We start from the raw sequence: 72089 nt of genomic DNA on the forward strand, positions 1-72089 counted from the left end.
GGTCTTTAAATGCATGCATTCTCACTTCGTACGACTGATCAAACAACTCAAATTGAAGCAAAAAAAAGGACAAGGAAACTATGTCTTCAGACTAGAAATATCAAATATAATATTTTTGGGCCTCGACATACTTTGAAACATACTGAGCACATTGGCACATATTCATGGACATGTTTCTTTAAATGCATTTGTTGCTTATTGTAACAAATTACAATCTATATGACTCATGAGCCAACAAATATAACAATAATCAATTTAATAGAAATATAGCTATCATTATACAAAGTTCAAACAAGTCTGATTATTGTCTATTCTAGCCCACAACACTTAAAACCTATCATATTATCTCTTTAGTGCTTTAAACATTTGGGTTGGACCTTCTAAAAACTAAAAATCACATGCATGAGGATGCACATACAATTTGGATATAGATTCATGGTGGGGACGAACAATTGGAAATTAATGTGCTCTACATAAAAATCATACACACACACACACACACACAAATGGAGTTTGGAAATATAGGCACATGGATGACTAGTGGTGAAAACTAGTGGGCTATAACTCTCAACAAACACACACTACTGGCTATAACTAGGTATAGGAATATAAAAGACAAAATGGGGTGACTAGTGCCTATTAACTAGATAACACACACATGATGTGTCTCAAACATATAGAATGAATAATATGGGTGACTAGGTCATAGAAGCTAGTTGGCTATAACTTGGAACACACACACACACATTGTGTCTCTACATATAGAGACATCCATGGCACCATGCATTAATATTATATATCATGAGCTTACATGTGAATGTTGGCAAGAAGCTTACGGTCTTGCTTCTCCTGTTGACGAGAAACACCATCTCCGGCACTTGCGAATTAGTGTCGAGATTAGGATGAGCATCGATGGCGGATGATGAAGATTGGTCCTTTTCGGACCGATAACATTCAATGCCAGAGTGAGCATGCTCCATGTGATCATTAGAAGTCACATTTTCGACTCCACCAGAGTTAGGTCCATTATGATTCATCATATAGGTGTTGTCTTGATAAGCTCGTTCGTTATGGCCGAGGAAAAGATCGGGTCGATCCTTATAATCATCGGCCGAGGTATGCATGTCCTGCGATGAAACATGATGCGACGGATTCCTCAAGTTCGCATTGAGAGGTCGATGAGGGTTAATATGCATAGTTGGAATGTTGGTATAGAATTTCTCAATTGTGTCATTCACCATGGCCGAGGTGATAAATGGAGTAGCAGAAGTGCTTTGGTTGCCTATACATGCATCACTAGGCATAAAAGCACCTAATTGGGAAGCCAAGATCTGAGCCAATATAGTAGCAATATTTGGGTTGTTAAATTTGGAGAGCATATTGCTAGGCATGATATTGTTTGGTGCAATATTGTTGTGGGTTTGTTGTACATTATTGCAACTAATGTCATGATCATGGATGAAGTTGTGTGGTGGTTGAGCTGAATTAATACTACCCAAATTGAAGAACACATTGTTGTTACTGTTGTTTAAGCCTTGATTCCTTTGCATTGGGCATGGCATTGAAGCATTATTGTTGACACACAACATTGGAGATACATTTTCTGTGGTAGGGTTAATAAGATTCTCTCGCGGTATCGAAGATGGTTTGGCATATGAATTGGGGCTAAATAATATCTCCCCATGATTCAACTGGTTAGAATGTCCAAAGCATTGTGTAAGATTCGCGGGGCTAGCACCTCCAGTCGTATGATCCTCAATATCCGCATCTGAATCGACAGGCTTAGGGATCGTGATCATCGCGAGGTTTTTGGGTCGTTTGAAAGCACTACCGGCGGTAGTGATAAGATTTGAAGCTGATAGACCAAAATCTTTCGTCGGAGAAGGCGGCGGCTGATCGCAGCTAATAATCGATTCACGTGGAGGATGACTAGGTTCAGGTGGAAGGGAGATATGGTGCTCATAGGTGGTGGTAGTTAATATGGTTAATTCACTAGGTGGAGGCTTGGTGGGGGTTGAACATACAAGAGAAGGTTTTACAGTTATACAACTACACTTATGGTCGGAGACATGTTGGAGCAAGTGTTCTCGGGACGAAGGGGCAGGGGTCGGGGTAGCGAGGCTAAAGCTACAATTCACAAGTTGTTGTTGTTGTTGGTTGTGTTGAGATTGTGGATTGTGAATGTGATCGGAGGCGGAAGATACTAGGGTTAAATTGCTAGGGGGTTTCCAAGTGACATTGTTGTATGGATTTGAACTAGGGGCAAGGTCTACTAGATTTGGGCTTAGTATAACTGCCACAAGCTGCTTGTTCCCTTTGCATATCAACACATCTTCGAGGGTCGCGTCCACATCTAGCTCTTCGGGCTCGCTCCCATCCGCTCTCGCCAGCTGCAACCTCTCCACCCGATCCTTCTCCCCGATGAATCCCAATCTCCGTCCGTTCTTCTATTATGTTATCGACATTCGTACAAGAAACACATATTAAAACAATGTCAGAAAAGAAAGGCTCTATAACCAATTGAATCTACTTTGCATCTATATATCTATATATATATATATATGTATGTATGTATGTATATATGTTATCGACATATAATCGAAGGCAAATCTAATTTGAAAAAAAACACCAAGGTGTCGAGAATTTCGGAAGATAAATCGTCAATTTGCACTGAGGACAGTCGGAATTCCGAAAAACCTTTTTTTTTAAAAGAAAAGAAGAATCTAAAAATGAAGAGATATATGTATGAATCATTGTGGTGCATCTATTGAATCCCCAAAATTTGTGTGTTAAAAAGGAGGAATTTGATTGCAGATCTGAATCCAGAATTTTCATTTTGTAAAGACGGTCTCCTTTTTTAATGATTGAGCCAGACCTCGATGATTCGGGCGAATTCTTGAAGGGTTTCATGAAGATGGCGAGCAGAGCTCCAATGGTGACCTTTGACAAACACGGTGAACTTTGCCTTAACATGGTCTGTGTGGGCGTGCAGAGCCATATCTCATCATTCCCAAATTGATCTAAATTCTATGAATGACAAAGAAGAGCTCTTCTTATAAATTCTCAAGCAAATCCTCCTTTCAACAATGGCATATGCTTGTGATGGGATTCAGTTATTTCAGTTGCACGCGATTCTCCACATACCTACCTTACCTACACATAAAATTTACATGAATATTAACTCTCTTTTATGCTATAGCCTATAACTATCTCTCTACATGAATGTCTCTTAAGAGACGGTTAAATTAAGAGTTCTCCTTTTACATATACATAATTACATGAATATTAACTCTCTTTTATTCTATAACTATCTCTCTACATGAATGTCTCTTAAGCTACAGTTAATTAAGAGTGAACTCCTTTGGCCCATCCATGTGTCCGAGAGACGAGAACACATGACACTTTGTCTCGTTGCCGGCACATAAACCTCTTCAAGATTAAAAGAATCGGTTTTCATACTAGCGTTTGTGAACACACATAGCTGCCCATAACCCTCTTCAAGATTAAATGAATCGGTTTTCATTCTGGCGATCGTGAATACACATGTTGGGTTTTGTATTGGCCACCATGGCCTCCTATAATACCCATTCATGCATATATCATATATCCAATCATTAGCTTTGCTTGCCTATACATTCACCCACCTTCCCTTGTTTACAATCTATGAGAGGGTTACCCATCTCAATATAATCTCCATTCCATAACCTCTTAATCTCTGAACACATAACACAATTGCGCTAGATGGGTGACCAAAGATTTTTTGCCTAGTTATGCACAACATGTGTGTCAATCATGCGTCATGCCCATAATGCATATTAAACCATACTTATTATAAATCTAAGAAGAGTGTGAAGAGTGTATACGTGTGAGCTTATGTAGAAATTGGTTATGTTATTCACGCTTGTGTGATTGAAAGAAATAAGTGTGTTGGTCCTATCAATGCATGAAAAGGGTTTAAGTTCATGAGGAGTTAATGTTTGATGGAAAATATTTCAAGTAACTGTGTTGTGATCATGCATGGTTTTGATAAACACATGCAATGTGATGTTTAAACAATAACACGTGTGACATTAGTATGTGCCCTATAATATGATGTGTGTTCACATTATGTGTGACACAAAAGAGGAGGTAGGCTCTTGTTAAGTTTGGATGGGTAATGATGTAAAAATGTTTTTGGTTTGCTCTAAAGCATTATTTCATTCTCTTTGTTGGTAGTCATGCATAATGTTCAATGTACTTGAAATTAGAGTCATATACAACTTGTGAAAAATTGTTGTTCATGTTGATGTTTTGGGTGAGGCAAGCTTGGGTTAATGCCTTTGGCTCTATAGCATCTAAAGGTAGACCATAAGTATGTTGGCAAATCTCCCAATCTATTGATCAATTTGTTCATGGATGTCATTTGGTGATGCATAACTGCTTTGCAATTAAAAGTCAATGTTGTATCCATTGCTTGAATCATGAGAATAAGATCCACATAAGTTGGATTGCTATTGTTTTAATCATGTGAGAAAAATCATAAGTTCTATGGTGCTTGAGAATGAAGGTGTACTTATTCTTGGTAAGTCATGATTGTGTATTAGATCCACATAAGCTGTATTACTATTGTTTTAATCATGTGAAAAAAATCATAAGCTTCTTTGGTGCTTGGAAATGAAGATACACTTATTCTTGGTAAACCTTGGATATGTATTGAGCGCAATGTGTAGATGAAATGTTTTGATGTGGATCAGCATGCTAGATTGCTGAGGTGAGGTGATAGTGTGGATTGGGTTGTCCCATATTTCTGTCACAATTGCAACGAGACAAATTTAAAAGAACTTTTATGTTCAGAGGTTTTTGATGTGAGCAATTTCAAAAGTATGCTTGTATCGAACATTAAATGGATTAGATACATCAGACAAATACATTAAATGGATTAGATACATGATTTTTGTCTCAAAGTGCATTGACTTGTACAATAACCAATAATAACATTCTCCTTTGAATGCCTCTCTTAACGATATCAAGAAATGTTTCTATTCGTATATTATAAAGCTTTTTCCCTTTCTAATGGATACAAGACACATTTGCAAATGTGCAGCTTTCCAGGTAACTTACCTGGATAAGCATGACTTACATGACTTAAATAGGAAAATTGCATGTGAAGAAAATAAGAAAGATATTTTACATTGACTACATCTTGAGAAGCAGCTCAGATAAAATGTAGTGAACCGTAAAAGGAGATAATTTTGCCAAGAAATCTTAGGCCTCTTAAAACCTTGCCATAGAGTTTATATGTATATGATGATAGACCTAGCTATACCTATTTCACATGCATGTTGCCTAATGTATAGTTTCCAATATTGAAGTTCCCTTCTGGTTGACTTACTACTGCAGCTTGTGCCTGAAGAAAAATACAAATAACTTGTGTTAGTGACCAGAAGAAAGAAGTATTTAAATGCCTATTCAAGAGCTCAAAGCAAGCCATCCATCCATTACATGCAAAACCACAATGTGAAGTTTCAATTTATACATCATTAAAATATTGACTTTTTCGTCCATAACCACAAATTATTTGCTCATTGATTTATGAAAGCTCGCGCTTTGCAATATGGTGGGGTTCAAGTCTCGTACAAAAGGTCGGGATGTTGAGTCCATTTAAGGAAAAACTTTTCATTATTCTAGATATCATTCACACCATGAATAGTTTTATGCTCCTTTGAGAGGCAATGTTAGCAAAAGAAAAAGAAAATGATGAGAGCATACCTGTTTCGTGTATGAAATTAGTGTATCATCCAACATTCCGGTGCATGCTTTTGTACTAAGAGGAGTGTCTTTAAGCCTGAACTTACTATCTCTTATGCACTGATCTAGTGATCTGTTGTTATAAAGCCCACTCTCCTGGAATCCCTGCATCAACTGCGGTGGTTGTCCTGATAAACATCCTGCCTTAAATGATTGTCCATAATCTTGATTGAAATGAGAGCTTGATTCCAACTCACTTTTCGGCCCTAAATTTGGATTGTTCTGAATAAGGCTATGCCAAACTTGCAAGCTATTTAGAGTTGCATTTGGATTAGAAACTAATACACCAGTATTATTACCAGGTTGTATAATAGAAGCATTTGTATTCCTACTTCCACCCACATCCAAAGTCTCATTGAGAATAGGGGTCTTTACAATTGCATCACTAGCAAGAGATGTAGACCCATAAGGAATATCAAGACTTCCGAAATTATCGACCGCAGGCCTTCTCATAGAATTAGGACTATTAGCAGATAAGATGAATTCATTATGTTCTGGTCGGACATCAAAAAATGCCCCAACGCCCCTGCCTTCCTGGAGCTTTGGCCTAATTTCGGTAGAAGTCATCGGTAGCCCAATACTTGCATTAGCTTGTTGCTGTAAAATTTGGGCCACCAATGCATCATTACTATTGTTCTCAATAGGCAAGCAGCTATCAAGGGTACTAAAAATTGGGTCTAACCCTCCCATGTTTGGTAAAGATGTTAAACGATGCAACTCTACTGGACTGGAAGATAATGTACTGTTTCCAGATTGCCCAAATGACCCAGATTGCCTTATCCCCACCTGGTTGATGTGATACCCACTTGAAATAGTATTTGATAGGGGTAATCCATAAGGTGACCTTGTGGCTATAGCACCAGTATTTGCTCCGTGAACTGCAGCTAGCTGCCGTAATGTATACAAATCTAATCCAGGGGGGGTGCTAAGAACTGATCTATCTATAGAACCAGATGGCAAAGATGACTTCGATGATACAAAATCACCAAAACTAGATCCAGCAATCCCAAAAGATGGATCTGGTGAACCTAGCATTGTTGAGCCCAGACCCCCAATTTGACGATGATGAGGCACTTCACTGATTCGTTTCAGATATAATCGATATTTCTGAAAGGAAACAAATAAAACATCAAATCGGACAACATGATATCGCATGATAGTAACAGGGCAATACAAGACGTTGTGACATATGTAATAGTAGGTCAGTATCGGAGACGGACACATAAAAGTAAGTATTCATGCATGGAGTCTCAATACCAACCTGTAAATGGCTTGCAACATTTTCCCTTGTAAGCCCACGAACATCCATAAGCTCAAGGACTCTCTTCGGGACAGCCTCTGTAAAAAATAAGCAAACTAGATGAGCATGCTTCTATAGAATTAATGAAGTCCAAAACAAACACACATGGCATCGTTTATAAAGCATCAAAGATGTTGCGTTCATATTATCAAGTGTATTTGGAGACACCAAACTTACTATCAATGCCAAGTTGGTTCACTGCAGTTACAAACTTCTGATGCAACTCAACCGACCAGACGACACGTGGCTTCTTTGATGTCGATGGATCATCATTATCAAGTTCAGCATCATCATCGTCCTCTTTCCTCTTCTTCGAATGCCTTGATGAAGCAGCATCAGGTCCATCACTTGAATGGTACTCACCACCACCATCATTAAGCTGCTGATCTTCAACATTATCACTCACTGCCCCTTCTCTCTTCTTCCTCCTCACAACATGCTGCCAGATGTTCTTCAATTCCTCAATCCGCACAGGTTTTAGAAGATAATCGCAAGCACCATGCTTGATTCCCTTCATAACAGCACTTGTCTCCCCGTTCGCTGACATCACTGGACAGAAGTCGATTTAAATCATAGATGCACAGAAGCAGTCTATTAGAAAATTCAGACCAATGCAAATTACATTAATAAAACATGGCATATGGGAGAGCCTGATCAATGGATCTAGTTTCTACTTAAAATTGAAAGAGAAAAGAGCTTCAATTCAATGCCGACTTTGTTAAGCCCCCACAAAATGGGAGAACCTGATCCACGTATTTTGCTTCAAACAACAACAATTGAAAGGGATACAAGGATTCAATTCAATGTCAATTACCCAAATAACTATATCAAATGCTATAAATCTTTCTCCCAACAACATGATCATTTAAAGAAAAAAGATCCTCAATTTGATGCATATAACCATTACTAATGATCCAATGTACACAACTTCAAACAAGACACTAATTTGACAAGAAAGGGCTTCAACAAATTCGATGCCAATTATATTAACGATCCTGCCAGATGGGAGGGCGTGATTCATGTATCTGTTTGAAACAAGAAGTTTAATTTAAAGAGAAAAGAGCTGAAGAGCTTACTTATAACAGGAAGATCCATTTCCAGTCCAACAAGCTCAAGCAACTTGAAACCATCCATATCAGGCATATGCACATCACTGATGACCACATCAAATCCATCTTTGTTTTCTCTCAGAACCCTGAGAGCCTCAACAGCACCGCCACATGTTGTCACTAGAAAAAGAATAAAACAGAGATTCATTACTAACCAAGAAAATGCATTTTCATTTCATGCCCTCAGGATGTTGGACCATTACTGACTATTCCCACTGGTGACATTTCTATCAAGAAATTTTGGACCACTTTCCCATGTATGATATAGGAGAAAGTCCATTTCCTCCCATAGTGTTCCCTAACGAGTTCAACATTACATTTTTTCCCACTTCCCATTTCAGACATTTTACAGTTGTTTTCCTACAGTGCTCAACATTACGAGCTTATCTATGAAATGCTTCACATAACTAGTTAACAACCTGCCAAGCTAATTAAACAAAATCCCAACAAAAATCATTGGCTATGTGGATCTGATACCATCGTGCTCAGTGTTTAATACTTCTTGTGTCGACATTCAAACATTCTGTTTCCCATGTGAGAAAGAGCTCATTTTCCATTTTTACACAGATTCTATTAAGAGAAAATATCACAATCCCCTACATGTCCCATACAATTTTCAGCATTATCAGATTCTTTAGACAACACTCTGTATACCTAGATAGCATACCCCAGACCTAATCAAGCAAAATTTGTACTACAATCATGAATCTGATATCATCATGCTTTGTGATGTGTTCAAACATGATTTAATTCTACATGCCAAGGTATCCATCAAACCCACTACTTCATCAGACATTATCATGCTTTGAAAGATGCCGAAGCTACTCAAGCAAAAGCACTACAATTACTAAATATATAGATCTTAAATAATTAAACACTGCTTTAGGACTTCCCGCAAAGCTAATAAAGTAAAATCACCATTATAAGCATGGATCTATAGCATCATAGTCGGATTGATGCATCCATGTAAAAGGTATCAGCATATACTTGGATTGATGCATCCATTTAAGGGTATTTGTACATGCTTAAATTGATATACCCACATGAAAAGCAAATATGCATCCTTCAATTAAAATACATCCATGTGAAGCTACTCAAGCAAAATCACAACGACAAACATGAATTCTGTACTGCATCAGTGTGTACGTATGCTTCAATTGACAAATCCAAGTAAAGAGTATGCATCCATGTGAAGATATGTATGTGTATTTGGATTGGTGCATAAAGATTACGGGCTTATGTCACAGAAACCATGAAATAAACAATTCAGACATGAGAAGAAAGAAATAATCATGGTTTACCTTTATAACGACATCTTTGAAGCATTCGGTCTAAAATGAGTAGGCAAATAGGATCATCATCTACAACGAGGACTCGTAATCCAATTGGAAATTCAGTAGAAAGAACAGAGGAGTTATCGGGTTGGCCCTGAGAAACCATTTTCTTCTCCACTGATATCACACGTGTATTCGAAATTGACTCTGCTTCCACTCCCATGTCATATTTCTTTTCCGTCAACAAATCCCTGTGAAATATTGGCGTGAAGAATCTTCTTCTTCATCTCTAGAAGAACATTATATTTCATGAACAAGAAGATGAAGCTTCCATCTTTGAATCCCGTGATATTTAATGGCAATTTGAGAAAAAAAAAGAAGGTTTGATGCTATGAAAGTGTGTTCGTAGAAATTAGGTCATGTATTTATGTCTGTTAAAGAAATTAGGATTCCGTTTTGACACTGTCGATAAAAACAGGGCAAGAGGTTTCACTTTATTCGAGAAATTAAGGTATGGGTTTGACACTGTAAGGCTAAATTAGAGTTTTGAAATGACTCTTGAGTAAGAAATTAGGGTTGAAGTTTCGATATATACTAGGAAAATGAGGGTTAGGGTTCACGTTTTTAGCAGAGAGAGAAAGAAGGGAGAACAGATGTTTGCAGAAAGGAGGAAAGAAAGTGCGGACCTAATATCAAGGCACCGCAGGAACGCAAGAGGAAGACGAAAAAAAGAAGAGGGAAGTAGAAGGAGGGCAAAAGATGAAGAAGAAGAAGAAGAAGAAGAAGGCCTACAAATTACTAGAAAGACGCCATAGCCAGATCATGAGGGAGGGAGCTCAGGTAAGTTAACTCCCAAGGAAAGCTCATTCTTTTTCTTGTTTTTTTTTTTTTGTTTTTGTTTTATTTATTCGCTGTTTCTTGTTGTACTGTGGTACTTGTCTGAGATATGTCAGAACACACACAGAAACAGAGAGAGACAGAGCAGTGAGAGAGAGAGAGAGAGAGAAGGTTTAGGGTTTTTCCTTAAGAGGAACAAATCTTACTAAATCTGCAAAACCCTGCTCATAGCCAGCTTGGAACTAGGGAAAGGAGAAGAAGAGGCAGAGACACAGAAGAGAGACACAGATAGAGAGAGAGAGAGAGAGAGAGAGAGAGAGAGATAGAAGCCTTCCTTCCTTTGCTTGCAATAAGACCTTGGGTTTTTAGTTCTCTACAAATCTCTCTCTCTCTCTCTCTCTATCTATCTATCTATCTATCTATCTATCCATCTCTTTGTCGGTCGATCAATTGTCCGCGTGACTCTAGAGGCTATCGAATCACTTCTCTCGGGTGTACTTAGGGCATCAAACACCTTAATCTACTTGAGTCTGGAGAGAGAGAGAGAGAGAGAGAGAGCAAGGCCCCCAAGAGGCTTTACGGTATCCTTAGCCTGTGCGTAACACACAAATACATATCTAACTAGACGTACTAAAGGACTCACATGTAGCTAGGGCATCAAAAACCTTAATCTAGTCGAGTCGAGACAAGACGAGACGAGACGAGAGAGAGAGAGAGAGAGAGAGAGAGTGAGTGAGAGAGAGAAACCCAAATGGATGTAGCTCAGTTGGTAAGGTTGCCCAATGGAGACCAGGTGGTCATGGGTTCAACCCACCCACATTCCACAATGGCATCTAATGAAATTAGAGATATCTATGGACTCTAATAGAGAGGTGAGAAATTTGGGTTTTGGCATCTAATGAAATTAGAGATATCTATGGACTCTAATAGAGAGGTGAGAAAATTGGGAACCCAATATGTTGTACTAGTAGTGTAAACAACTCACCACTAGGGTAAGCTAATTACAACAAAAAAGAGCCCCCCCAAGAGGCTTTACCGGTATCCTCCTCCTTAGCCTACGCATAACGCACACATACATATCTAACTAGGCACATTGGAGACTCGGAAAAAAAAAGAAATGGAAAGGAAGAAAGAGTCTCTCGTGCATGGATATCTAACTAGGCACATTAGAGAGCTGGGGAAAAAAAAATGGAAAGGAAGAAAGAGTGTCTGTGTAGGTTTTTGGGGTAATATTCTCCTCTTCTGTTTAGGTGAGTGTAGCATGACTAACTTACACATGTGATCGAAGAGTCGGAAATGGTCTTGAGATATGTATATATACGTGTCTTCCCCTCTTCTATCATTTACCTTGTTGGGATCGCAAGGGAGAACATGAGAAGAGAGAGCTTACTACTCATGTCACCCTAGAGTTGTGATACGTCTTCAGTAGTTGTGATTGTGGAACTTAGTAGGATTTGTATGTATGTGCACCTAGCTCCACATCTTTTGTAGGCAAGACATAACATACCTAAGTGTGATTAGGGAGATCACATTGGCTTAGTCTAGGATTGTTGCACAGTGTACCTCACTCATGTCCATGTAGCAAAGAGTAGCATACTTTATTAAAGCTAACATTATCTTTGATTGGCAAACAAATAATGCATATTGTTAAATGTGATGAGGGGCGAGGAGAGAGATCACATTTAGCTACACTTCATGTTGCACCTTGGTTACTCAAATCATAGTATACCTAATTACATGTGATGGAGGAACCATGTCATTTGTAACCTCGTCGAGTCATCTGAAGGGCTCAAGTTAGGTGCCATGCTTCATCTTTGTAAAAACTATGAGGTTGATTAGTTTCGAGAATGAGAAGGGCGGTGGTAGGGTTCATTGAAAATAAAAGCGCATGGTAAAGGGGAAAGGATTTTTGCTTTCAAGGCTAGCTAGCTTCATAGCAAGAAATTGTCAAACTTGTGCATGTTTTATAGAACGAACTTGACATTTGGTGAGATACAGTGCAATTAACGTAAATAAAAAACATATGTTGGAATCATTTGTTAATATATATAAATCATGTAAACTTATGATTAGAGATCTAGGAAACCTATGTTGATAAGCTTAATGCTATTAAATCAATCAAGCTAAGTAGCCATGGTTCCGTGTTTCAATATAGTGTTCTATCACAAAGCTAGGAAACAAGTGGATGAACATACAACTTGGTGACATACTCAATTCAAGAAATCATTTGCACAATAGCAATTTGTTGTATATGGTGAAAATAAGTAAATATTATTACCTTTGAAAATGTTATGATAGGTACGATACCTCAATGTCTCTACATCGTTGGACATTATACATGCAAATTGGAACGCAAACAAGACATCATATAATAGACTTAGACATCCCCATTGATTTGGTCTAGCAAATACTTGAGTATCAATCGACAGAAATTCATATATATATATATGCATAATTGACTATTGTACTGATAAAGCTTGTGATTTGCCATGTTGAGAGTTCAAGTCTTGAGCAATGTGTTGATTGATGTTACATTCAATATAAAATTCTTGCACTTTCCACAACTATTGCCTCATAAAAGTAGTTCCTTCTATTGATAAACCACAATTGCATTCATTGTATGTTCACTTTCCACAACCCAATGCTTGAAAACGATAGTAAGGTATTGCTAATTATATAACTTCTCTTGATCAACAACCATTGCTTATGTATTCACTTTCTACAACCCAATGCTTGAAAGTGATAGTAAGGGATTACTGATAAAAGTGATGACTTATCTCAATCAACTACCATTAAATGTTGTGACCACAAATTGTATGAAGCTACTAGTATCATAACTAGTGGACTAGTCTGTAAAGGAAGGGAAATTTTATTGTTGTTTATTTTTGGAGATTCTGATGTCAAAACATTGCTCTACATTGTCGTTAGAAAGTTGAAGGAAGCTATTACACACCTACAAGGCTAGTCTTTAAAGAAGAGGATAAATTTTCCAGTGGCTTTATTTTGGAAATTCCAAGCTAAAACTATGGTTTATTTACAAAATTACAACTTCAACATTGTATGGAGGGTTAATTTGTAACATAATGTTGCCATAGTTACTTTGTAGCTTTAGGTCTACAACGCAATATAGGTACCATAAAGTTATCACATGTATAATGCATCTATGCCTAGGGATGGTAATTGGACACATATTCAAGCATAATGCGACGTGTAAAGCCAAGAAGAGGTAACCCATCCATTGTTTGAATTTACCCACTTATACGCCTCAATATTCTATGGAGAAGTGATGAACAATCTAATATATTATTCATCAGTTGATAGAGGACACTCAAAAATTTCCTTGCTACCATGTTCCGCGGATGTCCTCAACACGTTGGGATGAGAGAATGTGAAAGAAACTACAAGAAGTCAATAATATATTAAAAATATTGAGCATGTTTACCAATATCAAAACGAGATATTTATGAAGAAGAATTCAATTAGAAGATATCAATTTATGACTACTAAGGAAGCATATCTAAGTTATGAGAGTGAAGAATTGAACATCAAAACGAGATATTTATGAAGAGGAATTCAATCGGAAGATATCAATTTACGATTACTAAGGAGGCATGTCCAAGTAAATGAAGTTATCATCTCCTGAATTCGGAAAGGGATAAGAGATCGTCCAAGAAAAAATGTCATAATATTTTCCAATTGGTCGGAAAGTTAGGCTTAACACCCCAAATTATCGTTAGCATGTTTTACATGGTCTTATCTTATGGAAACTCGACCATTAAGGAATGCGTCATTCTTTACAGAAATATTTTGAAATTTGAAATGAATTAGTTACAAGCTAAAAACACGAAACTCAAGGAAATCGATGTGCTCTATCTTCGAATGTTTAAAGATTTTGAGCATCACCAAGAGACCCAAAACTATGAGAGAGTTCAAGTTAATAACTACTAGTAAGATTGATCAGATATAGTTGGGTCATTCCCAAAAACATTTCATCATATATGGCATCAAGCGCCAAGGCAATGCCAACTACATGATGTCACACTTATGATCTCACATTCACTATGATGCATGGATAGATGAGTATAACATGATTTGTATCCATTTTGTCATATAATACGACTCCTTTCTTATTTTTACATTTACAAATCACCTAAATGGATTCTAACAAGATTGTGAAGATCATGAGTAAAGCATAAGATCCCTATAGGGATCAAAGAGGAAACTACTAAAGCTTCACTAACTAGGCTCTCCAATCCATGTGATCTCAATATCCAATGCAAACCATGAACTAAAACACTCTTTATGGGTATCGATATTTAAAATCAGCCAGGCTCAATCACTTTTACGTTTGCATCTTTGATCTCTCTATCTACGTCATTTTTGTGGGTTTGATTCATTGTCATGCTGATGCTATAACCTAGAATAGAGTTCAACATTATTGTGTGTCGGGCCATGTTCACAATTTTATTCTCTTGTACCGCCCTATGTTTTTTACTAAACTGTTTAGCTTAAGCTCTTTTTTTTTTTTACTTTCGATGAATGGATAAATACCCCAAAATTGTTGTAAACCAATTGTCTCATGGGCCAATTTTGGTCTTAGAAGACGTTAATATATATTTCTCTCTCTCTCTCTCTCTCTCTCTCTCTCTCTCTCTCTCTATATATATATATATATATATATATGTATGTATGTATATATATGTATGTATGTATGTATGTATGTATATGTATGTATGTATACACACACACACATGGTGTTAAACATTCCAATAAAACTAACTAGTATCATTACCAATTTTATCAAGAATATTGTCTTCAAGGAAGATAACATGGAGCTACCATAGTCTCATATCCTAATTTCACTTCTCTCGGATGATCCATTTATCATGTATCTTTCTCTGTTTATCTTTCCATCTGCTACACCATTAGATCATGTCCATTGTTTAAATTTTTTAACATAGAAATTGGAGATGTCATATCATTAACTCCAAAAATAGTTGTTATTAAAATGTAGCACTGACATCAATATATAGATGTATTCATGGGTAACATGCACCAATGTGAAAGAGAACGACATTTTTGAAGAGTGAAATTGTTGTCTTCAATAATCACACACATTAGTTCCTTGGGATATAAGCCATCATCACAACCCTTTATGACTAGCACACGTCTATGCATTAACGACTTATAAACTTAGGTCCCATGTATTATGAACACCCAATCTTGAGTTTCTACATTGATTTCAATTTTCAATAGAGTAATTCAAAATTTTGTTTCCTCGATGGTACGCTCATCACAATCGTTCATACGTAGGTAGGCTAATTGCCTTTTAGTTGAAATGACATACACATTAAGTTGACATAAGTGAAAACTATCTCTTTTTTTATATAATTTCTTATAATGGACGAACATACATTATGTACACCTGGTTTGTCTAAAGAGACGATGCTAAAAAGTTTTCATTTATTCTTTTGTCCTCTCTACCTCCTGTTGTGTGTGTCTTTCATGGATGATAAGTTCTAACACCATGGTGGATGTTGTTTTCTATTTGCAAATTATTGTGAAAAATATTTATTATCTTCTATCCATCTATATGGCATAGAAAGTTATTGTAACCTCATAAAATGGTCCATCACTTTTATTGATATGTTTCTTATATTCGTGAAATAAGACCAAATTTGGTATATCGTCATTTTTTGATAGTTAGTCATATGAGGGAGGTGGTTATAGATCGACGTCTCAATAATGCAAAGATGTCCAACATTTCATGACCTTTTGAATAGTCAACAAGTGTATCATCAATAGTTGGCATCCATAGTCTTCGTTGAGGTTACCTTTGAAATGTACAAATAGAAGCTATACTTTTATTGAATTGACAATGTACAAATTTGTGCTATACCTTTTTTAAAGGTTCAACGAATGTACAATGATTTATGGATATATGGTTTTTTTGTAGTTCATAACAAAGACAATTTCATCTTAAACAAGCATGTACAAAGTTGTGTTGATGTTTTTTGCCTATCATGAGAATGATTGAAGGGGGGGCCTAACATATTCAATTGAAGGAAACAAAAGGATTAGTATGAAAAGGCTCTATAACATCTCATTGATGTTAAATACTCCTAGGATTGCAATAAGTTGTTAGATGACAAATAAATTATGTATATATAGTGAGGCACTTAGCAAAGTTGAGGCCTTTGCAATGTTGCTTTGGACAATGATTTGACCTTTGCTATATTTACTGTGTTTTTGGTCTTGTTATGTCGATCATTATCAAAGATCCATTTTATTCGTTGCAAAGACTTGACGTTGTATGCTTTGTCTACCTCTTTAATAATGGCTTATTTGATGATACGCTATCAAACATTTAATGGAATCAAATGTTTCTTGACCAATATTAAAAGTGGTGACTTAACTCTGGCATACACAAGAAGATAAAAATAAATCTTCGCTTTTTCTAATAAATACACAAAATTAAGTACAATTCACCTTACCTATGTATATAGCTATAAGGCTATATACATGACATGCTTCCCTAGTTTTATAAATTTATAGTCTAAAAGTTACGAAAGTAATAGCTTAGATTGTATGTTGTTGATTACATTATTGCTTTCTTAATACTTCGTAAGAGATTTAGGTCAAATTATTTGTTTCTACACAATCATTAAATACACAATAATGGCTAATTCTAACCTAAATTAGTTGCGTGGTACAATAATTTGTCAAGCTATACAATTTATTTGAAATATGTTGCCCATTAAGGTATTTAAAATTTGATGTATGATTGTGCCCAACACAATAATAATGTCATTCTTCCTCAAGGTGAGATTGCTTAATGTGTCATCAATATGGGTTGAATCGTTCGTATTGCATCATGTAACATACTAACATGTATTTGTTCTTCATTTAGAGCTTGCTTTGATAGAGCTCACATTTGTAGCCATCAACACGTCTTTGTTCTCCATTTTGAGCATGCCCTACTAGAACACATTTCCTCTTTCTTGAATGGTATTGCTTATACCCCAATTGAACTTACATTTGTAACCATCAACATGTACACGTCAAGTTTCTTCTTGAATGATATTGCTCTGTGGTTGATATGGCCACATGTCACGATATATGTATATGTATCCGCGTGTCTGTGTATTGATGTTATTCTATGTAGCAATATGTGTATATATGTACATACTTGAAACTTGAGAGAGGAATACCCTTGAAGTTTCGTCATAAATGCAGAAGAATACATATGTCCCTTTGTACACTAATATATTCCCAAGACCACTCATAATTGAGGTAAGGGAATAAAGCTAACTCCCTACACTATTTAGCATATATCCTCTAGCTATAAAACAGATTCCATGTAAGGGCATATAACTTGATACATAGAAAGTACATCATATTTAAAGCAGTATTGGATAATATATATATATATATATATATATATATATATAAGCCTTTATTTGTAATTAGTGAATAGTTCTGAGTTTATAACCTAAGCAAGATTGTTTGGAAGTAATTTAAAGAGGATTTGGTGTTTTGATATATTGAATAGTTTTATGAGAGTTGGGTGAGAGCAAGATCTCTTAGAGGACATACCATTCTTCATGATTTAGGTAAGCACCATAAATTTTGGTTTCATAAGCCTCGGAAACATGTGCAACTAGTTAGCCAAAACAATATGAACCCTTAAAACCCCATATTATAAAAGGAGATAACATGGGTCATGGAATATTGAACTTTTGTATTGTTGTATTATCTAATTGACATTGCTAATATAGTGTTTAAGGCTTTGCCACACTCTTCATGTTTTGATATTTGTTGCCTACTAGTTTCTCACACTATTTTGGGGCATTTGTTGTATGCCTATTGCACTTGTCTTAATCTTTGTTAATATGTTGGCATACACAACAAATGTTTCACACAAGGAAAAGTGGACATGGATGGCATGGATTTAGATGACATGCATGTTTGTATTGGCACCCACGTAACCATTGTTTGACAAGGAAAAGTAGACAAAAGAGGATATGAGAGAGAACTTAGGTAACAACCATAGAGATCGATTAAAAGGAACAAATATTGAAATTGCTTTAAATATACAAGAAGATAAAGGTGGATATTATATAACCTTGTATTTCTTTCTTCTTCTTCTTTTGATCTTAGACCTAGATCTTTGGCCTCCCTCTCTTTTTTTGGGGTGAAAACACACAATAATAAATAAATGTGTGTGAAAAACACTACTCATAATGGGTGCACAATAGAGTATGGTCACCCACTAACTACATGGGTAGTAGAACACGTTAAATTGCCAATAGACAAGACGAACACGTCACTAAGAAAAGAATTTCCACGTGCTCCAATAGAGGAAATTGTCACAATAGTACTCCATTCAACTTTTGTAGATATGCTTAGACTCCAAGCCTACCATCAAATACAAAAACATGGTGCATATTCCAATTATGACGCAATCCCCAATACCTCAGAAATCGGAAAACGATATCCTTCTCCGATTTTGGGTCAATATGTGTGAATTGCGCAAGCACCCATTGTCTTGGCGTCAAATAACTTGCCAAATTTGAGAACTGTAACTCCAAATATGTCAAGCAATAAATATTGTATGAAATGATGGGTACTTTCTTCCAATTTGAACAATGCAAAATAAGAAGTTGCCCATTGCTAGTTCATGTCGCTTTAGGGCTAATCCCAAAGGCAAAACCCCAATCACAACTCTCAAAATGAAGACCTTTGCTACAAGTGGCAATTTAGAATGCCAACTACGTTTTTAGATTTGGCACCATCCATGATCATGGCCTCTCTCTCTCAATGTAATAAATTTGCGTAAATGACTTAGTGTTGAGTCATTATTTCTCTTTTTGACTAGGCCCTAATATTATAAACCTTGTACTACTGTTGATCTTCGAGCTAGATCTTCTCTCTCTCTCTCTCTCTCTCTCTCTCTCTCTCTCTCTCTCTCTCTCAATGCAATAATTTTGTTGAAATCAGTTAGTGTTTAGTCATTATTCCCCTCTTTTATTAGGTAACTAGAGCCGTTTAAGTTTCCCCAATATTCTCTAATTTTCCATAACCTTTTATAATTTTTATTATTTAGATTTAGATTTAGGGTGTTTTTAATTAATACTAATTGTGATTAGTGAGGTTGTTAGTGCCACTAGAATTTAAGTTTATGCTAAGATTCTTTTGGCCAAGAACATTTTTCCTAGCCAAAAAATGAAGGGGATACCTCTAAGTTGGTTGTGCACAATAGGATACACCTTAGAAAAGTTGATCAATCACAGTTGCCAAGAGACTTTGCCTATTGATCATCTCTAATCAATCGTCAAAATTCAGCGATGTCGACAATTTGTCTTGCTAACCAATCATCAATATTATTAAAATTTGGCAATGCTTCAGTTTTGAGCTATTGCCTAGAGACATTGATGATTTGTCACTTATCAACATATAATCTCTAAGCCTACAATTTGGTGTGTTGTCAATTCTAATAATTGACTTGACGTCACATTTGTCGTTGGATTCTAACTATACAAGATGTATGAACTAACTCAATAGTAGCCACTAGTCCTTTATGTAAGTTAGCACTATGAGAAAACCAAGTCTCATCATGTGTTTCATGGAGATTGTCACCTTTAGCATCACTTTCTTAGGATGCCTATGTTAATATGGCATGATAACCAATTCCAAATTCCTCTTCCTTATTGTGGGTCTAACAATGATATGTCAATGGCCTCACTTACAATGCTTCAATAGATGAGACCCAAATTGGAACTCATCGTGTTATACATATCTTTTTCCTCTAATGATCATGCATTACACTATCTTATTCAATAAAGACGGCTTTCGCTGCTGTAAGGAACCCATTCCTCCATACTCGGATACAAATTTGTATAACTATAAAATTACATGATGGCAATCAAGTACACGGTAAGCATCGAAGGATGGATATAAGCCTATACCACTCTTTGTTTTCTGGCTTGAATCTGTGGGACCTGAACACATATTTTGGCATGTGAAACAGTCAATGTGTATTATCCGGTTACTTAAACTAAATAGCCAGCAGAAATATATAGACCTATGGCAAGACTAACAACAGCAGTGTGTTGGGAGCTGACTGAATAATAGTATTCGTATGTCACAAAAATATGAACTAGACTTCAAATTTTAAATTGATATGCAGTTTTATGAACTAGATTTCCACGGAAATTTGGTGAGGCTACTTTTAAAAAAGATTATACAATTAACTAGGTGTAATAAGACAAATGAACAAACATGATAATCTCACTGTAGATATAAAAACTCATGATCTTATTAATTTAGTGTTCCTTATGCCAATGAACCATTCTCAGTCAACATGGTTTATAAATTATCAAACATCTAGAAGAAACAACTAGATTAATGCCTATTACCATAGGTTTCAATAGGAACCTTGACCAATTTGACTTATTAGACTACAAATCCAGTTTACTTCGTTTCCCCATTTGCCAAACAGTGGTAATAGGAACTGTACCAAATTTTTTAAAGAACACCATATTTGTCAAACAGTGGTACTAGGAACTGTACCAGTTTTTTTAAAGAATACCTTACAGATGGGGAAACACCTCTACATTTTGCTCAAATTATAGAACCTATGAAAATGAGCCTCCAAGAAAATAAAACAAAAATTCAACTTACGTGCATACACTTCTTGAATAGAACCGCATATACCAAAACTATTCAACATACATATGTGCCTACACTTCTTGAATAATTTCATATGATTGAATCTATTATTCAACATACATGTCAAGTATGCCATGTGCCATACTTTGTAAAAAAATCAGCCATCCATTTCTCCTCTTGCAAATTTGTCTTCAGGATAATAAACAGCAAGAACAGTATTTCCAGCAAATTTCCTTCCATTTAATGCAAGCCTTGCTTTGCTTGAACCTTCAGTGTCAGTATACTCTACAAAAGCCTACAGTGAGAAACCCAAAACTCAGACTCATTTCGTTCAAAAGATCAGGAGAATTTATGGTCTTCAAAACACAAAAAGTTATATAAATAGAGCACCTTGCCAAGACCAGGTACTTTCTCTCCTGTTGGACTTGGACGCGGAATTACAAGACTAGCAATATTTCCTGTGCCAAAATTTGAAAGAATAAGATGACCATACTAAAAATCACATCAACACGATCACAAGCTGTCATAAAAATTCAACATCACATGAAAAAGAAAAGATCAAACAAGCTTCAAGTGATTTAAAGAAAAATAAGATGAACCACATCACTACAGCAGAAAACACCAAAAACTGAGGAAACGCCCTTACCATATTTGCCACACTCATCCTGCACATCCTGGTAGATGTCTTCAAACTCCTTGTCATCCCTTAACTCATCTACAGATACTAGCTGTACAACAAACAGGTATCTAATTCATAAATATCTAATTGTGGAATTTTATTTAAGTCCATTATATGTAGGCAGAATATTCTCACTTGAGTTAAACATAAAACTTTAGTTGGCGATTCCGCAAGCCCACTCCCAGGAACCATTCCTACCCCAAAGGCAGGCATGAACCCAATAGCTGCACTAGATTGCAGGGCAAGTTTCTGCACTTCAAAAGAAAACACAATCATAATCTTACAAGTTCTGTAGACAAAAAAACCATGACAGTATACTGTGCAATTAGGCCCTGCCTGCATGGCTATTTGTTGTTGGGCTTGTAACAAGACATTTTCTTGATCTGGTTTTGGCTGTCCACTACTGCAATTTGAAAGTGATAAGTTCAGTACCTAAGATACGTGGTATATAAACATATTAAAGCATATACATAATATATATAATTAATGAATTTGTTCTATTTTATGTAAAGTCACCCTGCTGTTGCCCGTCGTACTGTTAATGTTTTGTCACCCATCTTCAAACCATTCAATGCAGCACATGCAACATCTGTAACTGCAGGATCCTGTCATGAAGGGAGAATTTTGAAAGAATTCACAAGCCATGGATTGTCATATTTTCACCCAATTAACAAAACAAAAATACGTTTGAAGAAAGATAAATAAGTTTATTACCTGATAAACACAAAATGCATAGCCCTTAGAATTACCAGTTTCTCGATCTTTAACCAGATCGAACCCTCGAAGTGGCCTGCAGAGAGTACGTGAGAAAATAAAGTAAAGAAGACTACACTAAAAGCCATTTATAGACATACCCAAATGATTCCAATAGCTCCTTTATCTGAACCTCAGTCAGATAGTAAGGAAGGCCACCAACGAACACTTTGTCAGGCCCATCGGCACCTCCAGCTATGCTGCTAACAAATTTTGAGAACAAAGTACCAGAATGATTTTTTAAATTTTTAGCCAACACAAACAGTGAACATAACTCGATTTCCAATAAGCAAAAACAAAACTAAAGAACAAAAATCATGGACCAGAAAAATCACTCAATTTATAATACAAAAATAAACGTTCACTTGTTTTGCAAACACCAATGAGCCAAAACGTTTGAGGATAAAAAAACAAATCCTTACCCAGGTGTAAGACCTATTGCGGCAAGATTTAGGTTTGGATTGGGCTGACTTGGACCCAGTGTTGCAGCTAAAGATGGATTATAGTCACTAGGCCGTCGAACTCTAACTGGCATACCCTGAGGCGTAGAAGAACAAATCAAACATTAAATAAGAACAAATGTTTAACAAAATGCAAGACTAATGAAAGCCTACATACCTCGAACATTATGCCATCCAGTGCCATGGCATTGCTTGCTTCTTCCACAGTCCGCATCTCCACAAAAGCAAATTTCTTTTCATGATTGATGTAAACATTGACAACAGCATCACCTATATACAGTAAAGAGATTTTATAAGTATGAAAAACAATCATTAATATAGCCATGATTGAAAACATTTAAATGAAGTACCTGGGGCACTATTCCCTCCAATAACTTGCATCACTTGGCTGAAATATGCAGCTATGGTCTAAAATGCACAATTCAGGTATATTAGTCAAACTAGAAAAGAACATTCATCGATAATAAAATTTTAAATGGATTTTCAGAACCCAAATTAAAGCAAAATAAATAAGATACTTTAGACTGGCATTAGTTGATCAAAATATGACATGGCTTGAATATTCTAACATTTATGATACCAACCTGTTCATTTGCCATGGGAGGCAGACCACCAACATATACACGACGAGCATGCTTCATTGCCTGCAATGATACAAAACCATAACTCCCCCATGGTCAAAAAACAAATCTAAACAGTTTCAAAGCTCATAACTAAAGCCGACTGTAAAACCTAAAATAGAAAAATTTTAAATGACCCAAAGTACAACCTTACTAATTTAAATGTTATATGCCCATCCTAAAATTAAACTTTCATATTCAAGAAATGAATAAAGTCAAATAGATAGAAAGAAACCTGTTGTGTCATAGCTTGCAGTGGCATGCCAGATAGAGCTGCAAGCTGCATATATCACACATTGTGTAAGCATGTATTTGTAATTTGAAATTGAAATGCTCACTTAAAAGTTTGATTGCATTATTACAAACCGGACTTCCTGCAAATGAAAACCCTGGTAAAACACCTGGCAATGCTGGCGTCAGTCCAGGTAGGTGACCTGCAATTCATCATCATAGAGAGCACCAATAAAGGGTTTGGACACTTCATAATATGTTACAAGAGTGCATCGTTGTGTAACAATATTCATTGTCGCATCTCTGAACAAATTCTAGTTCCTCATAATAAAATTTCCTATGTGTATGACACCCGCCATTGGCTGTGATGGCTCATTTTGAAATAAACGAAGAAAATGCATTTGTCACTACCAAAATAGATGCTCAGGAATCAACCCGAAATAGATGGATCATATCTTCAGAACCATGGTAGCCACATCCGTGTAGAGGCAGAAAGCCATGTGACTCAGGATTGCCTTCCGCACTTACAAAACAAAACAACAGCCAAAACAAAACAAGAAAACACCAGAAAAAAGGAGGGATTTCCTCAGTGCCAGTTTTATTAATAAAAAAGGTTTTATACACAGCGTAATGCAGAGTTTGCATTGTCCTTTAACAGATTAATCTAACAGTTTAGCATGTTAAATTCCATAGAATGACAAGTGCAAATATTTTGAGATGATTTCATGCAAATTGGATCTAACCTGGTAATGGCATTCCAGGAAGAGTTGCCACATTGGGGGGCGCCATATCAAAACCGCTAGCACGTTTACTGCATGCACAAACAATGTAGCTTAGAAGCTTGCAAAAGTATTCGGAATGTGTTCAGTTAACTTTGATCTGGAGAGAACATCTAGATGTACAGAAGTTCTATCTTCCGCTAAGGAAAAAAAAATTGCAAAGAGACACCAATAACCACATAACAGAAGTCTTAGATGAGTTGATTATTTCTTCTTACCTAAAAAAACAGTCATAAAATACACAGCTCACAAAAAGCAAGATTAACTTAGATGCAGGAGAATCAAAACATGAAAAATTATAAATTAGGATGACAACTTGATTCTTTTCTCTACAAGGAAATATATAGAAGATTAACCCTCTCAAGGAAATAACCAAAAAATTTGAAGAAATGAAATTATAAATATGCGCTGTACATGCAAGAAACTGAAAAGAACACAAAAAACAGATATAAAATGCTATAGTAAGATATTGAATTGGTATAAATATGTAAACATATGCAAGAAAGTATATGCACACCTTATAATCGTGCAGCACATCTTCAACTTAGAAGATCAAACAATATAACTACCAAAAGAGACACTAAAAAATCCTTAGTTGAGGAGTTTGAAACTGCAATCTGAACTCTCACATTTTAACACCACATATACACAATTAGAAGGATAAATTTTGGCACGTAACATATCTATTCATTAGCAAACCATGAAACATGAATTTTAGTTTATGAGATACGAAGAGCAAGTAGATAAAATCCTTATAGAAAAGGAAACAAAAAAATGAAAAACAAAAAGCAAACAAAAACACAAGCTGCAAGCAAGGGCACCCAAGATTATAAGCGCATCAACTTCATCATGCAAAACCAGGATAAATAATTCTATCATGATGGATGATCTATGGATTTCTGTGACATCCTCAAGAGATTCTGGCATAAGAGACGGAAGAAACTCGGAAATCCATAAAAATACCATGAATAACCATCTCCTTATAACATTCAAAAATCTATACACTGAATTTTCATCCCCATCAGATTTATATTGTTATAAGGATAGAGTCCAATGTTCCATCACGTAGAGAATACAAGTATTTCTTCACTACAATTAGCTCCAATGAGATGTAAGGTAATAAAACATGTAAATTTAAATTAGAATATAGGAATGACTAATTGAGTTCTACTGTAATCTCTCATTGACTTACAGCTGGACCCCTCCATTTTGAATGCTAAAAGCTGAATTTTTTTTATGTTTTTCTCATTTGTCCCTTACTTTAAATGTACAACAAGATTTGCATTTATATACATCAAAAGTCAAATCATAAACTTATATACAGAGACAAAATCGAAGTTTCGGCAAGACAAGATTACCTCTTCTCATCTCGAGATTTGGAACGTGAGCGTGATCGTTTGCGATCTCCTGATCTCCCTCCAGACCTGGAACGGGTTCTATGTCGGTGCCTTCTCTCCCTATCATAATCATAATCATGATGTCGCCTGAGAAAGGAAAAACGTGATACATGCCACCCAAAGTTAGGAGTTGCAAGAGGAATGTTTCTCAAACGAAAAATATGAGGAATTATAAGAAGCATTCTCATATGGAACGTTCTAAGGAATTGCAAGGGGAATCTTTCCGGAGAGAAAAATACTAGGAATGACACGAAAAGACTTTCTTCAAAGGCAAACACTGGAAATTACAACAGGAATGTTTATCAACACGAAACACTATGAGCTAATAAGAAAATGGCTATATGTAACCAAAATGTTAGGATTTAAATCAACAACATTTCTCAAGTGAAAGATTTACCTATCACGCTCACGACTTCTTCCTTCTCTGTCTCTACTGCGTTCTCTATCATTACCCCGTTCCTTCTCTCGACTGTGCTCCCTGTCTTTACTTCGGTGTCTATCACTTCTATGTTCTTTTTCGTGCCTTTCACTTTTGCTTCTACTTCTGCTTGATTCTCTATCTCTGTGTCTATCCCTGTCTCCATGTTCTTTTCTCTCTCTGCTGTCTTTCTCCCTGGGAGAATTCTCTGAGAATTCCTGAAACAAAACCCACATAAATGAAACTTTTTCGAGTATCATAGAATCCTGCAGCTCCAAAATCAGAAACAAGAAAAACTTTTGTTTTGAAACAGACGAAGATCAGAGATAATCATTTACAACATGGATGTCGTACAAAACGCTGTTCATTTCTTATAGATTTAGAAAGGCAAACCAAAGGAAGGGGAGAAGCTGGAGGAAGCCACGAAGAATTTGAAAGGTAAAACGAAAGACAGAAGGAAACCATGAATGTGGAAGGTGAATAAAGAAGCAGAAGGAATCTATGAAAGATCAGGGAATGTAAGCAAAAGGAAGGAGAAAAACAGGCGGACTCTATGAAACCGTTGTAAGAGTTACTAACTGTGGAAAGAAAGCATAGAAGGGAAAGGAAAGGAGGGGATGAAATCTTTCAGGAGGAGGAAGAAGAAGCAAAAAGCAAGCAACGAGAGCACCTGAGAAGAGAGGATCATTTACCTTCTGCTGTTGCTGGGGCGCCACATCGTCGTAAGATTCCAAGTCGTCGTCTTCTGCGTGCTTCGCCATCGCCGTTCACCTCGCCTCAAAACAAAAAGACTGCGTGCGACTCTGTGTGAGAAGAAGCAGAAGCTGTGAAGCAGTAGGAGCAGACGTATTTTACAATAATACCCAAAATGCCCCTATACATATACATAGTATACTATGATATACATATATACATATACATACACACTTATACATATACACATACATACATGTACTGTGTACACATACATATACGTATTATATACATATAAGAATTCCCGAGAATGCCCCTTTGGATCATTTTACATGTGTGTCACTGCTACCGATTTCAATCGAGAACCACGGTACGGTCTCTCCATCCGTAGAATCTACTCGGGCAGCAAGAATTGCACTTGAAGAATGATTATTGGAAATGGAAAGATAACAAAGAGCGTGGATATTTTGCACACATCCGTTATATAGTTGCTCCGTTCATCGCTCTAACTCCCGATCAAATATGGCATCATGTGCAAAATTGTATGGCATGAGTGCCTCACCAAGTCAAGCAACTCATCGTCACTTTCAAATTACATCTGCTTTGTTGGGGAATTATATGGTTGGCCAATTCATCATCACCATGATTCTCAATTATTGTGATATAGGAGCACTCGTACATACATACATATGTGTGTGTCTCTATATGTATACATGTATATATATGCATGTGTGTGTGTGGTGGTTGACCAAGTCATCATACAATGTTTCTCGACTTTATTTGCTCATTGAGCAACTATATTGTTTCAAGCAATTCATCACCCTTGTGTTTCTCAATGGCATGTGCTCCAATATCACCACCATCTTTCTCAATTACATGCAATGTTTTAGAAATTATATGGTTAATTAAACCATCCTCATGCCTTGTGTCCGTATTTACTTCTAGTAAACACTCAATGTGTCATTTTTAGTTACCTACTAAAATCTCACCTTTGATGGAGAAGGCTAGATTGTTAATTGTAAATAGCCTCAAATATATTTGTAACGTAGTTTCCATTTCCATAGGTTACCGTTCACAAGTGTTGTACTTGAAATTTTAGGCAACACGCATGTATATGCTATGTTGTCATACCTAAGTATGCTAGTTTACTCTCATTTGACTTTTATATCAGAAGTGAGATGAATAACCTAAACATGGAGCATGACATAAAAGATAGATATACTAATTGCCTTGGCTCCAAGTACCCAACAATCAATGTCCCATACAATCCTCCACATCCTATGAGTGCAAAAGCATTAAAGCCTAGAGCTAGATCCAAGACAACCCAATTAAGAGTGCTTACATCTCCAACCATGTATAACAGTTACTTGCATGATATATAAAGGTGGTTTTGTCATGCTCCAACCATGTATAACAGTTACTTGTGTGATATATAAAGTCACTTTGTAATTAATAAAGCCATTTTCCCAAGTGAAATGTTGGTGTGCTCAACTGCAAGGCACAAGCTTTTCCATAACACTACCATGTTTATAAAGGATGTTTCAAAACCAAAACAAGGTAACCTATACATCTGTTAAGTAAATGTTTTCACATCATACGCCATGGACCTGTTCTTAGTACTTCATGCTTTGAAGTGTTGTGCCCATTGCATTGCATATTTGTGGAAAAGAAACTACAATGATAGACACATAATCACTATTAGGTGACATACCATACAGAGTTTATTAATTTACAAACAGATGTGTGTATTTCATGTACAAATGAATTGGTACAAAAATTGTGTAGAAGACCTATATGAATAGGCAAAGACAGTTCAATTTTAGCATGACACAAAGCTCTCAACAAGGTTAGAGGATTGCTGATGTCTTATTGGGAAGACGACAATCACATGTACAAAGAGAACGGGAGCCTTCAACCACTCGCTGATTACGACGGATATGAAGATTGATAAAAGGAACCTTCCCTGCTATCTGAAGCGAAAGAAACACTAAGTTGGTCAAATCCATACAAGCATGAAGCACAATAACAATGCTATAATATATTAATGAAGCTTTCCTGCTACGTGAAAGAAAAAGAGAAGCATTAGGTACAGCAACTTCATAAACACCATAACAGTGCTACCATCATAGCACCACATATATTGAGAAACAAAACACAACACAAACATTTCCAAATGAAATACTACTGGATTACCATTCTCCATGTCAAGTCCTCTGGTCCCAATGGTAGGGCTGGATGACTATACTGAAAATGCTTTGAAAACTACACCAAATGAGGAGATGTCATGATTCATTAAGATGAGATAAAGCGCTTGAAAATAATATTGTGAGACCGCATACCATAGCTAGCTGAGATTGCATTTCAGATATCTGAAATGAGCTTATGTTGTGCAAATAGCTTACTAGCCAGCCTGGTTGAAGCGCTTGCAAAGATGACACAAATATGACTATCTGTAACAAAGCCATTGAGTGAGGGACTATACAAAATAACAACCATGATTTCAGTGGTTACTAGTGCTAACCAATGGTATACCTTTCTATAATCTAGCACGCCTTCAAATGGAAGCTCTAGCTCATCACTAACTACCACAGGTATGCATCCACTCACTATAGCATCAAAGAGTCTAGCTGAGGACGGGGTATCTCCAGCTGGGCTAAGGCAAAATTTAGATCTGCAACAATTTGAGACTGTTTCAGAAGAATGCTTTCACCATAACCACATGATATTTTAAAAGTAGATCACACAAGTGTTAGTCAGCCTTTCAAAATAGCGACTTTATAATAAACTATCACATTGGTATCCCATAGACTTAAATTTGTATTCTTATACAACAAAAATGATAAAGAAAGAATAATGATGTTTGGTTGCTGTACAATCATCTTCATTTTCTTTTCATCGTTGCCCTTATGTGGAGGTGAAGAGTTATTCGCTGTAAAAAACTTCACTGGGAACATTCTAGATTCTAAAGTAGATTAAATACATGCCTTTCACAGGATTTCTTTCACAACAAGAAAAGTGATTCTAAAGTGGTGTGATAATACCTGCGCATCCCATGTTGTGCAGCTTCTCTTCCAATATCTCCAGCAGAGCCTTCTTCCAGTATAACATTAGACTCTAATTTCAAGATATTGATAAGCTTGCTACGTATCTTTCCACCCTGCAAACAGAATTTCACATAACTTCTTTTCAACATTTCCATAGAAGACATATTCTACGCCCATGAGCTATATAAATATACAGAACCGTGGAAATGCCAGAGATTGACAAAACAAAACTTGGCATTGTAGTCTCTAGTCCTGTCGGATCCTTTTGCTACCCCTTAAGACATTGCAATCAATTAGTTGCACATTTTGCAGGATGGTACTTCAAGCTTGTTGATATGTTCTTTTCACTGGTTTTCCAAATGGAATGCTTGTATTTAGGCTTCAACCTTACATTCAAGATACTTAGATTAACCTAGAACCACCATTGCAATTTGCACCTAAAATATCATACTGGTAAGAACATCTTCACTTCTTGGCCCATAGCTTTGAGTTTCACACCTCACTACAAACAACTACATGCCACATGATACTACAGTACTAATCAACCAGCTTTGAGTTTCTTCCCATCAGCTAAAGAAATAATTTCTCGTACAGCCAGAGAATCTAGAGAGGAGCAGATATAAACTTGCAGACTTTGCCATGTGGAGAGGGACCGTGAGGAGCACATGTTTGTTGATGCTCTGCATGTGAGGACACCAGAATATATATAATCATATGGTGTCCCAGGGATGATGACAGATTTAAGTGATTCCTCGCAGAGATCCAGAGACACAGAAAGGTTCTTCAACATGCAGGATCATCATAAGGAGTACATCAGCATATGGTCTCTTAGGGGCACTAACAGCACCCCTTGACCCAGGGGCACCCGGGACTTGCCCACACATCCTACAAGTGTTGTACCGGACACCACAATCCATTGAGATATCTGAGAGATCATCAAAGTACCAATTAAGTTTTGAGGGGGGAGAGAGAGAGAGAGAGAGAGACATAACCGAGCTCTAATCTAGAGTTCACCTACAAAGACTTGTTCACAACTCAGCTATGTCATTTTTATCATGATACTCTAGTTTTACTCGACATTGTACTATGTTTTGCTGCATAGACTGAGTTTAGGCTTCCACAGAAATTAATTAAAGTTCTTTCTTTCTTTTTCTTTCTATATAACTCTATCTATCTATCTATCTACCTATCTTTCTCTCTCTCATAGGAGACGTGCAGGTTATATCCACATTATTTTAATTTAACGAGGCCTATTTGATTGTCACTTCAATACCATGTTTTTTATCCCTTTGTCTCACTTTATTCATTTATAGGATAACTTTTAGAGGCAATTAATGGGTTCAATCAGTTAGCAAGAAATGAAAACAGTTATTCGATTATTAGATTCAATGACCACGCACTATACGTTTGACCACATACAGCATTCCTCTTCATTCGTCCACGGAAGAAAAGAAGTGTTGCCCGATGCATCCTATTATTTTCTAGGCAGTTTGTATCACAAACTTCAACATTAGGTACATATGGAAGAATCACATCCTTTTCGAGTGAGACTTCACCTGGTTTGTACCTAGAAAATCAACACCAATATGATAAGCTCAGGTTATTTCAAGATTTCTCCCAAATTTGATGGTATGTTGAATTTACCAGTTTCCAGTCGAATCAAGGTCAGGGAGCAACCAGATAGCATGCTTCATAAACCTACGGTGAGATTTAAAAGACCATGGATGATGAACGGGTAACACATGATCCCTTCCACCAGATCTTTGCCATGCTGGCTGACTCGTGACCCACTTCAATGCCTCCTGTAGAATAGAGTATTATTAATTCATAGATTATGGTGCATTGGATAAAAGATTCTCCGATATGTTAGATTATCCACAAACTCAGAATACTGAGCCCAGCAAACATATATGACCAAGCAAAACTTTCAAACATTTAAAACCGAAAACCAAACGTCATTGTTGTACAAACCCTCAGAAACATTGGACCTAACAAACATATGAATTTCCTTTGAATAATATTCGAGCATCTAAACCGAAATTATTGCCTCATATTTTACAAGAATGTGAGAATAATCGGTCAAACAGCTATTCAATTTCCATCAAAGGATTGAAACAACAAAACACTGAAAAAAACTTGGATCTCCACAAATCATCCCATCTTTTAATGGATTCATGATAATTATCCAAAACCTCACAATAATAGGCTAAGAAAATGTATGAGTTTCCTTCCAAAAATACATCTAAACAAAAATGGGGAATTTTGGTACATCCTGAGATCATTATTCAGCAGCACCTCAGATAAATGGGCCACGAAAATGCATAACTTTCCTTCCATAACAATACATAAAACATCTAAAGCCAAAAGTAGAAGAAACCTTAGCTATCTGTGTATCAAAATTATCCTTCATTATTCTCCAAAGCCTCACAATCTGAATACTATTCATTGTACCAGCAAGCAAGTAAATTGAATCTCCATCAAACGATAATGATTTGAAACAGCTAAAACCAGAACAAAAGTATATTGTCCATTCTAATAGCCAACAAATGCATTGAAATTTCTTCTAATGATAATGATTCAAACATCTAAAACCAGAAAGGAATAAACCTTGGACCTCGGTGTATTAGTCATTCTAACAGAAAGTAGACGCATTGAAGTTCTTTCTAGTGATGATGGTTAAAGATTGCATCTAATCTCTTTCTAATGATCGTGATTCAAACATGTAAACAAAAGAGGCTGGATACGTGCATATCATCCATTCTAACAGCAAACAAATGCAATGATTTTCTTCCAATAATATAGATTCAAGCATCCAAAACTGATAATAATAATAATAAAAACCTTGAAACAGACGCCCACACCCTGTATAGAAGACTCCGCTGTGGCTTTTCAAGCAGAAAGAAGCTGATGGTTGTGAAAAAAGGAATGTAGAATATATCCGCCTCTTCTTCGTCAAATACTTGGACCACAGTCTTTACAAGCCTTTCAGACTCTGGAGCAAGTAGATCAGCCCATAGCCAGTAATCAACTGAATGCTGTGAGCGATGAAACATAGAGAAGATCAATACAAGCAATTTTAATGCACATAAGAAGAAGAATTAGAAACCATTTGAAGAATTTTTAGCAGTAGAAGAAGAAAATAGACCCCAAAGAATGTAAGGATGAAGAAGAAGAATTTGGATCCTGTGTATACTTAGCCACCCTTTAAGAATCACACAGCGCACAAGAAAACAATGATAAAGTCTGTCCACTTATCAGTTCAATCAGCCGTAAGAAGAATACTGTACATTTACCAGCTCAACAAAAAGAAGAAGTGGAAGAAGAAGAAGAAGAAAACGAGGATGTTCATTTTTTATCTGTTCAATAAGAAATATGAAACAGAAGCGGAAGCATATGGGAGAAGAAAGACGAACGAACATTTACCTGCTCAATAAGGCGATGAATGGGGCTTCCATTTGATGTTGCGTTCACTGTGTCTTTCAAAGTCTCATGAAAAAGCCGCAAAAGATCAAACGTGAATTTGCTCGGCATATCATAAACATAAACTCTAAGCCGATTCTCCTTCTTCTCTTTGTAAAGATCGTTCAATTCTCTTCTTCCAACTGCATTATCAAGCTCTTTCGCAGAAACAGAAACAGCAAACAAATCTACTTCTTCCTCATTATCAGACGCGATCTTCCCGTCAATAACCACAGATCTCGATGATGCTGTTTTCTTAAACGAAGATAAATCTTTCCTTTGTTTGTTCAAGAAAGCCTCGAGAGAGGTCACAAACGATCTCTCTATCGAAGGAGGGGGGGAAGCCCTAGACCGCGCAAAAGAGAAGGAAGAGGAGAGGAAGAGGTTAGAGTTGATGGAGGCGAGGAGAGAGGAAGCGGCGAGCAAGACGAAGAAAAGAGAGATGAGAAGAACGAGAAAGATAGGAATGAGGGAGAGGGGCAAGGATTTACTGGTGTGATTACCACAACTGTTTCTGGAGCTGCTTCTGGGCGCCATAGCCAGACAGCAGCAGAAGCAGCAGTAACAGGAACAGGAACAGTAGCAGTAACAGTTGCAGCTCAAGCTCAAGCTCAAGCTTCACTCTTCTTCTTCTTCTTCTTCTTCTTCTTCTTCTTTCTTCTTCGTCTCTGTGTGTCTGAGAGTGTCAGTGTCGGTGTGAAATGTGAATTATTTTGGGTCTCGTTTCACACTGTGCCTCAGAATCTAGCAATCGGGCGGTTTCACACTGGGCCTGTGTTTGTCCGGACAGGACATCGCACTGTCGCAGGAGCTTCGACTCCCTCCTAGCACACGCACCCACCCAGCCACCCAACCAACCCACCATGTGATGTGTAGATTTTGATTTATGCATCTGTATGTATGTATTGTAATGGATATGTATAACACTCCGAAACACTTGTTTGTGTGTTTGGTTCGGTTTCTAAAGCTCATCCCCTTCTACGAAAAAATGTAAATGCCTTTTGTGACCCTTCCACCATGTCCTTAGTTCTCGTGGAAAAACATGGTTATGGCTATCCAATAACTCGTGGTCTCTTTCGCATCGGCAAATGGGTATTATTCATGTGCTGATGCTTACTAATGCGTGGTTCCCACTTGATCAATCAAAGAGAAATATAACTTCATCGTTTCATTTGCAACATATGGTGGGGAATTAGAAACGATGATCAAAGCATGTATACGCAAAACTAGTGCATCTCTTTTTTAGAGATTTCTGGGAACAAGGTTTGGAGACATCTTTGGGTAGATTCCAAGCATTCCTATCAAGCAACGATTATTTCCTTCAATCAACAAGATTTGAGCGCTTTGGACCATCTAGAATTGCATAAAGTTAGCTTCTTCAAGCAATCCGATAGACAATCTCTGTTGAATTGTCGACTCCTCGAGGATATCCCACTTCAAACTTTTATTTTTTACTTCGAGTGCATGTAAGGACTTTCATGTCAAAATGACGCCTTTTAGAATCCTCTTTATTTTTCATGGGTATTGACCTCATGTTTAGGTTTTACCACTAGTATTATAAGCATTACTAAAAAAAGGATGCTAGTTAGATAAGACCCCTAACTTTTTTGACTCAATAGATAAACCATCTAAGAGGGCAAGCCAAGGAGCAAACCTCTTGACAAGTTTGTTTCATCCCATAGATCCAATGGGTATCACTCCTACTTTGATGTGTCTCCATGTTGTGATAAGCAAGGTCAATATATTCATTTACTAGAAATTCCATATGCTTTACTAACAATAACATCTCTTTTCATAAAAAGGACTTTCAACGGTGATCAAACATCCTTTATATTTGCCAATGCTCATTAAAAGTGTCAATTCAATTACTATGGGCTTTGCCATGATTTTATCATTTGCCAAAGACATCAAAGACGTGGGAGATTATTAACAACTAATTTAGTCGATAACTATTACCAAGTCTTGGTGATGTGTTCATAACCTATTGCTTCAATAAGCTAGGAAAACTATTTAGTATAGTTGGGGAAGTAATTAAAGCATTGCAATGTAACCAATTTGCTAACCATACAACAAACCCTAATTAACACATGAAACTTCACAATCCATACTCTTTGCTATCATACTTGCAAGGTTACTTTAATAATCATGAATTTTACATCTTTTGGCATTAACAATGGCAAACATAACATTATTCCACAGTATGGCAAGCACATAATACTTGGCATTGTTTTGCTGATCTTTGAGTTGTTATGGTTTTCCATTTTATAAATGTTTGCATTAATTTTATTCTTTGTATATAATTATTGGTCAAAGCCTTACAAATAAACATGAGACTGTAGTTTGGTTACTAGAAGTATTTCAAGGATCACAAATGTTAAAGCCCAACAGCTTCACATTTTTTTTAAATCCAAAGAACTATAACTGTACATGTAGCAATCATATACATAAAAACAAATGTTTGACATGTATGATGATGGCTTGGAGAAGAAATCAATAAAAAGATCATACAAGCTTGTAATAATTCACTATCTATTTGACAGATCCAATTTAAAAGATCAGGGTATTTCTTCAAAATTTTGGGTGATTTTTCAACAATTCAAGGGCAAATTACAAACTCGCTGGTTGGAAATGTGATCATCTGTCATTCTTGTTATTCATATGAAGCAGTAATTCATGTAAATAAATATTGTAAGCCATAAATGTAATTATTCACATACGATGCATGAAGGGGCCTAATTTATGCAGCAGTGCAGATCCCACAACAAACAACTTCCGTTGCTAGAATAAAGCATTAGCAGACATGTAAGCACTGCGTCTGTCAAGATAGAACACACCATACTGTTTGCAACAAAAAAACCCATTGGGTAGCTTACTCAATAAGAAATAGGTTACAAGTTTTAAATTTAAAATACTCAAACACCTACACATACAGATAATTGGCAAATATATATATATATATATAGATAGATAGATAGATAGATAGATAGATATGGACATGCATCTCCTTTTTTAAGGCTTTGTGATAAACGTTTATGTGTTAATTTAATCTTCAGCACATCAAGACTATATTTCAGAGAGCAAACCCTTCAGCTCCAAAAATCAACCGCCAAGTTTTGGCCCTGATCCTTCAGCAAAAAAGCACATCCTAGCCAAAACAAGTGTATTGTCTAAATGTATCTGGGCTGGCTAAACATGGTATTCCAATGATTATCTCTCTTTGAAAGGACTGTCTGCCCTGCATTGCCTCAGAGTTTACAACCAAGTTTGGCATCATATAAACCAGCATTATCTGTAACCTTCACATATATTTAGCCAATACCCTTGATACAGATTTAAAATACTCAAGTTACTCATACAATACAACAATTAATCAAGGATATTCTATTGATTGAATCAACCCTGCAAATTATAACGATATAAATTATTTTGACCACCACAAGCTCAGTTTTTGCAACATTGAACTGATCTCACAGAAAACTTGTGACACATTCAGGAACATGTTGCTCTTTTTGAGTTCTTGAGCTCCAGCCTTCCTAAAATGATTGACATGTACAATCCAACAACATGGTAATTGGATGAGTGAATATAGGAATTTTCTAAACTTTTGGAGCCTACACCCTGCAAATTATAACGATATAAATTATTTTGACCACCACAAGCTCAGTTTTTTCAACATTGAACTGATCTCACAGAAAACTTGTGACACATTCAGGAACATGTTGCTCTTTTTGAGTTCTTGAGCTCCAGCCTTCCTAAAATGATTGACATGTACAATCCAACAACATGGTAATTGGATGAGTGAATATAGGAATTTTCTAAACTTTTGGAGCCTACGAAAGCATAGTTAAATAAGACAATATATTATTCATATATTTTGATCTCACATGAGCTGCGGCTCTCTTCACAGACAATCAATTCAACAGTTCACCCTCCTTGGTAATAATGGTCGACTTTGTTTTGATATCAGGATACTTCTTTTCAATCCACAATCCATCATTGGAAATGATAAACTCGTCCTCCGGATCAATTACCTGTACAAAAAACACAAAGCAACCAAAATCAAACGCAAAATATAAATACTTCAGGTTGCAATTTGACTCCTTCACAAAATAATACACCTTCCCTTTATTCACAGCATATACAACTTTACAAAAACAAAGACATGTCCATATTGAAGCTTGGTAAGATAATTAAGGACAGTGCTCAGAAGTTAAATGTGGAAGTGCAAGTAGTTGAGAGAACAAGTCTGACAGGTAAAAGAAGCATAAAAATAAAAATAAAAATACAAGATTAATACATGGCTAGGAATTACAAAAAATACAAATGCCAAATTTGCTGTAGAGGACTTGTACACAAGCTGCAAGGGTTGATGCCAGACAGCTATGCAGCTGTGTCAAGCTCTTTGAAGAAGAGAATAGGTCATGATTTTCCAACTGCTCAGTCTTTAATCACTAATGATGAAACGATATTTCAAAAGTTTGAGAGGTAGACTTCAAATAAAAGGGAATATTCTAGTTTCGAGAGGAAAAAACCAAGCCTGGACTTCAAAAAGGACAATTGGCTATCAGTTTGAACGCACTTCATTGACAATTCTTTGAGAAGATTGGCGAGTCTTGCAAAGTCTTATTTATAAACCATTTTGTATGATAAAAGATACTCTTTCTGAAGGTTTGATATCTATTTCTGTTTTCTCCCATGTTAAGCTTCCACGACAAAAGAGAAGAAGAAGTGAAAGCATTAAAAAGACCAAATGTCCACTATTGATTTAAAAGGAACAAAAAACTGGAATATGTGGCTATTCAGAAATTTCCTGTGGCAGAAATAAAACCCTCAGTACGTTGAACATGAAATACAAGAATGTAAAGTAGCATCTTACCTCAGGTGCAAGGTCTTCGAGGCCTCGAGAAAAGCTATCTCTATAAGCAGAATTCCATTCTTTCCAAAGCTTTTCAATTTTAGTAGCCTGCCCTACAGATGAAATGAAGAAGATATTGAAATAAAATGCTATTCAAAAAGGAAGAGAATAATCTAAAAGAAGAAATTACCAAAGATTTCGGGATGGATATCAGGGACGCCTCTATTTTGTACGATCCTACGACGAGCATTGTAATTGGCACGTCTATTGCGGTTAATGTCAAAATCAGGCATGTTGCTCAAGTCAAAAGAGAAACGAGAAGGCGTTGGGTTCTCATCCTCTACAGAACTCCGAACAGTAAAGAAATTCCCACTTGTTCTTATTCTTCTACTGTCCTTGTCGCTATTTTTTGCAGTGCCAATAATCCTAAATCTTGCAGGAAAGATTGCAGTTTCCATCATCATAGCCATATGCTGTAATACCCAAAATCTTGATATTTGTGAGGAGATTTAACAAAATATGATCCAATACTGCAAAATCAGCAGATGTACAGTTTTTTGTGAATCATGGATAGCAATTAATTAGCTACTCTTTCCACTCAAGGTTAACATGTTTCTTTCGAGCACATCATTATAGAGGTTATTACATTCAAAATAAATATTAAGAATTTATCACTTAAAGCATTTTGGTTCTGTATAAAATCAATATTTGCTGCTTTGATACAACTCGCACCGTAGCTAGGTACTTGATGGAAACATGTTTCTTTCCAATGGTGTGACAGTTTTTGTTTTACAGATTTTTAAGACGTACTAGTATAAAATTATAGTGATATGTCTCAAAGAGATTTCATAAAATCATTTAAAGAATATACGCTAAAGGTCTGGGAATTGGATTTAGCATTAGAGTGCAAAACAACATAATACAGGATTTAGGGTATCATGTATATGTACATAGTATAATGGTATAGTGACACAACTCGAGAATTTATCTTTGAAAATGACAGAATTATGAATTTATGGCACTACATAAATGAACACAGTATAGTGGTACAACAACAAAATCAAGAATCTTTGTCTCTGAAAATTTAGACTTGTACTTACATCAACTTTAAGGTTGTGGATATTGTTCATTTTAAGATAGGTGCAGAATTATGGATAGATTTGGAATCGCAAAAACAACAAGTTGCGGATAGATTTAATTCAAGGAAACGCACGACATTGTAGTTTTAAAGAAGAAGGCTTGCACTATCTAGTTTTTCATGGCCTTTCTGTAGAAACTGTGATCGTTTTTGTAAGTTCTAGAAAAAAAAGCGAACTACCAAAGAAATTAAACTTTAGAGCTAAATACACTTTAATGCAAATAATTTAGCACATGCAAACATTACATGTTTTCCTCAAAAACGTTGAGAATTTCATCATGATGACTCAAGATAACAAACTGCAGAAATTAATTATGATGTTTCTGCTGAAAAATGCGACTTAACTTAATTGATTATTGTTCGAAAAAAATGACAGAATGTAGAAATTAATCGATGATATTTTGGTCGAGAGATTAATTGAAGTTAACCAGTTAGACTTGCTCAAAGATTGCGGGAGGGCAGTTAGTTTTCTTGCCAGAAACAGCTCGTTTGTGGGGAGGGGAAAACGAAGGGACCCGGAGGTGAGAAGGAATACCGTACCTTGAGAGAGGAAGAACGTCTGCGCCAGGAGCTTCGGGAGCGTGAGACAGATAGATGTGTGAGAAGAAGGAACCATGGATGGATGGATGGATGGATGGATGCAGAAACGAGACAGGAATTTGGGGGGTGGGGGGGGGGGGGGGATTTGTCCGGCCGGACAAAGGACCTCCCCGTGTGAAATCAAGTGTCTTTCGAATGGACGGCTCGGATCGTTTGGTCCGTGCTAAATGAAAGGCCGAAGATCTTGATCGTATCGGCATTCGGGGATGGCTCGTTTGCCCCACCGGGCGATGGAACTCCCCGTGTGAAATCACGTGTCTTTCGAATGGACGGCTCGGATCGTTTGGTCCGTGCTAAATGAAAGGCCGAAGATCTTGATCGTATTGGCGTTCGGGGATGGCTCGTTTGCCCCGCCGGGCGATGGAACTCCCCATGGGAAATCAAGTGTGTTTGGAATGGATGGCTCGGATCACTCGGGTCGTGCTAAATGAAAGGCCTGGATCTTGATCGTATCGGCGTTTGGGGATGGCTTGTTTGTCCGCCCGGACCATGGAACTCCCTGTGTGATATCAATGGTAGCAAAACTACAAATCCCCCATGTGTATGTGTAGGTAGACTATGTTCCTTGCCGAGAGGGCCCACTACTACAAACCTCTCCGCCACAATAAGGATCCATGTTCGTGTGGCAGAGGATTTGCTCGCAGCTAGAGATGTAGGATGAGCTTGTGTTCCTTCGCATTGGCTTTGTTGGTTTCCTGTGATGGAAACCCATGGCGTGTCATTGGCTAGATATGTGTGAGCTAACAGTTTCATGCCTGAATTTTTTCCTAAAGAACCCATTATATCCAACGATTGCATCAACATGCACCACACATAATATCAAGCCCATTGTCTTCTTTTTTATACCCCTTCATTCGTGGTTATGTTCAACCCCTTGGGTTGAACTTGTTTGTTGTACGGATTTCACTACTATAGCCTTGCAATTTCATAGAGGATTCAAATATTCACAAACGATACTCTTGTGTTCCCTCTCTTTTTATGTTGCTTGTGGGGGTGATCTCATAAATGTAATGCATACCTTGAACTACCAAAGTCTATGAGGGATTTCCTTTAAGCATTAACAATGTTACATACCCTAAAGTTTCCCTCTAATATATAGATAGATAGATAGACATAAGTATAGCCTATAGGTATATATGGGTTTAGTACAACATTTTAGTTCAATAGTTGTATGAACCATGACCAACAAGGTCTAGTTTAGCATTGTTATAACTTATATATTAGAATCTAGACATGTTGATTTTATTTTGGAAGGTTTTCTTTCATATTTATGTGGTTCTTGCATTATTGGCTGATTTTGTCTTGCTCTAACAATTTTAACACAATGTCTCATCAATAATTTTAACATCTTCACATAGCTTTGGTTGGCATCACATAGACATTAAGGAGTTGGTAGCATTTTCATAGTTTCTCTACCTTACACTAGAGATGATTTAGTAAAATCCTTGTTCACTATTCTCCGTTTTCTATGGAGTAAGACTTGTTGCATCAAGATGAATGATACACACAATAGTACTTCTGCATGGATAGATATTGTAAAATTGAGTGTCTATCTTCTAAATGGAAGTTTTATTGTGTAAATTTGTTAAATATTACACAACTATATGCAAGTATGTGCCTAAATCTTAGCTGTAAAGAATACATTCCAAATGTGAGATATTACATTATAAGAAATACATATGTTCATAATGATTTATAATCTTATGAATGACTACTAAGATTTTGATTTTGACTCTTATTTAGAAGAGTATGATCTGGTTTCTTTCATGATCGTGTCATGTGTAATAGGATAAGATCAAGTGAAAAAAGGTAGAATACATGAATATGTTATGATGTTGTGTTGAAATGATGGCAGTTGGTGTGATGAGATAGGGTGAGACATATAATTATGAATATAATGTGATAAGATCATTTATGATACAATTTACTATGACATAAGGTGACATGAAGATGTGATTTCCATCAGGACAAGATCTTTCGGATCACTTGTAAAAGGATGTGTTGACCTCATCATTTAAAGTATGATAACATGAGAACACAATGAATGTAGTGTGATGATTGATCGTGGTATTCCACAAATATCTCAATTTTTTTGGTGATTAATTATGAATAGAGTGCGCATTTCTTGACTTGTGTGGTCTAATTTCTTAACGGAGGTTCATGCAAAAAGTTACTATTGAAAGTTGCGAAGCATAAACGAAATTTCCCTTAGGCTCATTAAAATTAAACATGCATGAACAAAATTTCCTTTAGGCACATTAATTCTTCATATAAATGAGGGTCTCCTATATGACGACACTCTTAAATAATTTGTGATTTTGAGGTTTTCATGAGCTTTCTCTATGCTCAAGGAAACAACATATAAAGATAACTTCAAACAATAGTCAAATAATGTACACAACACTAACTGCAAATTTATCTTTATCAATAGTGCAGATTTTGTTGACTACATCTACAATTATTCCATGCCTTAAATCTAGAGTAAGATTATGTGGATGAAGTAGGGAGATTTACCAAAATTTGGATTGGCACTTGTCTTTCTCTTGTATTTAAAATCAAATCACTTGAATGATAGTCAATGAATTAACTGTCATGCTTATTTAAGGTCCAATAAATTTTGAAGAACCCATGGGTTTCTACTATTTGAGGTGGGAGGCTTTAGCTATTAGCAATGTAACTCGGAATTCAAATTGTCTTGGATCAAGCATGAGATTCATGACATGTTACAAGATATGCTAGGTTGATATAACCCCTTCAAAGTCTTTGGATCTACGAGTTGGTAGCTCGGCTCTCAACTCCACAATGGTTAGAAAAGTTGAAATATTTTTTTCATCATTTCATGAGCATAGCCTCAAATATATTCTTTCAAAAAATGAGGCACCTTTATTTGGTTTACATGTCTTCTAATTATTTGTAGAAATCAAAATACCATTTGATAACTCTCTTTCGGCCCAACTACAAATGAGGGGGGAATTCATCATAAACAAACATTTTTTGTTATTCGTGGTGATATTTCTTAACAAGCCTAAACTTATCATAAACCTATCCATTACGAGGGAAACAATATGACAAATGAAGCATATACGTTGTTGAAAGAGAAGCTAAATCAACTCTCCAAAAAGTGAAGGTAATATGAGGGTTCTATCCATTCTTGTTGAATCGTTTGAAAGGAAGAGGAGTTTGTTTTCTTAAAGTCTTCTCTAAAGGGCTATAAATGACAGTTACAACTTACAACCAAGACATTAACTTATCCAATTCCTCACTTGACAAAATCGGAAAAGGCAATTTGACCTTTCAAACATCCCTTCTTCTATGTAGGCAACCATAACGGCGACCTATATTCCTTCATATATATCATTAATAAATAGAAAAGAGAGGTTTCAGGTTTTAGACATGATTCTAGGGATCATCACAAGGATACAATCTTCAACACAATTGCTAGTGCTTTGTTATGGAGCATTTGGAAGGGTTGGAGTTCCAAGTCCTTGGGGGTGAACATGACAATACTTTGAAACTTTGACATTTATTTGGCGAAGTTAGTTGCACCATTTGGTTTTTCCTAGGGAACCCTAGAAATTAGGGATGCTTTCCTTAAAGCTTGGAAGCATTGTTGCCTTTCTTTAATTTTGGAATAAATAATATATTACATGGAGACATACAACACCATTTTAGTTCATTTAACGTTGTGTTCCTATGTGGTATAGCTGGGTTTCTTGGCTACACCATTGTATATACTATGCTTCACACTTCCCTTGTATATACATAGCATGACAACTCCAAAGCATATTTTAACAAATGTAATATTCAACCCATATTTTCTTAGTGAAGAAGAATCTGATACACCCTACATTGCAATTGTACCTATGTTTCATGTTAATATATATTTACATATTAAGTTCCTATTTACTTATAATGAGGGACAATAGAGTGATCACAAATCATTTTCATTTTATAGTGGTGGCCACTAAAGTTAGTTAGTTCACCTAGCACATATTTTCTATTACATCTACTGTTTTGCACCCTCGACATTTGAAAGGTAATAGTTTCCATCTCTTCATATATGTCTTTACTTCGAGAATGTTTTGCATTCTCTAACCTTGCATTAAACCACAGATTATTTCCTTGCTTCACCAAAGCATCATAATTTAGACTCAAAGGATCAATATTTCCTGCCTCTTTTTGAATACCCAGATTTGCACTAACATTCGCCATAAGAGCATAGGCTGAATCACAACCCTTTTTTAATTTTATTGCTTGATCAAAAACCAAATTTGCAAGTTTCAAATTTCCCCATTTTCTACAAGCACTCAATAGTGCAAGCCAAAGAACATCATAATCACAAGGAGGTATCATCTGAGCAAGTAACATTGCCTTGTCAAAATGGCCTATAAATCCAAGAAAAGACGCAATGCAATTACGGTGCTCAACACTTGGACTGATACCATATTTACTTGTCATACTCTCGAAAAGAGAATTTCCCTCATCCCATAAACCCGTGCGAGAACACGCAGTAAGTATACAAAGGAAAGTGACATTATTCGGATCAATTCCTTCACTTTGCATCCTTTCAAAACATTTCAGTGCTTCATAACCTTTCCCTTGGTGAGCATAACCAGCAATTAATGAAGACCAAGATACTATGTTTCTAAAAGGAAGTTCTTCAAGCACATATTGTGCTAAGGCAAGCATACCGCATTTTGCATACATGTCTACTAAAGCACCACCAAGTACTATATCTTTATCTAATAAACCCCTTCTCAATATGTCACCATGAATTTGTTTGCCAGTGTTTATTGCCCCTGTGCTACCACACGCTTTTAAGATGCAAATTAGTGTGACTTCATCTGAAGAAAAGCCCTTGTTTTGCATCTTCTTGAAACAAAACAATGCTTCATGACAGAGCTCTTGTTGTACAAACCCTGTAATTAGTGCATTCCAAGACACTACATCTTGAACATGCAGATCTTCTAGCACCTTTTGTGCCTTTTCCGGGAACCCACATTTGGCATACATATCCACCAAAGCATTGCCAAGCACAGTGTCATTCTCTAATAACCCCTTACTCAAAATCTCATCATGAATTTGTTTGCCTGTGTCTAGGGCTCCTGCACTTCCACAAGCTTTCAAGATGCAAGTATAAGTGATGGTGCTTGCATAGTGTCCCTGTCTTTGCATCTGTTCAAAACAGGTCAATGCATCAAGGCATTGCCCTTGCTCCACATATCCTGCAATTAGAGCATTCCAAGTGGCTTCATTACAAGCAACGAGTTCTCCAAGTACTTCTTGTGCTTTCCCAAGCATACCACATTTGGCATACATATCTACCAAAGCAGTCCCTAGTGCAATATCCTTATCCAACAACCCCTCATCCACAACCTCATCATGAATTAGTTTCCCTTCGTTTATAGCTCGTGTGTAGCCACAAGCTTTTAGAATGCAAATGAAGGTAACCACATCAGGTGAGAGACCACAGCTTCGCATTTGTTTAAAACATAAAAGTGCTTCATGACATTGCCCCTTGTGTGCATATCCTGAGATTAGTGCAGACCAAGAGACCACATCTTGAACAGGAAGCTCTTCAAACACATCTTTTGCTTTTCCGAGCATACCACATTTAGCATACATGCCTACCAAAGCACTCCCAAGTAGACTATCCTTCCCTAACACGCCCTTACTCAAGATTTCATGATGAATCAATTTCCCATTGTCTATAGCTCCAATGTTCCCACAAGCTTTAATTATACAAAGATATGTTGACAAATTTGGAGAGAGGCCATCTCTTTGCATTTGTTGAAGACAGTTCAGTGCCTCATGGCATTGCCCCTGTTGAACATACCCTGCCATTAGTGCATTCCAAGAGAGTGTGTTTCTAATAGGAATCTCCGCGAGCACCTTCTGTGCTTTTCCGAACGCACCACATTTAGCATACATATCAACCAAAGCATTACCAAGGACAATATCGTTCTTCAACAAGCCCATGGTAGTAATCTCCTCATGAATTTGCTTTCCTTTATCTATAGCCCCTATGCTACCACATGCCTTCAGAATGCACGTGAATGTAATAGAATTTGGGCTAATTTCTTCACTTAGCATTTGATCGAAACAAAGTAATGCCTCATGGCAGCGTCCACATTCAGCATAACCTGCAATCAACGTTGACCAAGAGACTACATCTCGGACTGGAAGTTCTATAAAAACCTTGTGGGCTTTCTCAAGCACTCCACATCGAGTATACATATCCACTAAAACATTACCTAGTATAATGTTCCTTTCCAATAAGCCTTTACTCACAATCTCTTCATGAATTTTCTCCCCCTTGTGTATAGAGCCAGTGTGGCCACATGCCTTCAAAACACAAGAAAAAGCGACAACATCTGGCGAGATCCCTTCATTTTGCATTTGTTCAAAACAGATCAATGCTGTGTGATCTTGACCATGTTGAGAATAGCCTGAGATTAGAGCAGACCAAGAGACTACATCACGAAAAGGAAGCTCATCGAGCACTTCTTGAGCTTTCAGAATCATACCACATCTAGCATACATACTAATCAAAGCACTAGCTATAAAAGGGTTATTTCCCAGTATCTTCTTTTTCAGAAGTTGATTATGTAATCTGGTGCCTTCACATATATCCTTCTTTCTTGCACATGCCTTGAGTACGGCCATCACAGTGAAATCTTGCTTATGACTTCCATTCCTATTAATCTCCTTACATTGCTCTGTAGCTAAAAATGCTCTTCTTCTTCTGAGATCTTCATGAAGCCAATGGGGATTATATAACCCATCAATCCACAAAGATTCACGAGTCATGGTGTTTCTAAAATCAGGAGATTTGGATGTACTCTGGATGAAAAGAGAAAGTAAAAAAGAAAATTTATCAACACGCAGACATATACACACGTTCTGAAGAAAAAACGAAAAATAAAGAGCTACTGCATGCAAATCTCTCTCTTTCTCATCATTATCATCATCGCTTACCTTGGTGTTACGATTGTCATACCACTGTGTAGGATTTGTGAAGAAGTCTTTCCATAAGAGATGCGTCTTTGTAGAGGAGCCACTAGATTTCTTCAATCCCCGCATAAGCTCTTGGGGCAGCATTAATTTCTTCTTCTTCTTCTTCTTCTGCTTCTTGTTTCCATGTTAGAGCTGTAGCTTATAGCAGTAAAGAAGACATGCTTGGTAGTTTCCACATCCTATTTCCCTCCTCAAGTCTTGGGTTCAAATCTCACTTGACCTCTCTCTACCCACAAAAACGTATCACTCACTCCATAATAACGTCTCTCTATCAAATCTATACATATGTATATGATATACATATATGTATCTATAATCAATTAATCACCTTCTCTGTCTTTGCCATCTCTTGAGTGTACACATCCCGCGACCTTTACCAACCAACGCCTCTGGACCATTGCGTATTCCCACGTGTCATTGGTGTCCCCAGTAGTAGGCGGACCGAGACCCTTGGACCATTGTGTGTTCCCATGTGTCATTGGGCTCCATGTGGGCTTGTCCCAATAGTAGGTGGACCAAGACCCTTGGATCATGGCCTGTTCCAATGTGTCATTGTGCTCCATGTGGGCTTGTCCCAGTAGTAGGTGGACGGAGACCCTTGGACCATTGCGTGTTCCCACTTGTCATTGGGCTCCATGTGGATTCCAGCCACAAGAAGAAGGCTCACCGAGTGCGTGTGAACAAGAGAGTGCACGAATGCACATGAATGAAGTCTTGTGTATAACCAATTGTAAATATCGAAGTATTAATAAGTACAAGGTAGAGTATTTTAATAGGTACTTTTATGATTCCACAAAAAGAGGAGGATGTTAGCGTGTGATGGCAGAAAATCGTGAGGGAATCTCTAACAAAAGCGACCTATGTAATAACAGCCAGATGTAACGTCGACCCTCTCGCTCCTTGGAGCTATAAAAGGGAGGGAAAGTGTATGTTGTAGGGGGATCGATCATTTTCAGGAGGGGGAGGTGTTGTCGGTTTGTGAAGTCGAGTATTGCAAGTTTCCTGTTTTGCTCAGTCAGTTAGTGGGTGTGAGGCCTCTACTCGCGAAAGAAGCTCATGTGCTCCCGACTAGAGGCTCACCAGTCGGAGTGTTTGCTGAGCTCGAAGCTCTATTTCCTAGCCCAAGGCCAACCTTGTATTCTTTCACAATATTTAATCGATTACTCGATATTGTTGTGTCCAATGTGTTGTGTGTGCATCAGTTTGTTCTGGTCTATCTGGTTGTGTTCACAATTCTCTCTTTGTCTTCTGTGTCCAGGAAGGTGTTATCTATTCCCTCATATGTTTTGCACATACCACCTAAGCCTATGAGCCTGTGAGCTCATATTTTGGAATCCGGCAATAGGGCCGGATTGGATGTCGTTCTACGAGCTCGTGTGCTCAATAAAGGACTCCGGAAATCGAGCCGGATAGGTCACCGCAAGCTTAGTAGCCACTCATTCTTAGGCTCCTTGGTCCTAGACCCCGATGGTCCCACCCAACCCGACCCGGCCCGCAAGCCGCGGATTTCCGCGACTTCTTTGGTGAATCCGACATGAAAGGAATGAGGGGAGACGAGCTAGCAGAGGCCATGGCGGCGGCTGTTGACTGCCTTGTGAATGCCAGGGAGAGCTCAGTTGGCCTTGACAAGGCCATCAAAACTGTCGTCAGCACGATAGGCCAATTCAGCAAACGGGACGTCATGAGTTACTTGGAGGCCTTCAAGGCCGAAATGTTGATGAGGAACATTCCGGACGACACTCGATTGTCCGGATTTGCCTGAGTTGCCACACCAAGCATCCACGTCGAGCTGCTCGAGATTCATGCCGACTGTCGTAATTGATCGGAGTTCGAGGATCGGCTCCTCGAAAGGTACAACTTTCAATGACTCGCTTCAGTTGTCAAAGAAGGAGTTCATGGAGTGGGTCGAACTCCAAGGAAAGGGCCGGAATACGACAACACCTCTCCACAAATTCGAGAAGCGATTTTCACAACTCTTGGTGTTGGATTGGACCATGCTCAATACGGGCAAAGTCCTATTATTCATCAAGTCGGTCGACTCGCGTGATCGTGAGAAGGTAGGTCTCCTCCTAAAGACGGACGATGGCCTTACGACCGACTAGGCCGTAGTCAAATGGGTATTCATTTGTTTCGATAAACGACGTGAATCGAATGATGAGAGGATGTCATCGACATGCCCGACCACCAGAGGGATAATGGGCGAGGTGTCGACTCGATCAGACGAAGATGGTGTGGAACCTCCAGATTGCTCAAGCTCGGAGGGATGCCAGGGGTCAATAGCTTTAGATGCATGTGGTGCGGCGGTGTCGACCACATTCGAAGGGACTACGCCGATTTCACAGAGGTGTTGAGGAACATCGTCGTTTACCTATTGAATGGCCGCGCGCATGCTAGCGAAACACGGAAGCCCCTCAAGATGAACATTGGACGAGGCAACATGAAGAGGATAATGGAGGAGGCAATGATGTGACGCGTCGAAGCCATCCACTACTCGACATCGGCAGGTATCCGGGTTGGAGGATATAAGAGCGTCGGGATGGGGAGCAACACCGGATTCTGGCCGATGGTGTTGGAAAGCTTCTCTAGGAAGAAGCTTACGAAGGAAGAGGCGGACCGCACAGAGAGACGGGTCTGAGAGGTCATCGGTGAAGAGAAAACCAACTTCGTAGAAGCTGCATGCCAGAACTTCGAGGTTCTGGTAGATGACAAGCAGGTCGGAAAGGCCGGAGGGGCGGACCCCTCAGGCAAATACAATACCCGGGATGAGCCAAAGGGGAGAGGGCGTGGTCCGATCGACCCACAAGGAAAGGGAACGGAAAATTTTTGGAGCTTCCGGTTGAGCTCGAAAATAGAGAAGTCAACATACCTACGAAAGGTCATGGAGGAGCGAATCCTCGACAGTCAGGTGGAATTCACACTGCGAGAAGTGTTGGGCATTGCTAAGAAAGAATTCAAAGATATGATCATCGACTATGTGAAGAGGAAGCGGCTCTCAACGGAGCTAGAAAAGCGATAAACCGGACAAGGTGAAGACAATACACATCGATGAAGTGGTGGGGGAAGAGGAGTATGCCAATAGCCACTACATGCGACTGCATTGAGCAAGGGCAACAATAGAGAGTCCGGTCTGGATAGGAGATGTGAAGAAGGAGCCGGTGTCGTGAGGATTTTTGGTCATGGTGAGAAAACCCGAGCAGGAGGAATAAAACAAGATGTGCAACATTGCACGTGAACTTAGGAAAATTGTAACATAGGAATAATAGACAAATGTAAGGAGGAAAAGTAAGATGTAAAGGTATAAAGGTGATGTGCACTTTGTAGACTAGAGGTAGGCACATGAAGTATGGGTGTAGGGAGTAGTGGGCATTGAGTATGTCGGTGAGAGGAGAGGGAGTTAAGACCCATCAATCTCACCTCCCTAGATAACGTATCAGCCTATGCAAGGATAAAGAGCAAGGGCGGTTGGAACTCCGTTCACATCTTGACAGTTCGGATGAACCACGAGTGTAACAAGGACTCTCTCGGCGGAGAAGGCCGAGAGGATTTTTGAAGAGGGCTATAAAGGTGTGGGGAGGCGATAGTCCGGACATCCATCCGAAACCCCACACTTGTACCATAGGTAGGAATTTTTGGCTCTCCGAGAATGGAGGTTGTATTGTAACCATCATCAATGGTCAAGAAAGATGATGGCTCAAGGGGCGCTTAAGGGCACACGGAGCCATGGGCCCCGACATCTCAATCAATGATTCCATGAAGGCAATCTCATTCGATGACACCCTCAGAGACATTGTGACGGTTGGTCAGGGCGGGTCGGATTGCCCAGGTTAGCACCAAGTACAAGATTGTGGATTGGAAGGTGAGACCATTTGCATCACCCTTACCAGAGGACAACTGGGACTGGATGAAAGGGGTCACGACCGACCCGAGTTTACGAGACCCGTGTGGGATAGGATACCGATTCACCAACGAGACGCTACAAAGGCTCAAGATTGGTGGGGGTGGCTTCCTACTGTCCGCAGAGGAGGACAGGTTCCGGGGAATGCTCAAACGTCACAAGAAGGTTTTTGCTTTCTCATCGGAGGAGATCGGGTGCATCGTCTCGACAATCGTGGAACCAATGGTGACCTTCACGGTACCGCATGTGCCATGGAGCCTCAAACCAATCCTAGTACTAAGAGCTCACATTCCAAAGTTGATGGAGCTACTCAAAGAGAAGGTCAGTATGGGGATCCTCGAATTGTTGAGTGCCCCATATTCGGATCAGTGGTTTACAGCACCAAAGAAGAGCGGCACACTGTGCTTCATACATGACATGCAACCAATCAATAAAGTGACAATCCGGAATGCCGTGGTCGGGCTGACCATCGACGGGTTTGCAGAGGCCTTCGCCGGAAGGTCGATCTACTCAGTCGACGACTTATATTCAGGGTACGACCAGTTCCAACTAGCCATCAAAAGCAGAGACATCACGACGATGAGGACACCGCTCAACTTGGTTCGGATGTGTACCCTACGGCAAGGAGGAACGAATTCGGTGGTGCACATGGTGAATGTGATGAACAAGGTATTGAGGAATTGCATCCAGGATATCGCCATGTCGTTCCTAGACGACATCCCGATAAAGGGGTGTCTGGAGAACATGAATGACGAGACGATTGGGGACGGTGGGTGTCGGAAGTTCGTGGCGGACCACATTTCTGACTGCAAGAAAATACTCCGGACGCTGGAAGAAGCACGACTTACCTTCTCTGGGGAGATGTCTCTGTTTAGACAATAGGAGGTCTTGGTGGTCGGACACCCATGCGGACCCTATGGACGGAAACCGTCTCCGATTAAGATCGAGGCCATCTCAGCGATGAAGGGGGAGTGTAGGTCGACCACGGAGTTTCGACGATTATTGGGAGCATGCGCTTTTTATCACATTTGGATTCCTCACTATGCGCATATTGTAGAGCCGTTGTATGGCTTACTGAAGAAGGGGCAGAAGTTCGAATGGGGTGAAGAAACACTCCGAGGTGATGAGGAGGGTAAAGGGGTTGCTAACGACGGCTCTGGCTCTCTAGAGGCGATCTATGAAACGAGAGCTCCGATCTACGTAATGGTTGACATGAGACTGACCCGAATCGGATGGGTAATCAATCAGGAGGAAGAAAGCGGCACAAGGTTTGCCATCTAATTCGGTGTAAAGGTTTTGAGTGAGCGGCTGTGAGAATACGCCTAGGTCAAACGAGAGTTATGGGGTATCGTTTCAGCGGTGAATGCTGACAAAGACTATTTGATCGGGACGGAAGTGATTATTGAGAGGACTGTCTCCCGATTCTCGGGATGATATCTGGATGCGCAACTCTGGATTTAGCTATGCTCAGGTGGATGGCATACATTACGTCCCTGAACCTGGAAATCTGACATATTTCCGGAAAGGACAATACCATGGCCAATATGTTGTTGAGGGTGCAGTTCAAAGGAGAAGACAACATGGTATCGGTGTCGTGAAGATCCGTCACTACGCGAGGATCGTGAGGCAGAACCGCCGGGGTTCTGGACCGGAAGGATTCAAAGTCGGTAAAAGCTTTGGCACAAGCTTTAGCGAGAAAATACTTAAGATAGATTGGGAAAGAGAGAAGTTGAGATTACACGATTGAGAGAGATTGATTGAACTTTTAACTTTAGATTTAAGAAATAAGTTACACGATCAATTTGATAACGAATTTCTTCCTCTTAATTTTCATAAAAAAAACCGTGTTTTTTTCTCCTCCCCCTTCCTTCTTTTATAGATGCTCTCATGCATATGATGCATGTGAGGGTACAAGACATGCATAAATTGCATGTTTGCCATTTGGCGCTTATGTATTACATGTGGTGCATGATAACCATGTCACTCATTTTAGCTCTCATGTATGAGAATTTACATGTAAAAGTACAATGATAGAAATATAATTTTAACTAAATAGCATGGCTTAATGATAAGCCAATTGACTTCTAACTTGGAGGTGCAAGGTTCGAATCCTTACTTGCCCTCCTTGTATATGTAAATATGTATATATATTTATATATTTATTTATCTAGTCGCCGGATGCCATCGGTTACCGGTGCCGCCGCCGGATGCCATCAGTTACCGATGCCGTCACCGGATGCCGCCGCCTCGTCGTCGCCGGATTGCCGTCGAATGCCGGTGTCTCACTGGCGCCGGATGCCGTCGGATCACCGGCTCCATTGCCGGTCTGGTTTTGGTTGGCCAAAACCCTTTACGAGTAGCTAGCCCACCTCCACTCTTAGTTCAAGTTACCTTGAACTCTCTATGCTCCACACATAGACACAAAGATAATATCTTTTGCTCCACCTTATATATGATGAGAGCCGTATTTGTCGTGCCTATGTGGGATATCTCACAATTTTCTCTTTTCTTTTCACAAACTTTATACCCTCATATCTTGACATTTAGTTGTCCATTTCTCGTGTAATAAAGTGCATTCGAAACCTCCATCATTTTGTACTTAGATATTAAAAATGTTATCTTCACAATTATTGTATTATGTGATTCTTACTCGATTTCGTACGTTTTATGGGATTTTCACACTATTGCCAAAAATCTTCACGACATCGGAGTACGAGGAAGTCGGAGTTGATTTCTTCGAGTAAGCCCAATTGTCGGTAAACGGACGAAGCACTTCGACCATGCATCCTGCACCTTGCACGCATTCAACGGAGACGATTACAAGGGGAAGTGACTTCTTATCAAAAGGTTCATGAGTACAATGGCAACGGATGCGACATGGACAAAGGAAGAGGGGAGTCGAATACAGAAGAAGGCATACAAGTACGTCCTACAAGACGGGGTGATCTGGCGGCATCCGAAGAAGCACAACAGTACACCACTCTGGGTAATAACACGAAAAGAGGACCAGTTGGTGCTACTAGCCGAGTTTCATGAGAGTTCTTGGTCTGTGTCACAAACGAGTAGACGAGGCTCAATACTAAGAGAGATAGGGACATGACAATCCGGACATCGTGGGACATGGGCTACCTTTGAGAAGCTCAAGGAGAGGTACTGGTGACCGGGAATGTACAATGACGTGCACCACTTTGTGACGACATGTGAGAGTTGTCAACTACATTCCTTAATCCGACATCGTGACGAGCTACATCCGACCTACCCTCCAACCATTCATTTCAAGTGGATGGTTGACTTAGTGACGATGCTGATGGGGGTCGACCAAATGAGGTACCTGGTACTTACAAGAAAGGATCTGACGAACCAGATGGAAAGGGCGAGCCTTGACGAACAAGACGATCGTAGCCGTATGTTGGTTCCTCATTGAAGATGTGATCTGTCGGTATGGGTGCATGGGAAAGATCGTGACCGGCATAGGGGAGCTGGATGCTCACAAAGCAACAGAGTTATTCGAATGACTAGGATTCAAGCTCTCCCTCACATCGGCGTACAATCCGGAAGCAAACGGGAAGGTCAAGCACGTGCATGGACCAATAATGAAGGCGATTGTGCGAGCATGCGATGGACGAGTCGGAAACTGGCGGCGACTTCTTCCATATGCATTATGGGCCAACCGAACTATGCACAATTCAATAACAAGGTACATGTCGGCCGAGCTCATGTTCGGACAGAAACCGATCATGCCGGTAGAGAGGACCATAGCTTCATGGATGGTGGTCGATTGGATGGACGAGATGAATCAGGAGGAGTTGTTGGCCGCGCGTATTCGACAGCTTGAGAGGCGACTGAAGGACGTGCAACGAACGAGGGCAAACGTAAAAGACGTGCGGATGAAGAACAAGGAACGATTCAACCAGTTGCACCGACTGCGGCTGAGGAAGATAGAAGAAGGCAACTGGGTGTTGTTCTGCGATAGTAGTCTCGACAACCAACACTAGTTGATGCGGAAGTTTGCAAGACGGTGGTTCGAACCGTATGTGGTGACCAATATTAATGACAATGCCACATACCACCTTGCAGAGCTCGATGGGACAAGGATGGTTGTACTGGTTGTACAGAAGTGGATTAAGGTCTTCAAGGAGCGGCAGGAGGCAAAACTAGATCTGGAGGTGGAGACTAAGGAGTCGAATGAGGACCAAATTGGTGACTTCGAAGGATGACGAGTAAGGACCAGTCTAGAATTTTCCACAACTACTCGGTATTGTTGTGTTTGGTGTGTTGTGTGTGCGTGTGTTTGTTGTGGTCTATCCGGTTGTGTTCACAATTCTCTCTTTGTCATCTATGTCTAGGAAAGTGTTGTCTATTCCCTCCTCTGTTTTGCGCATACCACCTGAGCCTGTGAGCTCGTGAGATCATCTTCCGGAATTAGGCGACAGGGCCGGATTGGATATCGTTCTACAAGCCCATGTGCTCAGTAAAGGACTCCAACAATTGAGCCAGATAGGTCACCACAAGCTTAATAGCCGCTCATTCTTAGGCTCCTTGGTCCGAGACCCCGATAGTCCCGCCCAAGCTGACCCGCAAGCCGTGGATTTCCACAACATTGTTCCCTAACCATCCTACCCTTAACCCATCCAATTTAGCTATATTATATGTTTGTAAAAGTTATGGTGATAACCATTTAACCCGCGGATATACTTCAAAATGTGGCACAAAAAATAGAAGCTCGAGATATGTCGCATCGACCTCATCGAATGGTCAAATATTTGATTCCATTACATTCTATGATCGTAGGCAATTGATTGACTTTTGTGGGACTTTGGAAACGGGCATATCCAACCGTTGCGACTATTGTAAATTGAGCATCAAGTATTGTTTCCAAGTATGGGCCTCTGTTTTATATTTTCATAACCATGAATCCCTTGGAACATACCTCATCCACATCACCTATGTATATATAACTTGATGTTGTTTCCTACCGCTTTTCTACATGCGTGCTCATAGCAAATCTCTTGGCCCCTTGGATGTGGAAAGCGAATTTATAATGCCACATCTTTTACAAGAATTTAAACGATGTGTATGATCTCCCGTCATTGGCATTTCAAGGGTTTTTCTTTTAATGTGTGATATCGAACTAGAACCATAAAGGTATTTTTTAAAAGGGCCCAAATGTTTGAGGTAGCAGGTTGTGAAACCTACATGCATACTATTCCTACCATCATGTCAATTTGATTTTCACAAAGAGTCTGCAAAGGTTAACTCACAAACTTTACAATTTGTAGTTCTGTTGTATCGACAACACGACGAGGATAATCTTAGAGAAGATAATCAAGATCACAAACTTCTATTACGATGGAGCACCAATGGATAGATTAGGGTTTCGATTCACTTCCCCGAATGACTGTGAAGCGAGGAACGTTAGTTATTAATCGTCCGAATAATCATGGTGTCATAGCCAGGTGAAGGTTCCGAAGTTATTTTATAACGCGTGAATCTGGGTCTTTTCTCCTAGCTCTTTATTGTGTCCATGGTTTTTGCAAACAAGATGGTTCCACACCTGTGCTTGAACAAGGAAGGAATGGCTTTTCTTATGATCTTCTTAGTGGATACATACATATACTGTATAGATACATATTGTCTGCATTATCACCCAAAACCTGGTGATTCTCCTGTGTACCTTCGTAGCAAGCGATGGCGAAAACAGACGTTCTATACCATAATGCTATGCTCCAACAGGTTATCCCAGTAACCTCTGTCACAGAAGATGCTTCCGAACCCTAACATTCCTTTCTTTTACCGTTTCTGGAGGGATGGAATTAGTAGTAACAGAGGAAGGAGAAATAAAGGTGGACATGGAAAGACTCGTTATGAACTAGAAAGATCTGTTTTTTATTTTTTTCATGGTTTTTCTTGCCATACATTTGCCACGGCGATGATGGTAATGGGTCCTTTGCTCTCTATGTAATGGTGAAAAACAAAGGTCTCGACGTCTTTAATAACATATAAAGCGAATGGTATGTAGCTGGTTTCATTCTTGCTTCCATTATCAAAAGAAAGGAAATGCATCAAATAGAACGTGTCTGAGCCTCATAACATAACATCAATAGAACCGAAATCTTGTCTCATGGAAGTAAAGTAATGACATTCGAAATGGATTAGTGGAATGTTGTTGATTGAGCTTTAGACGTGATAGGATTTGTCTTCATTATAACAATGGAAGTAGCATCATTCGCTATGTATCTATTTGGAGAAAAAGAAGAGGAGAAGTCATACATTTTCATGGAGAAGAAGATCTTATACAAAGTTGGGCTGCATAAATGAAGGTCTGGTTTTTAGGTATGTTTTCATAAGGTCGTTGGCGCAACGAACCTCAGAAAATGAACTGGAAAATCACACAAAGAATGAAGCGTATATGATCCTATAGATTCTCGCAAACCTGAGAACTAGAGTATTGATGATTTACTGAGTTGAACTTCTCCACTGGACTTTTTGAGGGCCTGATGTCAGTGGGTTCAAAAGTTGTATTCTCCATTGCAAAATATCCAAACTCAATGGATAACAAGAGAAACACTACCTATGACATATCGTGCCTCCCACAGTTGTTAATGTTTTTTGCTTCAACCTATGGAAAGCATTTATCCACCATTGCCTGTAAAGATGGGTCCTTATCACTGACAATAGTTCCAACCTCACCATTGAATCTCTGGCTCTAAAGTATGATGATCTTACAAGCTGAATGGATTTGATGAGAATAGTATTGCTGCACAAACAAAGAAAGGATTGGCCAAGGTAATAAATATCATTCAATATGCAATTGATGTATCAAAGATGTTTGGAAGTGGTAGTTATTGGTTAAAGACCAAGTATAATGAGCAGCAGAACCAATTATTGGAACATGCCTTCACAAGTCACTTTGATGAAGTGACAAGGTTATGAGTCATGACAAGCATGAGCATTTATGCGAAGAAGCCCGAGTCATACATACAAGAATGATCATCAACAATACGGATGATCATTTATGACAAGCATGAATCATAAATCCAATCATGATCACTTATGATGAGCTCAATCATTAATTACAAGCAGTACACTTTTTGTTCCCATCATCTAAAGCTAGATGCAATCATTATTTTTAGCAGGATGCACTTTTTGTTCTCTTTATGTAAAGCTAAATGCAAGCATTACCAACTAGATTTATTCCCTTCCATTTGGTTTACCGTGAGGATGCATTGATGCTTGAACATGATGTTTCGGTTAAATTTGATTTGAATGATTAGAATTGCTGGAAGAGTAGAATATGATTCCAGAAAAATGCATTCATTGGAAAACAAGATGCAAATAGTTACAAATGCCTTTTAAGTTTTTGAAAGGGTGGAGTGAAATGCTGAAAACTTTTAAGAGTCTTGTATCCATGTGATGTGCATGCATGTGCTATGCAACACATTCGAGGTCCCAAACAATCAAAAGGGTTGATGGGGTATGCAAAGGGTTTAAATGATATATTGGAACCATAATGCCAAAAAGACAACTAATTATGTTGATGTAAATGTGGTGAATATATTTTGTACCATTACTTTTGTGAATTAAACAATAGCGCTATTTTCACATGGTTACCTATCATTTTCAGGATTAGTAAAGTATACACTCTCTATAGTTATAGTTTGCATACATGGAAGCTTAGTTGAATCCATCACCATGTCATTCTTCTATGTCATTTGAGAGATTAGTAAAAGATTGCCTAATTAATTATTGATGTCCTTTAAGATTTACCAAACGAACCTTTCCGATGATAGAAGGGTCAAGAGCATTTCTCCCATTCAAGGAGAGTTTGTGCTAGTTAAATGTTGAGCTTGAGATTTATAACCTAGAACAAATATATCCAAATATTAATGCCAATATCATGAAATGAACAACATTTATGAGAACTATGTTTTTAGCAAATCCATCACAAACAATTTACATGACGTTTATTAAGCTTGGAAAGTGACCTCTCAAACATGGATACCAACTTCATGCCATATATCAAGATCATATGAAACATAAAAAGGTAGCCAACATAATTACTACATTATTTGGTCAAGGTATTCTAGGGAAATGAGCATCATACAAGACATTAGTTTGCCATCCTACGTGAAATACTAATATATAGGCTCACTCTTTGTGATTCCTATTATGGTGTAGGAAATTTGGTGGCTTGATGGACACAACACTAGACGATGCATGGGCAAGTTAACCTACATGCACTATGACATAAATTTTGTAAGAGGATGTCCCTTGTTTAAGTTTTATGCAATCATAAATACGTGAAGGCAAGTCGCTAATATTTAGAAAATATAAGTGAAAGGAATGTTCACTAATGGGATTGGATAGAGGGAATGAGGTGCATGCATTACCATGATCTGGACAATGAATAGATGGAGTCTTTTAAAACAAGCACATATATTCCAAGCTCTTAGAAAGATGATATATATATATATATATGAAGCCTAACTACCCTCATAAGGCGCATCACATTGGAAAGTTGAAGCCTTGAAACACAAGTGGAGTTATCTAGGCTTTCATCAAGATGATCATGTTACCTCTTCAAAGATACTAGTTCTCTTATTATCCATCGGTATGGGACATCAATGATAGGTTGCTTATGTCTTCCTCATAGTTCCAAGGATGGTCGAGAGGAGTCGGGCTCCTTTTCCAGTCTCTGCACCTTTTTTCTATTGATTGGTAAGAGATTCTTTACATTTAGGAGTGCCAAGATTTTAGGGAGATGAAGCATCAAAGTAGATTTGTAGTTCTCTATTCTAAATGCTTTAGGAATTACGTAGCTATATTTTATGTGAGAGACAAGTGTTCTCTCTTGCTTTGATACACAAATAGGTCTAGAAAGAATTGCAATGTAGATTCTTAATTTTAAATTTGGTACAATAGCTTCCATAAGAACTCACTAAGTTTCTTCTCTCTCGCTTTGATACACAAGTAGGTCTAGAAAGAATTGCAATGTAGACTCCTTATTTTATTTTATTTTTGAAAATATATCCTTTGGTAGACTCCTAATTTTAAATTTGGTGCAATAGCTTCCATAAGAACTCACTAAGTTTTTGTGTTGCCTATGATTGCCCGATTCTCCATATACATAACACAACACAAGGAGCATTAGTTTTTCATAATTTGTTTTGACATATAGATACCATCTTCTTGATGTGGGTTACACAAAAACTCATGTAGGATTAGTGTGTCATTATGAGGGCCTCAAAAAACGTTGTGGTTCAAAGTAGTTGTCATGATTAAAACCATGAAAATAAACATCTTGAAATGAATGCAATATAGAAATGATCAAAATTTATGGGTTTCCATATTTATGGATGCCAATAAATCCACCCTTAAAGATATTTAAAGATAATATATGTATGTACATACGTATGACTCAACAAATAATTTGAAGTTAAAATAGCTCTAATTTTGTTGCTAGCTCAATCTAATTTGGAGCTTCTTGATGTAGCCTTTGCTTTGAGGATCAATATGTGTAAATAAGTTCTCATGTCATAAGTTCTCATATCATGTACAAAGAGGAATTTGCACAAGCTTGTTAGGGGTGACAATTCCTTGTGATATGATTTGGCAAATTTTAGGATATCCATTCGATATGGATATTACAAATGCGAGCCTTACTGGATGTGTATCCCGAAAAGGCAAGGACAAATTCATGTATTGGAAATCTCAAGCTTGATTGTTTTGTCTATGAATTAAAGTTGTTCAATCAGTAATGATTCCTATAGTGTCATTATTCATAGTATTTGCCATTATTATGAAGCTATTGATAGGTTCCCAACCTCAATGTGTTTTCAATCATGGAGAAGGAAAATGTGGGATTTGCTTGGATGACATGGGAACATGTTTGTACCCTAAAAAGGACTTGTCAGGGAGGGAATTTCAATATATATGAGCATACAATGGCATAGAGAGTCTCATTCCTTTGAGGTATGTTTGAGCGAAGCCAAACATGGACAAAGTTGGTAGCTTATTTTCTTGAAATTGTTGGGCTCAAATTTGGAAAAAGTATGACCCCATGGTGGAATATGGTGAATAATGATCACGGTGTGATATGTTTTGGGTTAGCAATAACCAGTCATTTATTGGTGGCAAAGGGTGTTGGATTACGTACTGTGGCATCCTTAACTGAAGCAAGAGAACACAAATTCCTTGCAAAAGGAGATTTTCCGAACTTCAAGGGTATTAAGTTGGGGGAGTGAACTCTCATTCAAAATTCAATTTCATAAGATGCCAACAGATGAATTGATTGCAATGCAATATGCTATGGCGACTACACCAATATAGAAAATGGTAAAGTCAAAAGACATGACATCTTATAACAAAATAATCCATAAACATGACTAGATAACAACGAGGCTTGTAAAGGAATGTGGAAATTTCATGTGGTGGTAGCATGTGTTGGAGATGGGGTGACATTCTTGTCTACCATTTAGAGTTAAAGTTTCCATTTGATGGTTATGGTTGGGGGGGTTAACCATTGAAGATGCCCTTAGGAAGAAAAACATTGCTTCTAGATTATATTTCTTTTGCATGATGACATTAGAACGTACTACACATTGTTTTGTCGCTTGTCCAGTGTCTAGATCGACTTGGACATTTATATTTGCAATGTAAGTTTCCATTACAAGGGGTTTCAAAAATCGCTTTCCAATGGATCTTTCCAAAGCTTGAATTATTATTGGATATCCCACATTTCTAGATAGTGTTCGTGTAAAATTGATACTAGGGTTTTTGACATGTTTGGAGAATGCTGGATGGCTTTGTATTGAAGCACAAATAGGAGTCCAAAGATATATTAGGCAATTGAAAAGTATTTTGCTTTGGCAAATTTTTATTTTGGAGAATTCAGGGTCATTGTCACACAAGAAGGGGCAATCATGTGTTTGCCACTTCACCAAATGGTCATCTTATAGTCTCATATGTGTACGTGAGGCCATATGGATCCTTATGGTCTCTTGGTCTTTGGTTATTGTCAATAATTAAGCGGAGAGAGAGAGAGAGAGAGAGAGAGAGAGAGAGAGAGAGAGAGCCCAAATGGACGTACCTCAATTGGTAAGGTTGCCCAATGGAGGCCAAGTGGTCATGGGTTTAACCCACAGTGGCATCTAGTGAAATGAGATTTCGATGTAGTGTTTTCACAAATACAAATTAATATAATTGTGTGTTTCCACAAAAAAAAGGATAAAAGAAATGAGAAACATAATTGCAATACCAATTAAATTGTCAAAAGCAGAATCAACGACTACCCACAAATGTATTCTACATTTACCTTAAGACACATCCACGTTCATCAGTGTCTACATTACAAATCATAATAGTGTATTGATGACTATGGCCAAGCCTCGAGGAGTCTCTAGATGGATCCACAAATATATGTAGAGAAGACCCCCCATGTCCATAAGATTTAGACATATGCTCTAGCTATATAGGCCAGTACCCATGAGCAACAAGTGAGACCCTATGAAAAATTATGGATTCAAAAGATTTATGAATGATGGTTGGGGTGCCATTATCAAATACTCTTTGGATGAATTGTTATGGTGAGTTGTATTGCATCAAAACCTTTTGATAATTGTGCCTTTTAATGGTATTTTTTTCATAGGATTATATTATAGTGTAGTCTCCACAACCTAATGTCCAACATATGGTACAATATATCATATGAAGTAATGTAGGTCTAAATAGCCGCTTTGACTTGTAACCGTTGGTTTCCCTCCCTTTCTCTCTATCTCCTAATGGTATCTTACACTCTTCCTTATTCTACACTCATTCATTGTCATACATATATATCCTATTCCATATTTTTTGTGTCTATTTGACAAAAATTACTTCTAAAGAGAATTTGAGACTCAGGTTGACCACATGGGGGTTTTAATAGTTGCAATGCTATTGATTGTCTTGTTAGCACATAGCATGTCTTAACATGCCCATGCATATGCATGTGTATATATGTACATGTACAAATACCTACATATGCACACATGGCTATGAGAATGTTTACCAAGGCCAATAGATTAAATGTAGACATAAACTTCAACAAGTAGATTATATTATATTTGTACCATTAAACCCATAAGATTTAGTAGTTCAATAAATGGTCGATTTCCTCATTGGGTCCATTGGTTATATAAATTTAATGCAATTTTAACACAGTAGATGTGTGATATCAAACATTTTACAAATATTATGGCTTTGAAATGAGAACTTTGCCAAAAAGGGAAGAGAAGTGATGTTTATTTTCTTAGTACTAATAAATTATTCCGAGGTAACGAGAGTGCCACAATTCATGCCAAATTAGATCATTATTAATTCTATGATGACTCATGTGTCTACATCGATGAAAGGAAAGAGCATATTTTCCAATGCATACAAATATATGCAATTAACCTATTATTGTATGTGATCTTCATGTTGTTTGTCGGCCCACTTTCTCAAAAGGCGCAATTATATATATATATATATATATACATATATGTATAAATTTACACATAACTTATTTTATGCTTCCAATCATGCATATCTGTATTTTAAATCTTAAAAAATTAAGACATTTTGCTTGATCACGCTTTCTTATCATATGTCTAATGTTCTCGATGCTTGTAGTTAATGAGAGTTTATTGATATCACCACAAGTAATAATAAACGAATTTGATGTTATTTTATCACCATTATTAATATTACACCATGCAATATGACCAATGATTGCACATTGTCTTTTTCATCGTGCTATGGTCCATCCACAGAATAATGTCACTTTGTATTTATTTAGAATAGGAACAAGCACTATGGACAATGGAACCCTAATATAGGAACCAATATATTATTGCGAATTGTAACGGGATGATGACATGAATAGCAAGAATTGATGAAAATAATACTTCTATTGTTCCAATTGATAAACTAAACGAGAGTGTGTGTGTGTGAGTGTGTGTGCATGCGAGTAGACATGCGAGGTTAATACTCCAACATGTGTTTTCGTTGCACTTTGAGATACCAATATTTTTAATGTGAGGTGAGTTTAATGGAAAACCAGAGCCATATCAAATATTTGATTTTCTGTATCTCGTTGGCAACGATAACGATGATTGACATGGATGTTTTACACTTCGAATAGATTTGTTATAAATATATGTCGATATTCTTTTAAGGTTGTCTTGAAAGTAAGGATTTCAATGTTTACATATATTCTTGAGATGACTAACACCTACATAAAATACATATTTAGTTGTATCAAATGCACTTAGACTCGCACCAACATTGCATTTACAATAGAAAGGATCTTTCCTAATCGAATAAAACATAGGTTGGTTTTATATTAGATGTTGGATGATTGGTGGGTCCTTGGAAACGTTTGATGCTAATACATGTAAAGACTTGCGTCTTGTAAGGGTTAAATTTTGGCTTCTGCTTTGGATAATGAATTATAGCACGTTGGGAAGTCGGTGTGGCAATATTTCCAATGAAAATGATAAGGGTTCACTACCCAATAATAATGCACTCCATATTGTTTTTCTTATTGTTACACACTTCGTGTAAACTTGATCATTTTTAAATTCTTGTTGGCTGCTTGTAAACTTTGGGAAGGAAACTTCATATCGTTGAAAAGTCATCTTGGGCAAAGGACTTGAAGTCGTATTATAAAATGTTGATGACCACACATGTTGTCGAGTGAGAAATCAAAGGAAGCACAAATAACTACTTCTCGAAGGGGCACTTTTAACTTTTAAAAGTTGTGAATAAGTTGTATGTCCACGTTAGTTAGGCATAATCAAGCAAGGAAAAAGTTAAAGTATTCTAAGTTGGTGTCATATATGCTAAGACAAATAGGAAGTTTTATATTTTTCTTGACATGATATATGCTAAGACAAACATGGAGTTTTATGGCCTAACTCAATTATTTGACAACAAAGCTCGAATTCGTTACTTGTTTCACCAAATGACCATGCTTATTGTTATAATAGATGCTAAAACAATGTACTCAATGCTCATCGCTGAGAAAACGATGATTCCAAATTGTGTATGCTTAAATTGTATGATTGCAAATTTTCAACTTATACTTCTTATCCTCTCGTAAGCTAATTCGCAAACTTCCCTAGCCCGAAACAATATAAATGGCAATGAGATTATTTGGCCATGCCAATACCTTAAAGGTTGGGAGTCTAAAAGTTAATGATGATGTTTTAAGAAGCATTGGAACTATATAACATGCTATAATGATATATTTGTACAAACTTTCTTTTTCTTATTGGAAAGGTAAAAGAAAGTGTCTACGAAGAATAGGGTTTGATCGTTTGTTACTATCAACAACGTAATTCAAATGAAAAAGGGTGTGAGCATCTCTTTAAATATTCACCTAAAGCGGAGATCCAATTTGTTTGATTCACAACATGTTTGCATGAAATAGACAAATCCCTACCCACATGAGATCAGATAATTGACCAATGTTTAACTTTTCTTCATAGAATGGAAACTTTGCTCGAAAGGTTTTTCTTCTTTAGATCTAACAAGTTTCGTAAATGTCCCTACTTCTTGCCACTCAATTAAGCAGTATAGCTTCAAGTGAAAATGAAATATGAAGGAGTTGGGCTTTTCTCAAAGGGGCACAATCATAGAGAACTTGGCACACAAGGAAAACTCTTTAAAACCATTATGGGCGAAATGCAGGACACACTAAGTTGAATGAACTCCAATCTATGCTTTAGGTTATTCTTGATTATGATGTAAAGGTTCGAAGTTTCTCCTTGAGACCATGTGTTTGCCGACACCGATTGTGTTTTCCCTTTCTCTTTTAAATTCATCAGTGTGCAAAAAAACATGGTGCCCTCATTCACCATAAGCAGGTTGACATTTTGAATATATATATATATTGGAATTCTCTTTAAAGTGGACAAACTCCGAGAGAAATGTAGACATGTGGGTAAGTGTTTTGCCACCTATTATATATTGGACCCTTCCCCCCTCTCCTAATGCCCTATTACTAAAAGCAAGCTTGAGAGCGAGGAAAGAAAATACAAGGGTTTAACAAATAAATAAATGAATGGCATTCGGTAACAAGGGGTTAACAAATTATAGACGCAAATTCAAGTCGGTGATCACAATAGAGTATCAACTCCAATTCCAAGTCAGATGAAAAGAAGACAACAATGAACGAGAGCAGACAAGCTCTGACTCTCTTAATAATGTGTGGGGCTTGCTTGCATGGGGTATTTTGAAGTGAAGACAACGAGATGTATAGGGTGTTCTCATTATTGAGGAATAATGAGCTTAGCTTGGTTGTGTGTGTGTGTTTGTGTGCGTATTTGACTCTTTGAAGATGTAGAGCACAAAAGAAAAAGAGTAGTGAATTGAATGGGATCATCAATGAGCCCTCTTTCCCTCCCCCTCATGAAAAGGTGAAGGGAGGGAGACAAACTGAATAAAAATCCACACACAAAAAGTAAAGAAAGGAAAGAAAACAAAAATGAAACCAAGTGAAAGTCTGAAAGAGATACATTGCCACACACACAACACAAAATGGAGGAGGAAGTCATGAAACAAACAAACAACAAATGATGGATGGAGGCATGGAAAAATGATGATGATGGGAGGTTGGGGACAAGAAAATTAAAACAGAAGACAAAATGAAAAGAGGGTAAGGAAGGGAAGATTTTGGGTAAGTTATACATATATGTATGTGTGTGTGTGTGTCAGTGACATAAAAATATAGGCTTATATATGTGTGTGTGTTTTGACGGTTTTTTCTTCTTCTTCTTTAGCCCCTTTTTTACTTGGAATTCTATTTGTGTGTGTTTGTATATAATAATATGTGTTTTGACAATGGGGTGGAGGGGGCCAACCTTTTTACATGCGTGCGTCCAAAGAAAAGCAAAACAAATTAATAAATTAACTCTATCAGAGAGGAAACAAGAGAGACAAAGAGACAAAGAGAGCAGAGGGATGTGTGTCGCTTTCACACACACGGTTTCTTGTCCCCCCCCACCCATACTGTATATTCATTCATACATAGCTTCCCATACCACACAAGACACACATTATACATACCATATACCCATACACACAAAATAACACGTTTGTATGTATGTATGTATGTATGTATGTATGTATGGATGGATGTGTGTATTTATGCTTGTTTGTTTGGTGTATACTTACGCATACATACATCTATAGAGAGATATGGGTGATAAGTGTGCATCCTATGTCGACACATGCATAATAGCATAGCATGTATGTTTGGAATGAGAGGTGAGATGGGGTGAGAGGAAGAATAGGATTTGTTTTGGGTGATCATGGCCGACACACACACACATGGTGCTTTGGGTTTTGGAAGGATTGGAATTCGTGAGCTTTCTTCTCCTTTAACATACATGTATGTACATGTACATTATATATATAATACTACAATCAATTACTTCTACTAATTTTAAGAGTGAAGATGAGAGAGAGAGAAAAGTACTCCCATGTACATTATAGTATATATATATTGTGTGTGTAGCAATGCAATGATGATTGCTCTCAAGAGATCCCAATCCTATCCCTTTCATCATTCCATCTCTTCCTCTTCATCAATCATCATACACCCCTCTCCCCCCAACAAAGAAAAAAAAAGCCCTTGTTTTATTACCGCTCATTTACACACACACACACACACACACACACACACACACCATGTTGTCACCACATTCCATTACACAGTAACACATGTATGTGACTCGTTTATGAGATCCTCTCTCGTCCCACCACGCGTGCACATTTGACCTCTCCTTTTCTTTTCCCCCAAGTTCCAACCATATACCAAGTACATGATAAATGTAGCAAACTCTTCACCCATAATTAAAACTTCATAATTGGAAATTCGTTCTTTTGTGTTTTTATGTTTGTCTCAAACATCTCGTTCTACATAGATAAGCATTCTAAAAAATCTTTATGAGTTCAAATAAGGCCCAACATTATGGAATGTTGGATACATCTTAAAGTTGGGCTACACATATCGTCATGTGCATGCCCCGCTTCTACTCAAGAATCACAACGTTAAAAAACGTATGTCAAAGTGTTGTCAAATTGGCATTGTGTTCCTAGTGCCCAACAACAATCACACGTATGGGATAGACTATAATACAACTCAAATTTTGTTTATAAGACCTTTATCATCACCCAAAATCCTAACTTCATGGCAACATTGTATATATGTATGCATGCCTTGTAACAATCGGCAACGGTTCGGTTCAGTTCGAGAGGGTCAAAACCGAACCGTTTACAATTTTTGTAACCTAACCCGAACCAAGAACAGTTATAGCGAACCATTAAATTTTTTTCAAACTGTTACGCCATTAAACCAGTAAAACCGCGGTTTCGTGGTTCAGTTTCGGTTTACAGCTTAGATCAAAAATTCAAATTTTAATATTTTAATATTTTAATATTTTCATTATTTAAATTTTAAAAATTTTAAAATTTTAAAAAAATGTGAGAATAAGGCATGAAAATGAAAAGATTGTTTAATTATTTTATTTTTTTTAAACCAATTTTTGAAAATAAATAATAACCATTTAAACTACGGTTTTTGACTATTGAAACCGAACTGAACCATTTAAACCATTAAACCGCAATTTCACGGTTCGGTTCAAACCAAACCATTGCCTATTGTTAATGCCTTGGATACATTTTCGAAATATGCGTGAAAATAGGGAGTGAAAAGGTGTGTGGAAGAAGTTGTTGCCTCTTAAAAAGACATTATATCTCAAGCAATTTCTCCTCTAGGATCTTGCTTGTTTATAATTTGTAACAATGGAGGACATCTACTCCCTTTCTAGGAAGTGTGAATGAGCATATGAAAAATCCTTCTTCATCTACTTTGGGTTTGTCTCCTTACAACAATTTCTTGCCAAAGCGTACCTAATGATCTACGACTATGATTTCCTAATTACCAATTTTAATCTCGCTTGAATTTTTAACATAGATCCTTTAACATAGGTTAGATATTGGGCTCTATGGATGCCACTAACTATCCATAATGAAGAGACCTTTGGGCCATCAACTCTTGATTTGCAACAATTAGTTAAGTTTTCTCTTATGATTGCTTTATGTTCATCATGTCTCCCATAACATTCGTGGCCATGTTTATTGAATTTTTATAATCTATATTGCAAATATTCTTCAAGGATTCTCACCTCACTTTGAGGTCACCCACTAGCAATGCAATGAATTGTTGAAAACAATGTGCGTATGTGAATAGGGCTGCCCATGCGCCAGTAAGGACATGTGATTGAAATTCATGGTTTCTTGTCCAAATTCTAGAGTAAAATTCGATCAAGGAAATACATTCCTACTTTTTGTGATCTTTATTATTCATCTTGATCATTGTCGCTACCCCCACAAAAGTGATTGTTTTTTATCCTTGGATTTTGAAATAGATCTAATGAACATTAGTTGAATTAGTTGATTTTCTAGTGCTACCAATGCGCAAAAATTAAAATCACGTGCATGCTTTCCCACATGATATTTATGCTTTCTTAAAAGATTAAGCCATAAAACTAGAAAACAATAAACATGATTTATTTTTGGCATGTGTGGATATTGTATGGTCTTCATATGGTCTTCATAAGGTTCCGTGGTGTGCCTTCCTAAGCATTTTAGGTTGTCTACAATTTCCATACAAAGTATGTAATATTAAGTCAAGAAGGACAAGGATAGTTCATTGTTATGCTAAATCCAATCATCTTGTATGATGTTCCGATAGGCTTCTAAAGGTTGTGAGTTGGAACTTATGTAGGATCTTCAAATACACAAGTTATCCACTAGTTTAGTTTGTCTCAATTACTACTCGTGGGCTTAATCTTAACATAGCACCTTCAATTTTCAAAAGTACCAAAAAAAATACTACTTTAAAAGAAATCAAGTGTGCATTATCCAAACAATTTTATAGAGTCCAATCATGCATACTATCAATAAAGGTAAGGAACTTCCTAGGCTCTACCATTTTTTGAAGAATCAACCCACGCTTTCCAACACTCTCTTTCTAGGCTTACATACGGATACGTTTCTCCCATGGTGAATATTTTCATGCTTCTAATGTTTACACTTTCCCATTTACGGAATGCATAAGAACTTGATGGTTATGATATCGATGCAAGAACATTGTCAAGATGAAGATAGTGTGATGCCTTGTTACCACCCACCATTCAATATATAGGCCATGTCTCTATTCTATTAGCTTTTATAATTATAGTGTGCCTTCGATCCTTGAATTTAATCTATACATTGACCCCCACGCATACACAACTAGCTATCAGGACAATCCTCTAGATCCATGTATATACATGGTTCATGTAGGTCTAATGGCGAACATAATGTGTGTCGCTTGACACTTTCAATGAACAAAAAGTAGTGACACTAAATAACAATGGGTATAAAAAGTTTAGAGATCTCGAATCCAAAAAATTATTAGGTCTAAACGACGACACTGCATTCTCTCTCCTCTCGAGAATGTTCTTGCATAAAGCCTCCATCCATATTTATATATAATATAATTGCTAAGCTTGTTTAAGTTATACATGTTTCACGTATTTGCTAGTACGGTACCAATATTTGTACCGAATAAAAATGTTAGGTTGTGTATGATGCAATGAATGACAAGTGGGCTTATATGTACAAAAAATGATAACAATCTGCATGATCAATGTAATTAAAAGATTTTGGAAAATGTGTTGAGGCCAAAGTTTTAGCTCTCTATCTCTATCTCTCTACATTGACTTTGAAAGATACCCTCAACAACATACATATGTCTCAATTCATTTATAAAGTTTAGGGGGAATTTACCATAGTATGCTTATATGTACAAGAACACAAAGAAGTTTGCTTGGTCAAAGTTGAATTCCGAATCACATGAAAATTAAGATAAACACACATAACTAAGGAAAATATCAAGCAATATAGGCATTTAGAGCATAGGCCTAATCAACATTAATTTACATGAGCTTAATTGCCCTGATAATATTGTTTGTTTTAGCTTATAGTCTAAGGTCCTATATTACTAAATAAGCATCTTATAAGAAGCAAAAAAAGTGTGTGAATTCATTGTCTTGACTCTCAACAATGTAAGACATGAATAGTATATGGGTCTAGTAAGTTGAATGTGTGAAAAAGTGTAAAGTTGTGTCCATATACATGTTGCCTCTTGAAATAACTTATGGAATTGCCACTTATGGTTATGAAGAATATACTCCTTCAAATCACACCATAAGTGTTGAATGACATTTCCAAAGCATTAGAAGGAGAGTAGAGAGAGACTTGTAGAACTTCATATTAGAGTAGATAGAATTAACATTAAGTAATTAGTCCGAAAGGCTATGTAACTAGTCTCATTTTCTTGAACTTGATCGGAGGGAGATTCCCCAATTTGTGTATAAGCCTCCTTGTATAGTCTCTTTGTAATAATCCTTCCTAACTAACAGGAAAGTAGCTTCATTTTGGAAAGAAGAAGAAGAAGAAGTTAGGAATGATATATTGGAAAGAGAGTCTATGCATGCATGCATGTATGTATGTATGTATGTATAATGCAGCTCAATGAATTAAATAAAGAGAATCTATGAGATAGAGATATATATTTTATCTTTTTAACGTCCACGAAAGATTGACGGTGATCTATGAAACATGGCCTCACCCATGGCAAGTATTGAACTTATGTTCTCCAAATTTTTATTATTTTCGATCCTACAATATAAACCACCAAGTTAGCATGCATTTCACCTTTAATTAGAACTCTTGTTTTAAATGCGTTGGAAGAGTATTTCTATCATCAACATATTTAAATATGATAGCTTCGAGCACAATTTCAAATTGTGCAACATTATTACTTCAAATTGACTAAATGTGCTTGCCTACAAGACAAGCTATGCATACAATAATGGATGCCACAAATGAGACAATCACAAACAAACAAGACATGTGGAAGATAATGTGACACAAAATAATTAACTTAGAAAGTCCTATGCGAGGAAATGATAAAAGAAGTGACCTTGATATTCCTCTAAT

The 72089-nt window shown here is 37.6% G+C and overlaps 5 protein-coding genes across 9 annotated transcripts; all 5 read right to left on the reverse strand.

Annotated features, from left to right (window-relative positions):
- Positions 1-5001: 5001 nt before the first annotated feature.
- LOC147864926 (two-component response regulator ORR21-like) lies at positions 5002-10103 on the reverse strand. Its single transcript, XM_087317585.1, has 6 exons — positions 9498-10103; positions 8164-8316; positions 7265-7636; positions 7049-7125; positions 5749-6894; positions 5002-5386 (listed from the first exon to the last, which is right to left on the reverse strand). The coding sequence occupies exons 1-6, from the start codon at positions 9691-9693 to the stop codon at positions 5306-5308; spliced, it is 2025 nt and encodes a 674-aa protein (XP_087173711.1). The 5' UTR covers positions 9694-10103; the 3' UTR covers positions 5002-5305.
- Positions 10104-20904: 10801 nt separating this feature from the next.
- LOC147864927 (splicing factor U2af large subunit B-like) lies at positions 20905-27112 on the reverse strand. Of its 5 annotated transcripts, none has more exons than XM_087317591.1 (18): positions 27009-27112; positions 26296-26534; positions 25860-25958; positions 24466-24533; positions 23858-23925; positions 23727-23771; positions 23456-23515; positions 23222-23279; positions 23029-23141; positions 22833-22948; positions 22512-22610; positions 22372-22447; positions 22174-22262; positions 21994-22060; positions 21793-21906; positions 21625-21706; positions 21369-21436; positions 20905-21273 (listed from the first exon to the last, which is right to left on the reverse strand). In XM_087317591.1, the coding sequence occupies exons 1-18, from the start codon at positions 27075-27077 to the stop codon at positions 21136-21138; spliced, it is 1668 nt and encodes a 555-aa protein (XP_087173717.1). In that variant the 5' UTR covers positions 27078-27112; the 3' UTR covers positions 20905-21135. The 5 variants fall into 5 exon arrangements, with proteins under 5 accessions (XP_087173717.1, XP_087173714.1, XP_087173713.1 ...); XM_087317588.1 differs by having other exon boundaries at positions 22512-22613; XM_087317587.1 differs by having other exon boundaries at positions 25860-25985.
- Positions 27113-28535: 1423 nt separating this feature from the next.
- LOC147864928 (Exostosin family protein) lies at positions 28536-34163 on the reverse strand. Its single transcript, XM_087317592.1, has 9 exons — positions 33477-34163; positions 32915-33088; positions 31698-31855; positions 31473-31620; positions 30051-30166; positions 29542-29680; positions 29349-29459; positions 29203-29271; positions 28536-28979 (listed from the first exon to the last, which is right to left on the reverse strand). The coding sequence occupies exons 1-9, from the start codon at positions 34047-34049 to the stop codon at positions 28857-28859; spliced, it is 1611 nt and encodes a 536-aa protein (XP_087173718.1). The 5' UTR covers positions 34050-34163; the 3' UTR covers positions 28536-28856.
- Positions 34164-36514: 2351 nt separating this feature from the next.
- Positions 36515-40143, reverse strand: LOC147864929 (uncharacterized). Its single transcript, XM_087317593.1, has 5 exons — positions 40046-40143; positions 38558-38840; positions 38389-38480; positions 37397-37543; positions 36515-36657 (listed from the first exon to the last, which is right to left on the reverse strand). Exons 2-4 carry the CDS (start codon positions 38835-38837, stop codon positions 37424-37426), a joined length of 492 nt encoding a protein of 163 aa, XP_087173719.1. The 5' UTR covers positions 38838-38840; positions 40046-40143; the 3' UTR covers positions 36515-36657; positions 37397-37423.
- A 3798-nt stretch (positions 40144-43941) lies between these two features.
- On the reverse strand, positions 43942-47326 carry LOC147864930 (pentatricopeptide repeat-containing protein At4g04370-like). Its single transcript, XM_087317594.1, has 2 exons — positions 47084-47326; positions 43942-46948 (listed from the first exon to the last, which is right to left on the reverse strand). The coding sequence occupies exons 1-2, from the start codon at positions 47204-47206 to the stop codon at positions 44009-44011; spliced, it is 3063 nt and encodes a 1020-aa protein (XP_087173720.1). The 5' UTR covers positions 47207-47326; the 3' UTR covers positions 43942-44008.
- Between the last annotated feature and the right edge of the window lie 24763 nt (positions 47327-72089).

The sequence above is a fragment of the Azolla caroliniana genome, unplaced genomic scaffold, assembly GCF_043228905.1.
Source record: "Azolla caroliniana isolate FFs.n. ecotype wild unplaced genomic scaffold, voAzoCaro1.0.p SCAF_4, whole genome shotgun sequence".
In the NCBI taxonomy this organism is placed as follows: Eukaryota; Viridiplantae; Streptophyta; class Polypodiopsida; order Salviniales; family Salviniaceae; genus Azolla; species Azolla caroliniana.

Coding starts and splice junctions, on each gene's coding strand:
- LOC147864928 (XM_087317592.1), bottom strand. CDS start 34,049: ATGGCGCCCAGAAGCAGCTCCAGAAACAGTTGTGGTAATCACACCAGT. Junction 33,089..33,476: donor TTCATCGCCTTATTGAGCAG/GTAAATGTTCGT, acceptor CATCGCTCACAG/CATTCAGTTGATTACTGGCT. Junction 30,167..31,472: donor GACGAATGAAGAGGAATGCT/GTATGTGGTCAA, acceptor TTCTGTTTGCAG/GGTGGAAAGATACGTAGCAA.
- LOC147864927 (XM_087317586.1), bottom strand. CDS start 27,077: ATGGCGAAGCACGCAGAAGACGACGACTTGGAATCTTACGACGATGTG. Junction 23,926..24,465: donor TCCTGGAATGCCATTACCAG/GTTAGATCCAAT, acceptor GATGAATTGCAG/GTCACCTACCTGGACTGACG. Junction 22,061..22,173: donor GTACGACGGGCAACAGCAGG/GTGACTTTACAT, acceptor TTCAAATTGCAG/TAGTGGACAGCCAAAACCAG.
- LOC147864930 (XM_087317594.1), bottom strand. CDS start 47,206: ATGCTGCCCCAAGAGCTTATGCGGGGATTGAAGAAATCTAGTGGCTCC. Junction 46,949..47,083: donor ATGACAATCGTAACACCAAG/GTAAGCGATGAT, acceptor CTTTTCATCCAG/AGTACATCCAAATCTCCTGA.
- LOC147864929 (XM_087317593.1), bottom strand. CDS start 38,837: ATGGCTATGATGATGGAAACTGCAATCTTTCCTGCAAGATTTAGGATT. Junction 38,481..38,557: donor TATCCATCCCGAAATCTTTG/GTAATTTCTTCT, acceptor TTTCATCTGTAG/GGCAGGCTACTAAAATTGAA. Junction 37,544..38,388: donor TCGAAGACCTTGCACCTGAG/GTAAGATGCTAC, acceptor TTTTTTGTACAG/GTAATTGATCCGGAGGACGA.
- LOC147864926 (XM_087317585.1), bottom strand. CDS start 9,693: ATGGGAGTGGAAGCAGAGTCAATTTCGAATACACGTGTGATATCAGTG. Junction 6,895..7,048: donor ATGTTGCAAGCCATTTACAG/GTTGGTATTGAG, acceptor GTTTCCTTTCAG/AAATATCGATTATATCTGAA. Junction 5,387..5,748: donor TAATTTCATACACGAAACAG/GTATGCTCTCAT, acceptor ATTTTTCTTCAG/GCACAAGCTGCAGTAGTAAG.